This window comes from Eschscholzia californica, unplaced genomic scaffold, assembly GCF_041429995.1.
Source record: "Eschscholzia californica isolate CP2 unplaced genomic scaffold, dmEscCali1.0.p SCAF_2, whole genome shotgun sequence".
Classification (NCBI taxonomy): domain Eukaryota; kingdom Viridiplantae; phylum Streptophyta; class Magnoliopsida; order Ranunculales; family Papaveraceae; genus Eschscholzia; species Eschscholzia californica.
The window spans coordinates 31603349-31675437 of NW_028238309.1; the positions used below are offsets into that span (position 1 = coordinate 31603349).

At 41.5% G+C, this 72089-nt stretch overlaps 3 protein-coding genes across 4 annotated transcripts; all 3 read right to left on the bottom strand.

The window, feature by feature from the left end:
- Positions 1 to 10419: 10419 nt before the first annotated feature.
- On the bottom strand, positions 10420 to 11712 carry LOC147557412 (uncharacterized). Its single transcript, XM_086658852.1, has 2 exons — positions 11168 to 11712; positions 10420 to 10936 (listed from the first exon to the last, which is right to left on the bottom strand). The coding sequence occupies exons 1-2, from the start codon at positions 11710 to 11712 to the stop codon at positions 10420 to 10422; spliced, it is 1062 nt and encodes a 353-aa protein (XP_086514978.1).
- Positions 11713 to 13650: 1938 nt separating this feature from the next.
- On the bottom strand, positions 13651 to 14370 carry LOC147557413 (uncharacterized). The gene has a single exon (XM_086658853.1). It carries the CDS (start codon positions 14368 to 14370, stop codon positions 13651 to 13653), a length of 720 nt encoding a protein of 239 aa, XP_086514979.1.
- Positions 14371 to 21576: 7206 nt separating this feature from the next.
- LOC147557414 (uncharacterized) lies at positions 21577 to 43031 on the bottom strand. Of its 2 annotated transcripts, none has more exons than XM_086658276.1 (10): positions 42450 to 43031; positions 40801 to 40844; positions 35234 to 35351; positions 34942 to 35071; positions 33219 to 33907; positions 31981 to 32239; positions 31534 to 31807; positions 30979 to 31134; positions 29851 to 30276; positions 21577 to 22199 (listed from the first exon to the last, which is right to left on the bottom strand). In XM_086658276.1, exons 1-10 carry the CDS (start codon positions 42643 to 42645, stop codon positions 21903 to 21905), a joined length of 2589 nt encoding a protein of 862 aa, XP_086514402.1. In that variant the 5' UTR covers positions 42646 to 43031; the 3' UTR covers positions 21577 to 21902. The 2 variants fall into 2 exon arrangements, with proteins under 2 accessions (XP_086514402.1, XP_086514403.1); XM_086658277.1 differs by having other exon boundaries at positions 40801 to 42115; positions 42218 to 42829.
- Between the last annotated feature and the right edge of the window lie 29058 nt (positions 43032 to 72089).

Sequence of the window (72089 nt, forward strand, 5' to 3'; positions counted from 1 at the left end):
GTGCTCATGTCGCGTCAAGGCGTGCCACGTACTATCCTATTCCATAAGGAGGGTTGAGCTATTCAAGGGGCCAGACCTTGATGCGCTATGTTGGGCATACGGAGCTAAGGTAGCTTATGGCACGACGGATGCTCTTATGCCTAATGTCTGGAAGGAAGCCGAGATGTGTAAGTGTCGGATGCTTGAGACTAGATGGCAAGATCCGCATATGTACCTTGGTGTGCTCCGCACTATTTTTGGTATCCTTTCTAATTGGCGAGGGTCTAGGACTCAAGAAAGCGTTGTATGGGATAACACGAGCTCCGTGATGTTCGGGAAGGCTGGCTGATGATGCACAAAATGTCCAGACATTGACTAACGTCTGAAGAGTCAAGATCAGACCTGAAGTCTCTTTGGTCGACTCGGCTTAAGGCAGCAGGACAGCTAAATACCTAATGGTCCACCACATTTCCCCTAACTGGGAGGTCGGTCGGAAGAAACCAACTCTGCACAAAATGCCCTTGACATGGATAGATCAGCCCTGGGGTCTCAAAAGGAAAAAGGGGGTCTCCACAGGTTCGTCCCATATCTTACGCCCAGAACTGGGGAGATATCAGCGATGCGCGACCTAAAGACTTAGTCCCGAACTTTCTAGAAAGATCTTAGTCGCCCACATATCTTGAAGTGTTTAAGCCCGATAGAACTCCACGTATCTGAAGGAGGAAACTCCTCCTTTAGAGTCTATCACTCCGGTAAGATATATACAAAGTATCCTTGAACTTAGGAACTTTCGTTTATCAAAGATCCGGGATAGACTCAAAGAGAAACCCTAAATACGCTAAAGAGGAAACTTCCCTTACGGTTTGACGGCAACCGCCTCCCCACTAATTACAGTCGGCCTAACTTCGCTTATAAAAAGCCCCCCCACATCGTCCTTCTCAGGACACGATCTCTTCACCCCGAAAAGATCACCCAATACTCGGAGTTCTCATAACTCGCCCCCAAAAGGATCGATCAATATTCATTCTTTTACTGCAAAGAACACCCTAACTGTCTTAAGCGTCGGAGCGGTTATCGAACCCTTTGCAGGTTTTTCCCTCCTCGGAAACAGGCGAACAGGATCAAGGAGCAAGGAGCGAGGAATTGGGGAGAGGAGCTGGAACAGGGAAGCAGAGCAGAGAACCAAGGCTGAACGGAGGAATATCTCCTCTCACAACAGAATATACCATCATAACAGAGGTTGTCATGCATCAACTCCCTTTTTCATGCTGATTAAACGGGAGGCCAGTTTTCGACATCAACATTTGGCGCTAGAAGGAGGGGATCTCTCCAGCAAATCATCAGATTCGGTAACCCAAACCTCATTCAGTACCTTTTATAGAACTAACTATTTCCCCTAAGTTCCCCAGGAAGACATGTCCTCGGACGAACACACTCCACGTGGGACACCCCACAGGCTTCCCAACTCCGTCGAGCTTGTGGTCGAACAGGAACAGCTCAAGGCTGAATACGTCTGAAGGGATCAGGAGGCAAAACGATTGGAAGAAAGCCTCCGCAAAGCCGAGACAACCAGGAAGGCTGCCGCACCCGAGGAAAGGAAAGAAGTGATCAGATCATACGCGAGAAAGCTCTTCTCGCCCGGCGACGCCTACACTTCTGGAATCCTAACTTTACAACCAGGCGACCAGATGCACCTGGAGAGCATCTTTGATGAACAAGGCGTGCTGGACCCGAACCGACCTGACGTCCCCAAGAAGGCAGTGATAGGCGAAGGATGCATGGACGACCCTACTATTTGAGACGTACTCTTACATCAGGTAGTGGAATTGACAAGAGAAAGAGAGAATGATAAGCTCTAGGGGGGACGGTAATTCGACAGCCACCCCTCAGCCGGGAAATACTGGAGTCCGAAAAACCAAAAAACTTCAAATGTCCCACGCTGGATCATTATCACGGTCTAGAAGACCCAGGGGGTATTCATCAACAACTACGTTGCGATGATGAGCTTATGCACGACTAACCGAAACATATGGTGCGTGGTCTTCGCCACTATCCTGAAAGGATTAGCTCAGGCATGGTACCAAGCGCCAGCCCTGGGATCGATCAAGTCATTTGATCAACTCGGCCAGGCCTTCTGCGAAGCCTTCCGGGGAAGCACCACCATCAAAAGAGGAACCGAAGAGTTATTCAATATGGTACAAGGAGAAAGTGAGGCTCTGGCAAGCTACTGGCAGAGATTTCGCAACCTTATGGTACAAGTCCCCGACCTAGAACCAAAGGTCGCCTTTGTCGCCTTACAGAGATGCCTCGTAAAGGACGACATAATTAGAGATATCTTGGGGAGGGAACCAGACACCCTCGCAGAACTGATAGAGAGGTTGCAACAGTTTATTAGAAGAGAGGAAAATTATCTACGAATGAAGGAAGTGGTCAACATCCCATACGAGAGTGAACCTCCCCGAAAGAAGGAACGGGATGAAGCTAGGCCGCCCAGAGATCGAGAGCGAGGCAAGAGGCCCAAACCTGACATCGCCACCTACACCCCACTGATGAAAGGGAGGGAGGAGATCTTGCAGGTGTTGATAGCAAAAGGAAAGGCTGAGTTACCCAAACCCAAGGATAGGAGGGTAGCTCGGATATCGAAAGGTCTTATCCGTCGGTTTAAGTATCACAAGCCAACTTAGACTAAAACGGAAAAAGAACAAAGGTAAACGGGGGGTTTTGATATAAAAAACAACAAAAGAAGAAAACGAGTAAAACTAAACTAAACTATCAAAGTGAACGGGCGAGAGAGATTCGAGAGAAGAGTTTGAGGACCAAGAGTCGGGAGGCAACAACTAAGTGAGAGAGGTGTCGAAATCCAGGAATCCGTAATAATAAACCTATGATTAGGTGCGGTCCGATCTAATGTTCCAAATAAAATAGATGTTCGACTCCTCAAAATAAATGTCTCTGAGTACTACGTATATCCGGAGATCATACTTAGTCAAACAAACGTCATAATCGGTTAAACCCGAGTCATCGGGGGTGTTGTTTAGTCGTCTAACTATGTGAAGTGCATGACAAGCCACATGAAATTTGACTTCGACCACTATCGATATCGAATACTTCGTTTCGTCTATTAACTATGTGGGGTGCATGACAAAACACATGAAAATACGATCAAAACGATAATCGAATCAAATGAACAATTTATAATCAAAACATCAATTCATATCAAACATAATCACAAATTCATCACAAACATTATCTCATAATCCACACACTTGATTTACCTAAACATGGTGAATAAGTCATAAATGAAAAGAAAATGATAAGAGAAACCCCCTTTTCTAATGTGGTGCGAGTCCAGGTTCGTCGAAAAAAATGAGTAGTTAAGGTGCAGTCGATCTCCCCTTAGCCAAAATCAGGGTTTTCTTTAGTAATAGAAATCATCTTCTTCATTTAGAAAACTCCACCATGGAAGCTTCACCAAACATTCTCTCTCTAAGAAATTTCAACCAAAAACCAAATCAAACACAAGGGGAAACAAGCTAATAGCATGGGGAGTAAAAGCCCTAAGTTTTCCGGCCAAAATAATGGCCGGAAGGTTTAGGAAATCCGGCCAAAGAAGGTTAAGAAATCCGGCCAAAAATCCTAGATCCGGTTAAATAAAGTGTTGTCCCGTGCAAAGTGCAGCTGTCCAGTGCCAAAAGCTTGCTCCTATGCCCGTCCCGTGCCCTCCATTAAAGAACCCGAGCTGCTTGAGAAGGTTAAGGGTGCTGTCCCGTTTTTGTTGATGAAGCTGTTGTTTCCCGTGCCTCTTGTGGCCGAGCCGGCCAAGCTTTGGTCGGGCAAAGCTTGGCCGACACCTCCTCTCTCTCTCACCCTTTATCAAGCTTCAAATCCTCTAAACTTTTGATGAAGAACACTTAAGAACTTGAAACCCTAGCTCTCGATTCCCTTGTTGTGTGTTGTAGAAGATGATGACCAAGACCCGTTTAACTTGATTAAAACCCTAGACTTAGTCAACTTGACTAAGTCTTTAGACTACTTTGACTTGGGTCCAAAAGTGGGTGCCCATAAAATCTTTACACCTTCCTTCTTCTCTGGGTATTCTTGAACTTGGGCTTAGATGTTGGGCTTTGAATTAGAGACCAAGGGAGTGCCTTAATTTAGCCTCTACAATTAGAACCAAAGGAGGGTGCCTTCAAGAAAAAACCTTGACTTCTATCTTTCACAACTTCCTCGTCCGAACTCGGAATTGACTTCCGTTTTCACCATTGGACTCGCCATTGCCTCCACTTGTAATTTGGTTTGCTTGAAATCTTTTTCTCTCGTTTTGAGCGCATGAAATGATAGTGACAATTCGTTCCCTTTATTCCGATTTACATATTTATCTCCAAATATGATACCTAACAAGAAAAGTACATAAAATATTATTTATAATACTCAAAAGGAACTAACTCATCGAAGTTAAGTGACCTAAATGTGGCATTTTCACGCCACATCAGGACGCATCCTGGTCGATACAGGAAGCTCGACGGAAGTCATGAGTCGGACATGCTTCTAAAAACTCGGGGTAAGTCAGCACTACCTCAAATCTTATAAGTCTTGCTTGACAGGGTTCGGTGACAACCAGGTCGAAACAGACGGAATAGCAACCCTGCCCGTACTAATCGGCGAAGGAGAATCAAAGGAAGCGATAATGCTAAACTTTGCCATTGTCGACAAGATGTACGCCTATAACATCATACTAGGCAGGAACTTTCGGAGGGAGTAAGGAGCAATAGTTTCCATGAACCACCTAATGATGAAATTCCCAATTCCGGGAAAGAATCTCATAGGGGCGGTCAGAGGAGACCAAAAGGTAGCTAGGGAATGCTACCTCATTTCTGCCCAGGGTTGCGATGAAGAAGCGATCAATCCGATCACAGTTGGAGGAGACAAAGTGTTCTACGGTGACCCCATACTGGACATGCAGAGCGGAGAGAATCAGGTCACCACTACCTCTAATCTATTTTTAAATAAAGCCATTAGGCAAAAGAAGTAGTGCTACTAGCTACATATTTTATCTAATAAAAAAAATATTTTAGCAAAAGACGCTATAAAAGGAGGAGTCCTAATTAAACTCGCTCTAATTGAGCAGGTAGCCCTGATAGCGAAAGCTACGACCAGGGGACCCAAAAGGTAGCCTTTGTAGCGAAAGCAGCGACCAAGTGCCCTAATTTAAAAACAACCCTGCTAGCGAAAGCCACGACCAGGGACAGGACAGCCTCGATAGGTATGGCAACGACCGAGGGCCCTAAGGAGCAGTCCTAGTTAAACTGAAACTTTACTCGAGTAAAACTGACCCTTCACTAAGGTCCCAAGGAGAAGTTCTAGTCAAACTGATCGGCTCAAGCCGGCAAATGAGGTAGCTCCGGTAGCCACGGTTGCGACCGAGGCCTCGCGAGGAGAAGTCCTAGTTAAACTTAAAATCTTTACTCGAGTAAAACGTGGTCCCCACTGAGGATCCCAAGGAGAAGTCCTAGTTAAACTACAACCCTTGCGAAGGTGAGCGGAGGAATAAAGAGAAGTCCTTGTGAAGCTTGTCAGGCGAAAGCAGACAAAACAGCTCTGGTAGCCCAAGCTACGACCAGAGGTACGGGAAGAGTCCCGGCGAAAACTAGTTATGCTCAAGTCAACGAAACCATCCCTGGTAGCGAAAGCAACGACCAGGGGTCTAAGGAGTAGTCCTGGCTAAACTAGTTGTGCTCAAGCCAACGATACTAGACTTGGTAGCGAAAGCAACGACCAGGGGTCTAAGGAGAAGTCCTAACTAAACTAGTTGTGCTCAAGCCAACGAAACCAACCCTGGTAGCGAAAGCAACGACCAGGGGTCTAAGGAGAAGTCCTAGCTAAACTAGTTGAGCTAAAGCCAACGAAACCAGCCCTCGTAGCGGAAGCAACGACCAGGGGGTCCAAGGAGGAATTTTAGCTAAACAGTTTAATCAGATTAATAAAAGCCAGCCCTGGGAGCAATAGCCACGATCAGGGGCAAAAATAGGCTCGGAAATCGTCATGATTTACAGAGCCATGCTAATTTGGGTTCTATTTTGTGTGAGGGTAGGAAATCGCGGGTCAAGAAGTCAGCTGGACCGGGTCGTTGACTGAACGTCGAACCTCCACCTGTTAATAATTTTTGCGGGCACCGACGACGTCTTTGGGCTCAACCTGTGACAAAAGAGACAACAACACACGTGACCGTTAGGTCTTAGGGGACATCGGGATGGTGCCGGCCTAAGGGGGCTCCGACGGTCAAGTCATTGAGCTTGCAAGAGAAGTAGTCGAGGCGTAAGTGATATCCTTGGAAATATTACCGTTGGTTGGATAATGGTCGGAGCTTAGGCACGCTGGTAGAGTGGCTGGAGCTCCCTCTCTACGGATGAATGACTTGATTGGTGAGAGAAGATGACAACCTGTGATGTCTGTCCATGAGTAAAGCAGCTCTGGAGTGGTTTGCCTTATCCAGGGGTATGTATCGTAAATAAGTGAGAAGCTTTAAGGACCTGACCTTGTAAATATTCACGTGGGTGAGATAAGAAAAGCCTGATCTCCTAGAAAGATAAAGTAGCCTGCCTACTTTATTCGTCAGGAGAGATAATAGTAGGTCGCCCTTCCTTGGTTGTCAGGTCGCCCAAGAGAGAGAAAGTAAACGTCGGCCTTCCTTGGTTGTCTGGTCGCCCAGGAGAGAGAGAAAATAATGGTCGACCTTCCTTGGTTGTCTTGTCACCCAAGAGAGAGAGGAAGTAATGGTCGACCTTCCGTGGTTGTCAGATGATCGAGTGTTTTAATCGGGAATTCGATGATGATGTTGAGCTAGTACTCCGTATGTATGCCTGGAGTCAGATGATCGGTATCATCTTCTTCTTGGTCCTTTTATAGAGTCCTCGATCGACTACTACTCGGTGATGAGTTGTCATCTTTAGTGGTGGTAACGCATGAGTTGTCACCATTAATATGGATTCTGTAACCCCCTAACGGATATATATGGGATGTTGTCATCTTGAATGACTGTAACGTCTCTCCAACGAATATACGGCAGGAGGTCCATTGAGGATTTGAGGGCGGACCCCTTTATCCAGAGCTGGATGAGCTTTCGTACTTAGGTTGCTGAGGGGGCGAGGGCAGACCTCTCCTTCCAGGGCTGGAAGTGCTTACATATTTAGCCTAGTGAGGAGGTGAGGGCGGACTTCTTCCTCCAGGGCTGAAAGTGCTTTGTTACTTTGGCGTTGCTTCGGGGTGCCCGAAGATAAATGGGTCGGGCCCATTAGCCATTAGTTCATGGGCTTGGTCACCGAGTAAGCCCGTTAATCGTGAATTTCTTGGGGCACTCCTGGTAACGTATTTTGGCCCATACAATTTGTCCCCCACTCTCTAAGTTGACGGAGTGCGGAAACTTAGTAGTTCAAAGTTATATGGCCAATCCGTAGTTCGGTTTTGCTGCCTACGTAGCACAGTCTGTGTCCCGTGGGGACTTGTCCGCGAGATGTGTCGCGTTCAATCAGTATGACTTGGTGCTTATAGTTTAATAAGTCAATGTCGGACTGATCCAATAACTTTTGTAGAATTCCCGGAGAAAATTATTCCAAGGGATAAATTTACAAAATTAAAATTAATGGTTAGACAATAAAATTATCTATACGAAACAAAGTGACAAAATGTAGAGTTTTCGATCACTAAAACGTGTGTCAACTGACAAACATAATTTTGATAACCATAATTGTGGTTTAACATAAACTCGTAGTGGGTGTACTTACAAAACAAGCACAAGCTAACCAAAATTTGTTGTTGTAACAATATCGAGAAATATGTTCGTGAAAAATCGATTGATTTAAAACTTAAATTTTCATGGTTACCAGGAGGGCGCCCCGAGCAACAGGCAGTCGTGGTGTTTCTTGAGCATGCATCAGTGGGCCTAAAGAAGAACTCTCATGTGTATTGAGCGGGGTCCCAACGGGCGAGCAAACTGACATTGTCAGTTCGCTCGTCCTAACACACCCGTGATGCATTGTGCGGGTAGAAGAGGCAAGCATCCTGACAATGTCAGGTTGCTTGTCATCTCCCTACCCTCTTCCACATATATAATAGTATATATATGTGTATTGTACCTACCTACATATATATTAAATACATATATGTATGTTGACATATGTATCATGTATGCCACATATACTATATGTGCATATTGTGTGCATGTATATTTGTTATATGTATATATATACATGTAACCTATATGTGAATGTATATGTATAATATAGGCGTACATATAATTTTTAGTTACATACGTATATTTAAAGAAGAAAAGGGAAGTGCATACCATATTAGTTCGGGTGTATCCGGGATGTTAGTAGTACTAAGATCATTCAATGAGGAACATTGCTTTGTGGACGGACAGTTTGGTGGTAGGACCGACACAGTAAATACTGGTTACTTTGTAGATTTGTCGGGTGTCTGTGATTTTTTTCTTTTTAATCGAGGCGGGCTCGTGAGGCGGGACTCATGAGGCAGGCCGATGAGGCAGGACTACATATCCAGGCAAGGTATTTACCGGGTAGTCATATACTTTTTAATGAGCCAGGCTCATGAGGCAGGACTACATATCCAGGCAAGGTATTTACCGGGTAGTCCTGACATATACTATTTAATGAGGCAGGCTCATGAAGCAGGATTCATATCCAGGCTCATGAGGAAGTAAAATTTTAATGAGGCAGACTCATTAAAATGGCGAGACTATTGATCAAGGCAAAGTTTGGGCCATGTAGTCTTCACAAAGGTATTTTTGTGAGGCGGGCTCATATGATAGGTATCAACCGAGACAAGGCGTTGTCAGGTGGTTTTACGTAAGGTTTTTTTATGAGGCAGGCCTGGGGCTCCTGGCGAGGCGGACTTAGTGTTCTTGTCGAGGCACGTTGTGATGTGGCCAAGGCAAGGCTTATATGCACTTGACAGGAGGGTAGGACTACCGATCAAGGCAGGGTGTCTGCCTGTAGTCCTGACTTAAATTTTTTAATGAGGCAGATCCGGAGCTCCTGGCGAGGCGGACCTAGTGCTCTTGGCGAGACACGCGATGCAGGGTTATCAATCAAGGCAAGGCTTATATGCCGAGTGCACTTGACGCAGACTTAATGAAAGCTACTCAAATCGAGGCAGGATTGTAGAGTAGGGCTACTGACCGAGGCATGGCTTAAAAGCCGAGTGCTTATCGACCGTAGACTTTTAATTAAGCCTGTTGTAATCAAAGAAGGCTTGCAAAGCAGGGCTACAGATCAAGGGAAGGCTCAAACGCCGAGTGCATTTGATCGTAGACTTTTAACGAGGTGGAGCTGGTGTGTCGATCGAAGCATGGGCAAGCTTTTCATTCCAAGGCAAGGTGGGTTTGTCGAGTGCTCTTGATGTGGACTTACCTGTTATGCCTGGGTGTAGCTCCGCCGATGAATGCCTCATACCTATAAGGGTAAGGGTATTACCCTTTATAGATATATTATTTGCCTCTTTTATCCGTAAGGGTAAGGGTATTACCCTTTATAGATATATTATTTGCCTCTTTTATCCGTAAGGGTAAGGGTATTACCCTTTACAGATAGTTTATATTATTACTGCATTGTGTTTGGCGTGGCCAAAGCATGGATTATTTTGGCAAAGCCTGGCTTGCCTTGTTTGAATACTCGAGTCAGCATATGCTGAGTGTCGTAACACATTTGAAATCCGTGGAGGATGACTGTCCATTTTGTCCCCCTAGTCTGAGCTTAGAGCTTGAGAAAGTCTAGGGTTAGACTAAGTTTCGTGGCGTTGAAGCCCTTAGTCTACTTTGCATAGACAAAAATATGACTTAAATTGGAACATCATTGTATTTGAAATAATGTTGTATTACAAGAGAAATATGCATGTGATACGAGCAGTGTCGTTTTAATAAATATCGTTTCTCAACAACACTTTTGCATGTGCTGACGCGAGTAGAACTGAAGTCTTAAGCAGTGCGAAGCTGGCTTGTAGAGTCGGGCTGACTTTGGGCAGAGTTAGGGTCTGAAGCAGTGCGGAGCTGGCTTGCAGAGTTGGTTGTCTTCAAGTAGGGTAGATGCGGAGTTGTACTTTATCCTTGTTTGTCTCTTGAAGAGATAAAGTGATGTCGTCGACTTTTGCCAGGAAGTCGTTGTTTCCTTCCGTTTGTCCCCAAGTTGAAGTTTGGTTTGTCTGCACACACCTCAGTTGGGGGAGGTCGATGGCATAGCCATCGACCCTCCGACGCCGAAGTTAGTAGGTGATATAAAAGACAAACGACAACTTAGTGGAATTGGGTTAGAAATAGTACCGTTTTAAGTGTCTTGCATTCCAACAGTTGTTGATGTCGAGACCTTCTTGTGAGCGGAGCTTGTATGTTCCTTGGCCCACTATTTGGGTGATGAGATAAGGGCCTTCTCAAGTGGGAGCTAGCTTGCCTGCTCCTTTTTGCTTGGTATTCTGAAAGACCTTTCGAAGTACCCAATCCCCAACTTTGAAGGATTTGATTCGGACATTTTTGTTATAGTGAGAGGCTGCTCTCTGTTGGTAGACGGTGTTTCTAATGGCCGCTCTGTCTCTTAGCTCGTCAATCGTGTCAAGGTTGTGGTTAATCTCGACCCAATTGCTTTCTTCTTCGGTCTGTTGGTACCGTGCGGTAGGGACTCCTGTTTCACCTGTTGGCGTCCGCACAGTTGTTCGATAAGCCCACAGTACTGCCGGTAGTTGATCTGCCCACGCTCCTTTAGCTTTTTTAAGTTTCTTTTTTAAAGAATTCATGATAGTTTTGTTAGAGGATTCGGCCTGGCCGTTGGCTTGGGGATACCTTGGGGTTGAGAAGCTAAGCTTTATACCCCAGTCTTTGCAAAAGACTTGGAAGGCGGAGCTACTGAATTGAGATCCATTGTCGGTGACTATCTCCTTAGGTACTCCAAACCTGCAAATTATATACTTCCACACAAAACTCATGGCCTCTTTGTCTTTTATTTGGTGGTAGGCCTCCGCTTCGATCCACTTGGAAAAATAGTCGGTCATGGCCAACATGTATACCCGTTGGCCTACGGCAGTGGGAAGTTTCCCCACTATGTCCATGCCCCATTTCATGAAAGGCCAAGGTGATAGTATGGAATTTAATTTTTCTGGAAGGAGGTGAGAAGTTTAAGCGAACCTTTGGCATTTGTCACATCGTTTGGCATGATCGATTGAATCAGCCCTCATGGTTGGCCAGTAATAGCCGACAGTCAGAGCCCTATTGGCTAAGCTACGACTGCCAGAATGGTTGCCACATTCTCCCTCGTGTAATTCTTTTAAAACATACTTACTTTCATCTGGAGTGATGCATTTGAGGTAAGGGCCTGAGTAAGATCTCCTGAGTAATTGACCGTCAACTATGTAAAATCGAGCTGCTCTTGTCTTTAATTTTCTGGTTTCGTTCTTGTCCCAAGGAAGTTCGTCATTTGTCAGGTACTTTATGACAGGTGTCATCCAAGTGTCGGCTATGTCTGTAGCTGCTACTTCTGGTTGCGGGCTCTTCCAAACGGCGGGCCATTGGAGCAAGATCAGGGGTATGTCCTGAGCTATCTTGGTCTGTATGGATGAGCCAAGGTTTGCCAAAGCATCTGCATGCCCATTTTCAGCTCTGGGTACCTGCTCATACTTTATCTCGTGGAAATATTTTTGTATTTCCTTGACATGGTCCAAGTAGGATGTCATCCGGCCATCTTTAACTTGATACGTACCTTGAAGTTGGTTGACCACCAACTGGGAGTCGGACCTTACATCAAGGTTTTGGATCCCCAAGTCTTTAGCCAAGGTCAGACCTGCAATCAAAGCTTCGTACTCTGCCTCATTGTTAGTTGCCTTAAATTCACACCTAATTGCTTGCTAGACTATCTCCCCCTGTGGGGAGGTCAGTATGACACCAAGACCAGCTCTGTTCATATTACTTGAACCATCCACGGACAAAGTCCACTTTTGAGGGTCTGGCTCAGTGAGGCAGAGCTATTCTTTTTGGGCCTGCGCTAGAGAGTCAGGAGTAAAATCGGCAATGAAGTCAGGTAATACCTCGGATTTGATCGCCGTCCTTGGTTGGTACGTGATGTCGTGCTCAGTGAGTTCGACAACCCACTTAGTCAAGTGTCCAGACATGTCTGGCTTGTGCAAGACATTCTTCATCGGGAAGGCAGTGACGACCACAATAGAATGGCATTGGAAGTACGGTCTCAACTTTCTAGCGGCTGTCACCAGAGCTAATGCCAGCTTTTCTAGTTGACAGTACCGAGTCTCGGCATCGAGTAAAGACTTGCTGACGTAGTAAACTGGGAGTTGCTTACCGTCCTCTACTCTTACCAAGACAGCACTGACAGTTGTTTCAAATACTGCTAAATAAATGTAAAGGTGCTCAACTGACTTAGGTTTTGAAAGCAATGGAGGTGAAGTAAGGTACTGCTTTAGTTGTTGAAGTGCGTTCTCGCACGCTGGTGTCCAATTGAAGTTCTCGGGTTTCTCCAGAGTAGCAAAGAAGAGGTGACATTTCTCGGATGACCGAGAGATGAACCGGCTCAGGGCCGCTACTCTTCCCGCCAACTTTTCCACATCTTTCACACACTTGGGAGAAGGGATGTTTATTACCGACTGTATCTGGTCCAGATTTGCCTCGATCCCCCTGTATGTGACTACATACCCTAGGAACTTCCCTGAAAATACACCAAATGAACATTTGTTTGGATTTAATTTCATGTTGTACCTTTTTAGGACCTCATAGGCCTGCTGCAAGTGGTTGATGTGTTGTGCAGCTTCCAAGGATTTGACCAGCATATCATCTATATATACCTCCATTGTGTCGCCAAGCATGTTGGCAAACATCTTGTTCACCAATCTTTAATAAGTAGCCCCTGCATTCTTTAGTCCGAATGGCATAACTTTATAACAAAAAATACCCCTCTCTGTTATGAAAGAGGGTTTTTTTGGATCCTCGGGGTGCATAAGAATTTGATTGTACCCCGAGAAGGCATCCATGAACCTGAGAAGCTCATGGCCAGCAGTTGCATCTACTAGCATATCTATGTGAGGTAAAGGGAATGAATCTTTTGGGCATGCCTTGTTCAGATCAGTGAAGTCGATGCACACCCTCCATTTCCCATTCTTCTTCTTTACGACCACCCCATTGGCTAACCAGTCAGGGTAATGGACTTCCCTGACAGACCCTATGTCTGTGTGTTGTAATGGACGGGTCTATGCCTGTCATGTAGGCATGTGACCAAGCAAAACAGTCGTGTTGTGTAGTGAGGAAGTCTATCAACTTTTTCTAAAAAAAGGACTTAAGCTAGACCCTACCTGTACTTTATGGTCTAGGTAGACTGGATGGATTTGTACCTCATCCATCTCCTCTATGCTAGGTTGGTTAGGGTCAGCACTATGTGATTGCTTAGTGTGTAATTGCTATAAAGGGTTCTTGGGAGATTTCATTGTATTCTTATAACAATTACGAGAGGCCCCTAGGTCTCCTGTAATCTCCCTGACTCCTCAAGGTGTAGGGAATCGAACTACCTGGTGAAATGTCGACGGTACTGCTCGCATAGCGTGTATCCATGGCCTACCTAGAATCAAGTTGTATGTAGATGGGCAGTCCAGCATGACAAATGTGGTTGGCTAGTTCAGTCCTCCAGCATAGACAGGTAGAGATACTTCCCCCAAGGTCTGCTTCTGTTCACCACTAAAGCCAATGAGTACAGTCGATCGACGACCTATGCTTGTCTCGTCTAAGCCCATACCTTGTAAAGCATGTAGAAATAGTACATTAGCAGATGATCCATTATCAAATAAAATTCTTTTTACCAGAACGTTAGCAATTGTAAGAGATAGGACAAGAGCGTCATGGTGAGGGTTGACGAGCCTTGTGACTTCGTTGCCATCGAAGCTGATGATCTGATCAGTACAAGCAAGTGATGGAGCATCAATTGAGTGTGTTGCAGGGCTATGAGCTATCCTTGCGCTCCTCTTGGCAGCTGAATGGCTGACTCCGCTTACTTCCGAACCTCTAGTGATCATCGAGCATGTCCTTGTTGGGATTGGCAGCTCTGGCTCCTTCATTTGTTCTTCCCTAAGTGCTAGCGTCGGCTTCCCTTTGTCTGTTAGTAGGTTCGTGAGGTGCCCTCTTTTTAGGAGCTCTGCTACCTCAAATTGCAGGGCTATACAATCTCTAGTAGTTTGTCCATGATCTGAATGAAACTCACACCACTTGGAGTTGTCCCTTTTGTCGCATGGAGTTTTGATCTTATCTGGCCATCTCACGGTGTTGCCCATACCTTTCATTACGGCTATTACTTCGCTGGGTTCAACATTGAGGTTGTACTCTGGAAGTCTAGCCATGGGAGGAGCATGGATATTTTCGTCAGGTCGTTTGGACGCCTTGCTGGGTATGGGTCTCTGTTGCCTCTGTGTTGCGGCATGCGATCGGGTCCCCTGGATCGTCGATCGCTAGATTGGTCGTCCAAGGGATACCCTTTGTTTCGGTGGGTTTTGTCTTCTTCCCACCTGATCTCCAACCAAGCTCTGAATAGTACGTTATCAGGGGTTGTACAGTTGAACTTGGTAAACTCTTTGTACAACTCTCCGTCATGTAAGAGCCCCTTCCTGAAGGCATCCACAACAGTCTCGGTGTTGCACTATGGGATGGACACTTTTTCCCTGTTGAAGCTTCCCACGTACTCTCTAAGAGGTTCGCCTCTCCTTTGTTATATTCTATATAAGTCGCCAGACAACTTTTCTATCTTCTTGCTACTGGCGAACTGCTCAACAAATGTATCAGTTAGTTGTGCGAAAGACGAGATACGATTGTTAGGAAGATTTGTGTACCACTGGAGGGCTGGGCCAACAAGGCTTGAGCCGAAGCTCTTACACATGCAGGCCTCTCTTAGGTCTCTTGGTATAGCAGCTGTAAACATAAGTTGCTTGTAAGATGCAATGTGGTCAGCTGGGTCAGACGTACCATCGTACATCTTTATATTTAGGAAGCAAAACATCCTGGGCATTTCGACAAGAGCTATGGCATCTACAAATGGTGAGTCAGCATAACTTTGGGGCAGACTCTTTTTAAATGGAGTCGGAACCCCGGGTATGCGTGTAAGTAAGGCCTCTAGGTCTGCTAGTCTTTTAGCCAAGCTCTGCTCTAGAGAATTATCTCTAGGGGAGTACGGGTGTGTAGGGATGTAAGTCCCGTTAGCCTGCAACATAGGTACAGTAAGTAAGTGAGGAAGAGCAGAGGAGTGAGGTGCAGCCGTGGTCTGCATTGTTAGGCGTTGGTTGTCATCCAGTCTGGTTGAGTTACTGGTCGGCTTGAGGTACCGCCTACTTCTGTCCTGGTTGACTGCTCCCGAGCTGTTGAGCGAAGGATTGGTTGGGTCGCCATGCTTTCTGCTGCTTCAGTGGTCCCTTCAGCCCGTTCTTCGGGATTCAGCTCTGTCTGCCTAGGGGTAACTGGCCTTCGAGGTGGTACGGCTACAGACAGCTCTGTGATTTTTTCCTGCAATAATTAATTCTCGGCTCTGACCAAGATGTTCTCCTCTTCCAAAGATCTGTATCGTTGCGTGTTATCTTGCATTTAAGCTGTTAGCACTGCAAGTTGGGATGCTACGTCGAGTGGAGTGTTAGTGATCTCTTGTGCCATTGGGGTAAGCTCAGTACTTAGTAGTTGGGCCCCTCCTAGCGCCAAACTGTGAGGGTAGGAAATTGCGGGTCAAGAAGTCAGCTGGACCGGGTCGTTGATCGGAAGTTGAACCTCCAGCTGTTGATAATTTTTGCGGGCACCGACGACGTCTTTGGGCTCAACCTGTGAAAAAAGAGACAACAACACACGTGACCGTGAGGTCTTAGGGGACACCGGGATGGTGCCGGCCTAAGGGGGCTCCGACGGTCAGGTCAGTGACCTTGCAAGAGAAGTAGTCGAAGCGTGAGTGATATCCTTGGAAATATTACCGTTGGTTGGATAATGGTCGGAGCTTAAGCACGGCTCGTAGAGTGGTCGGAGCTCGCTCTCTACGGATGACTGACTTGATTGGTGAGAGAAAATGACAGCCTATGATGTCTGTCCTTGAGTGAAGCAGCCCTGGAGTGGTTTGCCTTATCCAGGGGTATGTATCGTAAATAAGTGGAAAGCTTTAAGGACCTGACCTTGTAAATATTTACGTGGGTGAGATAAGGAAAGCCTGACCTCCTGGAAAGATAAAGTAGCCTGCTTACTTTATTCGCCAGGAGAGATAATGGTAGGTCGCCCTTCCTTGTTTGTCAGGTCGCCCAAGAGAGAGAAAGTAATGGTCGGCCTTCCTTGGTTGTCTGGTCGCCAAGAGAGAGAAAAAATAATGGTTGACCTTCCTTGGTTGTCTGGTCGCTCAAGAGAGAGAGGAAGTAATGGTCGACCTTCCTTTGTTGTCAGATGATCGAGTGTTTTAATCGGGAATTCGATGATGATGTTGAGCTAGTACTCGGTATGTATGCCTGGAGTCAGATGATCGGTATCATCTTCTTCTTGGTCCTTTTATAGAGTCATCGGTCGACTGCTACTCGGTGATGATTTGTCATCTTTAGTGGTGGTAACGCATGAGTTGTCACCATTAATATGGATTCTGTAACCCCCTAACGGATATATATGGGATGTTATCATCTTGAATGACTGTAACGTCTCTCCAACGAATATACGGCAGGATGTCCATTAAGGATTTGAGGGCGGACCCCTTTATCTAGAGCTGGATGTGCTTTCGTACTTAGGTTGCTGAGGAGGCGAGGGCAGACCTCTTCTTTCAGGGCTGGAAGTGCTTACATATTTCAGCCTAGTGAGAAGGCGAGGGCGGACTTCTTCCTCCAGGGCTGAAAGTGCTTTGTTACTTTGGCATTGCTTCGGGGTGCCCGAAGATAAATGGGTCGGGCCCATTAGCCATTAGTTCATGGGTTTGGTCACCGAGTAAGCCCATTAATCGTGAATTTCTTGGGGCACTCCTGGTGACGTATTTTGGGCCATACATTTTGCAGAAGGAAATAGTAAGATTAGAGCAAGATAGATTAAGCCTACTTTCTTTAAATTTTGCAGAAGCAATCATTCGAAACATGCGTAGTAAGTTTAGGAAATTGCATTAGTAAGTGTAGGACTAATTACATTAACCACTGGCTTTGTGTACATATATATACAAAAAAAAAAAGCAGGAAAGCATGGGTTGCCCGCCGCTATGCATCAAAGGGGGAAGAAGGAGAAGCAGGAGGACCGCCGACATCAACCGAGACTCTGATCACGACAGCCAGAAGACGACCACCTCCACAACGACGAACTAGGAACCCCACGGCAGAAAAGAGAGCTGGTTCAGACGTACTTGTGGTACCGGTCAGAGAATAGACTAAAGGATAAAGGGGCCTAGATAAACTCGTTCAGCAGATCCTGAGGACGAAGAACATTGACTAAACCTTCATCGGTCACGCAAAAATGGTCGATGGAAAAATCGTTATAGCTCAGAACCATGTGAAAGCAACCCTCACGTCACTACGAGGGAGAGTTCCGCTAACTGTTAGAAGAGACACGGTGAAATATATAAGAGTCGTTCGAATCTCCATGGTTATTCATAAGGCAAAGGAGCCGCAATAAGAGGAGCGTGATCAACGAAGAGTCGCGGCGAGAAGTCACAATTAAAAAATGGGGAACCAACAAACTCAAACGTGGAAGATAAAGAGAAGCACAAAAGTATAAATGAAAAAGGTAATTCTTTATTAATTCATAAGAAGGACCTATTACAGAAGAAATTGCAGGAACACCCTTAATCGTCGAGGGAAAGGAAAACAGACCCAAAAACATGAGCGACGACAGAAGAGCCGTCAAAGAGTTTGAGAGAAGAAAAGTGGAAAGGCTGACAGGAACCACCATTCAGAGATGCAGTCAAGGCAAGAAGACAACCAAGGACAAACGAACCCTCCTACCGTCATCACCTTGTCCTGAGCACCTAAGCTGGAGGTAGTACTGGCAATCCTTACCCCCCTTCGGGTTCAAACAAAACGGCTCGTGAGGTTACCGCGACCATTATGAAGAACCCCAACTTTTACCACGGTCATTATGAAGAAACACTCCTCAAGCAGGCGATCTTGTATGAACTCAAACAGAGGCCGCATCTCAGATCTTTCGCAGAAACAGGAAAAATCAGAAGACAACGTCAGAAGAGGGGCTCTCTTAAATTCCCTCTCAAACTTTTGGTGATAAGGAATTAGAGAACAAAAGCAAGTTAATTATAGTGGAAGAAGATAACCAAGGGACTTCTTGAAAACAAACAACGGTCATTAAAGACAAAGACCAAACGTATCTCGGGAACACACAAAGGAATGATGACCAAGGGATAAACACGGCTCGAGATCGATCAGGTCTGATAGAATAATAGCGGAATTCAAGGTAACGCATCCTATCCCCCAATAGCAAGACTCCACGCGTCCTCGCATGAAGGAGCGAACTGCCGTGTGCAGTAACCAAAAAGATCAACGCTGAAAGCGCATGATCAGAGGATGAAATCTATGACGTCACAAAATCACGCATGGAAAAGATTAAATACTTAAGCAGAAGTCGAGACGTGTCTTGGGAGAACAAACCACATGTCAAGACAAAACACGGCTAGGATGACTCTGACAAAAACAACGCTTAATGAGAAAGGATCTCCACTTAGCAGATAGCAATCAGCTCTGGAATATCAACAAAGAGACCGAGCACTACGAAACAGCCCCGGTCTAGGTAAGACCCAAAGAGTTTCACGAAACAGCTCTAGGACAGGTATTACTCTCGACTTCAGGTCTTCAAATAGAAACACACGAGTTACTTCTACTTCTTAGTCTCTTTACTTTCAACTAAGGAGTGGCGGGACTCATGATGATGCACAAAATGTCCAAGACGTTGACTAACGTCTGAAGAGTCAAGATCAGACCTGAAGTCTCTTGGATCGACTCAGCTTAAGGCAGCAGAACAACTAAATACCTAATGGTCCACCACATTTTTCCCTAACTAGGAGGTCGGCCGGAAGAAACCAGCTCTGCACAAAATGCCCTTGACGTGGATAGATCAGCCCTGGGGTCTCAAAAGGAAAAAGGGGGTCTCCACAGGTTCGTCCTATCTTACGCCAAGAACTAAGGAGATATCAGCGCTGCGCGACCTAAAGACTTAATCCCGAACATTCTAAAAAGATCTCAGTCGGCCGCATATCTTGAAGTGTTTAAGCCCGATTGAACTCTACGTATCTGAAGGAGGAAACTTCTCCTTTAAAGTCTATCACTCCGACAAGATATATACAAAGTATCCTTGAATTTAGGAACTTTCGTTTATCAAAGATCCGGGATAGACTCAAAGAGAAACCCTAGATTTAAAGAGGAAACTTCCCTTACGGTTTGACGGCAACCGCCACAAATTACAGTCGGCCTAACTTCGCCTATAAAAGGCCCCCCACATCGTCCTTTTCAGGACACGATCTCTTCACCACGAAAAGATCACCCAATACTCATAGTTCCCATAACTCGCCCCCCAAAAGGATCGATCAATATTCATTCTTTTACTGCAAAGAACACCCTGACTGTCTTGAGCGTCGGAGCGGTTTTTGAACCCTTTGTAGGTTTTTCCCCCCTCGGGAACAGGCGAACATGAGCAAGGAGCGAGGAATTGGAGCGAGGAGCTGGAATAGAGAATCAGAGCAGAGAACCAGGGCTGAACAGAGGAATCTCTCCTCTCACAACAAAATATACCATCATAACGGAGGCTGTCATGCATCAACTCTCTTTTTCATGTTATTTAACGGGAGGCCAATTTTCGACATCAGCACTGGCTATCTACTAAGAAGGAGTGCATAGTGCCGCATAGTAGTCATCCGCACTATCTGCCCGTGTGTTTTGAGAGTATTATGCCGGGTCGACCTAACGGTTCGTGACACCGGGCCCTGCCAAAGCAGCTCACTCATGGATATGGAAACTGATAAGGAAACACTATGACATTATCACAAACTTCACTACATGGGGAGTGTATGGCTCTCAAATTATATTTGGACTGACCACTGGATCCCGGGCACCCAAGTTACTCAAACTAACATAAATGGATCCAACCTCACTACGGTTTCCCAACTGATTCATAACAATCAATGGTGTAATGAGATTCTTGCAACCAACTTTGATGGTACCACTTGTAAACTGATTAAAGCGATTCCTCTCAATAACAACGTTCCGGACCAACTGAAGCGGACTTTAACCCCTTCTGGCCAATTCAATGTAAAATCCATGTATCAACATCTAAGCTTAACTCATAATCCGCAACCCTCGCTTTTCCCTAACTGGTCTTTCATCTAATCCATATCTACCATTCCACGTATTCTCCTCTTCCTTTAGAAATGTTGCACGGGAGATCTTCCCGTTAGACAGCAAATTGGAAAGTACATAGAAAATCAATTTACCTGTCCCAACTGTAATGAGATTGAATGTATGGAAGATGCTCTGCTTCATTATCCCATTGCAGAAACTAGCCACACGTCTACGAAGTGAAGTTTCCTCCATCTCTGTATGGATTTTTTTCTTGGAAAGACTCTCAAGAAACTAGCCACACGTCTATGAATATCCACTTAGTATCCATATTATCGCACATATGGAAGGTTAGATGCGACCACTGCTTTCAGCATGTCACCAACTCTATCACAACAAGCCTAAGACAAATCAAGATATTTCTTCGAATTAATATCGACAGAAAAAGACTTCAGCAAAAACCTACGGGTACATGGCAACCCCTAGCTTACCTTTTCTAAAAATTAACTTAGATACTTCTTTTAGAGATATCGATACTAGTATTGGACCAGTCTCATCATTCCTGACCATCAGTCCAAATTTATTGAAGCTAAAGTTCAGACGGCGCGTGCACGAAAAAGTGAGGAAAGTGAAGCACAAGCTATTCTAAAAGGAATAATGTGGGCGGAGGAACGCAAATATACCAGTCTATTATTATTGAAAGTGACAACCTCAATCTCATTCACATCAGCAAAACCACAGACACTATATCCAGTGGCAATCAATGAAACATATCCAGCTAATCAGGAAACTCTGCAAGAAGTTTAATAACATCCAATTTACACGTATCGCTCGAACTCAGAACAACCCAGCAAACAAATTGACGAAATGGTCGAGGACAACTAATATAAATGAATTCTGGAAGTACATTCCCAATTTTCTTTCTGACATGTACAGCAATAAAACTCCCATTACTTGATGATATTATAGTTTTAACAAACAAAAAACCATGAGTGAAATAAATGCTCTTCATCTTTATATTAGATCACAATTTGATTTCCACAAAAAATTGATAGAGACCTCCTACTGTGACGGCATTGCTTATGTGGAAATAGACAAGGGGGCAATTTAGTTCACATGTGAAAAAAAAAGACAAACACTCTCCACCTTGTAAGGGAAGGTTACCAAGAGTGTAGAAAGGAATCCCTGTATCAGCGTTATGCCACAAAACAGAGCTAAGTATTTCTGCTTAAGATTGGGCCATTGTAAGTTATAAGCCATTTAAGACCTCAAAAATCAAAATGAAAGAAAATGATTTGATAGCTTAATTATATTACTTATAGATAACACTTATGTTCATGTGCAAAGGAGGAAAAAATAATCGTGAAAAATGAGAAAAGCCAACCAAAGTAAATTAGCAAACATGGTCCTACGTTAAGAACTAGACAGCTAGAATACAACCTCTCAAACTACAGGATGGTAACAACCATCCAAGATACTTTTTGTACTACAGATGATCAGATAAAAAAAATTGAACATCATACGTGGTACATCCTGCAGTAAGAACATGAATTTACTGACCCCTATGAAACAAACGAGGCCATCATGAACAAGGAGGGGAGGCACGATTAGTATGGGTGCGGCCAGATCTGTTTTGATTGCTTAGCTTGTTGAACCTGGGAACCACCAAGGCTTCCATCGTTTTGGGTCTGAAGTTGCTGTTGATCTTGTGCTACTCCTGTCTGGGATAGATAAAAGTTAGGGTACCCTAGACTTGAATAGTGCTGTGAAGGTTGATGTTGATCCTGTCTGAACCCACTATGCTGCTGATTTTGACCCTGGAAACTGTAATATGGACTTGCTGGAACAGTCGCGACTGTCCTCGACCCTGCCCCTTGCTGTAACCATAGAGCCAAATTGTCGTTCTGCCAACATAAAACACAAAACTTGAATTTTAATGAAAACAAAGAAGCAACTTCAGACGAAGAGAAGCTTTTAGTATATAATACAACAGAATGGAGCTTATACTTATTTCTGCTCTTGCTATTAAATCTCGCTGCTTTTTCAAGTAAAACTTGAAGAACGTGGAACAACGTTTTCAATATTGTTCAAGACGGATGCCTTGATGGGCATCTTGGGGCGACTCGTCCATTTTGCCTCAAACCATATGAACCTAAAAGCTCAAGAACACAGACATTTCAAATGCGAGGCTTATGCCCTAATAGTCCGTTAGGGGCATACACAATAGACATTGACACACAATTGTATAAAATTTTAAAAAAATGATTTATATAGAAAAGTATTTTAAGAAAAAGTGGAAGACATTAAAATGGAAAATATAGGAGAATATAAATATTATGTTTTAACTTTCAGAGTGTTTTAAGTAATTACATAACATGTAATCTAAAAGCAAAGGCCTACGCTACAAATTCATTTTCATCAGAATATTCACTCAAAGTTTCAAAAAAGCTGACAAAATTATATGCCTTGGAGTTTATGACACACTTAGATACATTTTTGTTCATTGGACACTTAAGAAGGCATTTGCAGTTTCTACCGTATATTTCAATTTCAGACCCAATAAAAAAGAAATTTTACTTTCATGATTTCCACCGAAATTATCAAAATAATGAAATATTACTGCAAACAGTATATTTCGCACAAAACTTGGAGAAAATGACTAAGAAAATATCAATATGAATCCTTATAAATATTTCATTATTTCAGTCATTCTAGTTGACATGATGCAAAGAAAACCTGTAAGGTTTTGTTTTAGTTGGATGGAAAATGGAAATTTTCAACATTTTGGCAAAAACTTCAAAAAATATAATACCTCCTTTAACGCACATATAGTTACTAAGTATATATGTCTAATAAAGATAATTTTAGTAATATCCAAAGTTGTTAAACCTGGCTGACTAGGCGGAATAACTCAGCTCCAGCTAGGGGTAGCCCGAGCAGATCTTGGCCACGTTCCCGAGTTCAGGATTTTGGCGAATAACTTTGCTGACTCGCCCGAGTCAGAGACTCGACAAGTCAGTAGTTGGCTCAATTTTGTGTTTAGAAATTGAACAGTTCTTTAATAAAACATAATCTCTTTTAAAATAGAGGAGAAGAAACAGAAAAACTAATGATTGAACTCTAAGGTTGTGTCTGATATCAGAGAAATAATTCCATGAAAATAAAAGAGTTCCATGAAAAGTCTTCTACGAAATTTATTCTGTGGAAATAAGAGTTCTTTCATTTGGTAGCCATTTATTATTCCGTGAAATTACGATCTCTGTTATTTGGTTGACAACTAACTTATACGAATATAATATTCAATTAATAGTTTTTTATTTACTTTTATGTAGTCAAAATGGCATTTTTACTTTTATGTTGCCAAAATTACATTTTCATTCTTATGTTGTCTAAATTACATTTCTACCATTATGTTTTCAAAATTATATTTTTACCCATACGTTGTAAAATTATTTTTTTTGAAACTTAGATTGAATATATTAAGAAGAAAACTATGTACAAGTGGGTGGGTGGCTTATAAGTGATGTTTCACGACATCCAAGCCTCCCAATTAACTACTACATCTATATAGGATACATTCTTAAATTTATCAATTCTCCTAACCCAAGGGTATATTACACCCTTAACATCCTCAATGTCCACGACCGAGTTTAGGTTCTTTTCCTTGAAGATTTTGTTATTCCTATCATACCATATACTCCATATGATCGCGGCTGGGACTAGTTGCCAGACCTCCCTTCTATGTTTCCTCTTGAACAGGCCGTCCCAATGAGTAAGCATGTTGTTAATGGATTCAGGGGGCACCACTGGGTTGCCAATAACTTGACAAAATAGTTCCAAATACTGGCTGCCACCCTACAGTGGAGGAATAAGTGATCAACCGATTCTTCATCTTCCTTGCATAGAATGCATCTATTTGGGATTTGAAATCCCCTTCTTTTCAGGGCATCCACTGTGGGTACTTTGCGAACTAGAATAGCCCACACAAAGAAGCCTACCCTCGGTGGCAAGGCCTTAATCCATGCTGACTTGGAAACACAAGGCTCAAGGAGGATGCCATCTGTATCCAACCTTTTATAACAGTTTGCAACTGAGAGGGGCTCATTCTCCGCATTAGACCATACTCGAGAGTCCGGATCATCCGAGAGTTTCACTTCTTGGAGGAATTGCAGCAGCTGAACGTATTGCTGCATCTCCCAGTCATTTAGGTTTCTCCTGATTATTATATCCCAAGTATTACTGGCAGTGAAGCTGGCCAGTAGCTGCTGGCCTCAAAGACAGCCTGAAAACATCAGGGAAGCTGGCTCTTAAGGTGTTCGAGCCAATCCAAATGTCCGTCCAAAATTGTATCTTCAATCCGTTGCCCAGGGCCCATTTTGTAATGATGTGGTAGACCTTCAGATTGGCTATGATGCCTTTCCAAACTCCACATCCGAAAGTTATTTGTTTACATTTTTTTACCCAAAGGTCGCTACTCTGACCATACTTGCTGAAAATAACCCTCTGCCACAGTTGATTCCTCTCCTGATCCATCCTCCAGAGCCACTTAGTAAGGAGGGCTTGATTCATGTACCCCAGGTTCTTCACCCCCATACCTCCCTTGCTTCTGCTCGTTCTAACCTGTTTCCAATTCATCCAGTGCATGCTTTTACCACCCATAGTTGTGTTCTATAAGAAAGAGCACATTTTACTATCAATTGCCTTCAAAACACCTTTGGGTATAGAGAAAAGGGACAGGTAATAAGTGGGCAAAGCCTGAAGAACTGACTTTAGCAAAGTGATTTTGCCACCTTTTGATAGCAGGTGTCCCTTCCAGGCAGCTAGCCTCTTGTTAACCCTCTCCATGACAGGATCCCACAATTTCTTAGACTTGTATCTCTCGCCCAAAGGTAGGCCTAGGTAAGTAGTGGGAAGAGATCCCACTTGGCACCCGAATTCCTTAATCATTTCCTGGTTCATATTACCTTCACCTACCTTAGTGGCACTATAAATGAATGACTTTTGCATATTTACCTTAATCCCCGATTCTATCTCATACCAAATGAGTATGTCCCTCAACGTCCTCAATTGGTTTGCATCCTGATACAGGAAGTATATCCAACTACGCCATTTATAGCCAAACCCATACGTTCCATAGCCTGATACAGGAAGTCCCAGCTAATCCTATCATAGGCCTTTTCTAAATCAGCTTTTACAACTAGGCCCTTAGTCTTCTCTTTCCTTCTTGAGTCTATCAGTTCATTGGCTATCAGGACTCCATCCAAAATCTGCCTTCCACTCACAAAAGCTCCTTGGAAGGGAGAAATTAAGCTACCCATAACTCCTGCCAACCTCATGGCCAGGACTTTCGCCACTATCTTGTAAGCTCCCCCTACCAAGCTGATTGGTCTGTATTCCTGGAATCTAGAGCTATTTTGAGTTTTAGGGATGAGAACTATGAAGGTGTGGTTTAATCTCCAGTGGAACAAAGCCCCTTCTGAGAACTCAGCAATCATCTCCATCAAGGAAGTCTTAATGATGTCCCACACCCTGACAAAGAATGAGATAGGGAAGCCATCCGGCCCAGGCGCCTTACCCTTAGCCATGTCCTTAATTGCATTCAACACTTCCTCCTCTGATATATCCGCTTCTAAGAGCTCAGCTTCTACACCAGACAAGGAAGGAAGGTGCATGTTGTCCAACCCTGGGCGCCATAGGCGAGGTTCTTCATACAGCTTACTAAAATAAGATAGGGCCTCTTTACTAATCTCCTCTTCTTCTGCAGTTGATAATTTTGTGAAAGTAAGATGTATTCCTATCCCCTGCCTTCAACCATTGCGTCCTAGACTTTTGCCTCATACTGATTTCCTCAAGGCTTAAACAACTTATCCATCACAGCTTTCAGGAGTTTCTTGGAATAAAAATTCTTGTTGAGACAGGCTCTGGCTTTCCTCCTTATCCAACTCTTTTATTGCTTCCTAAAGATCATTGAAGCTCTTCGAAAAGCTTCTGAATTTCTCTCTCGACCAAGCTTCTGAATTTCTATCCACCCACTTTGTTATTTAACCTTGTGCCATGTTGTAAAATTATTTAACCTTGTGTCACTTTGTTATTTAACCTTGTGTCACGTTGTTACTTAAATGTAAATTTGACAACGTACGGATATAAAAGGGTAAACATACCATTTTTACAAGATAAAAGTAAGAACGTCATTCAGACCACAAAAGGGTAAAATGTCATTTGATATTATATGAGGGTAAAAACGTCAATTTGGCCTCTCGGATAATTTGATGAAGGACTTTGATCTTCTTGATTACTATTCATTTGGAAAAATTATGATCTCTTTTTATTTTGAGAACTTTCTCCCCAGTCCCATAATCCCATCTCATAAAAAAATGACATCTTAAGAAATTACCAAATCATTTGTGATGGGATCAAGAAGATAATAACTTTTGGTTCATTACTATATCCAATGAAGATGAAATTTTCACCCTTTTTATCAAATTTTTCTTTTCTTAAACGAATGTGAAAATATGCCAAACAACCAAAAATTCAGAAGAAATTTACTTGTGATTTTTTTCTGCACCATGCTTTATATGGGGTAATATCCTGGACAGCTTTGTTGGAGACCGATTTAAAAAAAATACAGATGCCTTAATTGCCTCCGCTCAAAAAAGTTTAAAAGGTTGTTTCCCTTCAACATGCTTTGAGCCATTTCTGAATAGTCTGGTTCTTCCTTTCAGCTACACCATTTTGTTTTGGACTACATAACCAACGGATAATTCATGAAAGGTTGATAAATAAATTCTCTGCCTCCATCTCTTCTGAGAGTCTTCAATTTTTTTCTCTTTCAAGAACCGCCAAAACTTTGAGAAGAACACCCCAAATCCCATTTTGTTCAAGAAAGTAGATCCACGACATCTTGTATAATCATCAACAACCAAGAAAAAAATATATCTTGTTATAAAGTGAATGTGTTTTTGTTGGTCCAAAAATATCGACATGTACCAATTCATGTGGTGTACACACATGTTGTTGAAGAGAATTTCGGAAATAAAAGCCTATGCGTTTTTTCACAAATTCCCCCTTCATAAATTTCATCGTTTCTTCGAACGTAAAAAAGACCAACAACCATACTGTTATCTGTTAATAATTTCATACCCCTACAATTATGATGACCATATCTCTTTTTTTTTGTTGAACTTATGATGACCATATCTCAAATGCCAAATATAATCACTTTTGAAAAATACATTCTCACACATAGGATAGGAATATAAGATAGAAAACATTATTTGGAGCCATTTGAACAACCATATTCTTATCTGTTAATAATTTTAGACCCCTACAATTATCATGACCATATCTCCAATGCAGATATAAGCCATATCAATTTCACTTTTGAAAAATACATTCTCACACTTAGCAATATAAGATATCAAACATTTTCTAGAGTCATTTGAATAGTAGCCCCAGTGAGATTTGATTTTTCTTACCAACAACCTCACCATATCCATTGTCAAAATGGAAAGAGTGGTTTTACCTCGTTAGCTCCCCAAAACTTCAGGGATTTTGTGTTATATCAGGCACACAGAGAACATCACATCACCAAACTTTACTTGAGTAGAAACATTTTCTTCAAGTTCTACAAATAATTCTTAATTTCATGTCATGTGATGGTGGCATCCGATATCCAAATACCAAATATTTGATGAGATCATGTCAACGTTCATGCAATTAGCTTCTTGGTTTTCTTCAAAAAAAATTAGCTTCACTTTTTCGTTTTTGAAACCAACAATCTGTTTGAGAATGATTATGAATTTTGCATTTTGTGCATTTAAAATAACCCTCAGATTCATGACCAACTCCTTTGCCACTGAAACAATAAGGGGTGGAATTACATTAGAATTTTTTGTGTTGAAGAACTTTCCTAAATTGTATTCTTTTTCTTGAGATTGAAGAGAACCTTGTCCTTCTTGATGTTCCTTAAAAGATCGTCTCTTTTGAAAAAAAAATTACATCCTCTTCTTGATTGTTTCGACACTCTATTTTCTAAGATATTTAATTTGGACTGAAATGCGTGCTTAACAGGACTACTTTGATATCTATTGATTCTGCTTTCTTGAGCATCAAGATAACTAATTAGTTGATAAAAAGAGAGAAAAGATAAATTCTTGGACTCTTCAATTGCTACTACACATGATCAAGTTTTTGTGGTAGACTTCGAACAATATTTTGGACGATCTTTTTATCTTCAATAGTATCTCCAAGACTTTTAATTTGTCAATAATTTCAGTGATACAAGATGAAAATTGTGGAATAGTTTCACCCTCCTTCATTGCCAATTATCAAATTCTTTCCACTATAATTGAAGCTTGATAAGAATAACTTCGTCAAAGCATTGAAAGTCCCTTACAGAATTATCCCGTGGGAGCTATTGTTTAGCCTTCTTTTTCATTACATCCATCAACAAATTCCATAAATCTTGTGATATGTATGATGTCATCATGTGATTGCTACAAATTTGTTGGGTGCAAGGATTATTATGGATATTTATTTTTTGTCTTATAATTGATAGATAACTTGATTTTTTTTCTGACTTTCTTGCTTCTCTTTGCTTTATCAAATACATTACAAAACACCGCTATTGATACTAGAGGTTTTAGCCCAACTACCAAGGCCTAGAGAGTTCCACATTGGAACTTACAAAATAATCAATACATATTCTAGACTTATCTCATATCAATCTTCTCTAGACTTTTTAGTTTGGAAACTACATACAACCAATTTCTTAATCATTTGTGTCCTTTTGCATTTGCTGCAAAAGAAGAGCTGCCAAGAAAAACGAGTTGTAAAAAGAAAGGGAACTGCAGTTTTTTACTCTTTCCATTGTACGGAAAGAAGGGCTGCAAAAGGCAGCTGTTAAACAGCTGCTTTTAAGCAAACAGCATTATAACTGTTATAGTGCAGCTTTTAGGTAAACTACCTAAAAGAGTGGACTTAAAAATGTAAAATCTGATATTTACTACAAGTAACTCGCCGATTAACTTGGCTCCGCTTGGCCTTGATTGAGGCTCAACCCAAGGCCAATCCGAAGCCAAGTCCGAGTTTAAAAGCTTAGAAATACCAGCTTACAATTTACAGAAGAGTCTTGACAAAATGCTACTAATTTTCCTTGTGGTACTTCGTCAAGTCAACTATTGTCGGAGTAAAGTAATATATTCTCATCATTTGCTTAACATTTCCATCACTTCGGTAAATTTGTATTTATGTTCACATGGATCGAATTATTTTATTTCCAAGTTGACCAAAATATAGACCGGGTCGGAAATTTAATACTTTGTTTATATTATCATAGGGAAGTAAAGAAAATGTCGTGATTTATTTCTACACAAATGTGCCATTATTTCTCTTCTCGGAGTGGATGGATCATTTTATGCATCGAGGCGTATGCCTCCCAACAATACCTCAGAGCAAACCGCCAATAGGAGGAAAACTGTTTAATATTGCATACACAAACTCGAAAAGATAATAAAACTTGAATTAGATTAGCGAAGTGGAGCTTTACGATTTTACCTGCTGAGTTGGAAGACATTGACTGTTATCCTTGTACGGAGAGGTTGGAAGATCCTCGTAGCGAGGGATTGAGCTTGTAGAGTTAGTAGATTGGCTTAGCTGAAAATTTCCAGGAATATTAGAACCTCCAAAACCTCCATGACCAGATACATTAGCAGCAGATGGGGCAAAGTTGCTGGCAGGAACACCGTTTTTAAATGATGGGACTGTGTATTTGATGCCACCACTGGCCTGAGGGTACGTGCTGTTATTCCCATATGCTTGCTGGTAAGATGGCAGATATGGGTAACTTGCTGGCAGCATAGAGTAAAATGGAAACTGTCCCATAGGCGGGTAAGAGTTCAGTAGATGTGGAGGAGCTGCAATGCTAGCACCAGTCAGGTTCTGCTGTGCGGGATGAGAATTGAAAGCCCCAGCGGCCAATGTCTGGATATGGCATGAAAAAAAGACATTATAGGACTTGCTAAAATCAAGTCCATATAACATTTCACAAGACTCATCCAATAGTAAGGAATATAAATAGGACCTGCTAAAATCAAGTCCATATAACATTTCACAAGATTTATCCAATATCAGTAAGGAATATAACTCTACTCTTTGATTAGAGGCTTGGATGATGTAACAAGTCTGTATGTCAACTATCTGTCTGCCTTGTAAATATATTTTCTCTAATATATTCATTCAGAGTTTCAAAAAAAAATATAACTAGAATCTCAGAAAAGGAACAGGACAGTTTGCAGGTCAAGGTGTTCAGCGACAACGCTAAAATTTCCCTATCCATTCAAGGTGATTTACGAGCTGGAAATCCAACCAAAAGGAAGCTGGTCATATATGCTTCTAAGCATATTAACTAACGAGGCAACATGTGGTTAAGATACTGATGTTTTCTCAGCCTTGGAAAGGAAAAAGAGGAAGAGAGAAAATAGATTTCATAATACTCTATAGATGACCTGACATGCATATCAGCTGCCAAAACAATGTGGCAAAGTTTTAGTATTTCTACATTAAACCAGCAATATTAATATTATTTGAACCCATTCAATTCATTGAGAGAACTGATTCAAGCAACAAGAGATTCATTAAGCACGTACAACGAGGAAAAGATATACAAGTGTGAGAGAAAGGTACCTTCGGTATTGAAATGGTAGGACCACTAACGGAAGACACTGTATTGCTGTATTTTGTGGGCATTGACTGTGTTTCGGGGAAAGATGACGGTTGAACATCAGACTCCCTCACAGCAGAGTGATCCATTGATGGCAATGAACTATTCGTAAATGGATGCTGGACAAGAAAGGAAGTGAGTAGGTTTCAGAGAAATCAGAGACTTGAAGAGTTAGACAGTAAAAAATGATAAATCATGGGCAGGGCCCTGGAAAACCAGATCACAACTACTACCCCTAATTTCAATCATCACACAATTCTAGTTTTCCTTCACCATGCCATTTCATTTGTTGTCAACAAATACATTGATAATTAGTAATTATAACAGTGAACAATGTAACAACAATAAACTGGTCAGGGAGTGTCAGTAAATTGTAGTTACTAATTTACTAACCCTAGTTACACTACACCAACGTTCGAGGTTCTTGAAACCAGTGCGTCCATAGAAATACCGTGAGTTATAACTGTCATGGAAAATAAATTACGTTGGAGCATGTAACAATATCCGAAGATTATTACCATCATATTTGGAAAGGGGACAGCATTCGGCATCTGAGCATTTGAATATGCATAAGAGAACGCGGAATTTGGTTGTATGCTGTTCTCATATCCGTAACCAGGAGAAGAAGTTGCATAGCTGTAGTTATGTCCACGTATATTTTCAGAAGCTTCCTGCTTCAGGACCTCTGGTTGTGAAGGTGTATCATAATCTACTGTACCAGTGTCAATTCTAGGATCCACGTTGCCATCTGAGGTGGATCTGAACTGCTCATCTCCGGAGTATTCAGGATTTCTGCGAGAATACATTTTTATAAAATCATAACCAGTTCACACGAAGCACGACAATCATATAGAGACAGGCACAAGTGGCCACATTATGTATATCTTTTGAATTATTTTGCGTTTTCTGCCTTGTCAAATGAAATTTTATCATAGGAATCAAATTATACAGACAAGGAGTAATACATGATCTCCGAGTGGCTAATTGACGATGCATCTGGTTGAGCAGAAACCTCCTTCTCTGAAGTAATTTCATGGGACTTCGATGCAAATGCCCCGGGATATGTGGCACTGATACCAGATCCAAAGCTTCCAAAGCTCAAACCCATACAGTCTGCATTGGAAATCTGCAGGTGATTTGGAATCTTTACAGCCAGCTTGGCCTCAGTTGGTTGCTCCTTCTCTAAATTTAGTTGATACAAATCTGTTGGGGCGGATTGCACAGCTACAGCAACATCATCAATAACCAACTAAGATCAGGCAAGCGCATCAATTAAAATTCAAGAATTTCAATAAAAAAAAAAAGTAAAGAAGAAAATGTACCAACTGTTTGGTTCAGAGTTATACTAACGGGACGCCCCGAGTTGTCACCAATTCCATACTAGACAGAGGAAGCAAGGGAAAGTAGAATATATATATCCCCCACCCCCACCCCCAAGGCAGTACGGGATTCAGTGCCCCCTTTTGGGTGGTAACCCACACTTTAAATTTTGTAAGCAAAATCTTCAGCCTTCCCTTACCTAATTTTTTTGTAAAACAAGATATTCTGTATAACTAGTTAAATTAAGATGATAAGTTTTCTAGACAAGAAAATTGTCCACTACAAATGTATATGCCGTATACTTGCCGTAGAAAATCAGATAGTCTCTAGGAGAACAGTTGAAACTACTTCACAACCCAAAAAGCATCTCGCACCGCTATATTCCTTGTGCCACACAATATTGTAACATACTCATTGGCCGTACGTCAGAGAGATAGCGGTCCCTTTCTAAAGTGACAAATTGATTAAAAAGAAAACCTAGGCCTCCAAATTCAGTAAGCAAGTGAGGGACCGACACAAAGTCTTACACTCTTACATAAGGTTGTTAACTTCTTTTCCACTTTTTCTGACTGAACTGTGAAAGAGTTACTTCCAGAGCCATTCATCACGAAACCTAAATGTAGAAATAGTTTTTTTCCCGGTGCATAATCCTCCAACCCAATTCCAATAAGGTTTTGTCTGTTAGACGGGGGATATCGTTCACATTTCACGTTGGCAATGTTATATTCTTTCTTCTGATATCCATATATTCCCTATAGATATGATTTTACAACCAATGCCCCCAAGAATCTACTCAAATCTAATAAGAAAATTCCGATCTTCAAGAAACAAATATAAATAGGTTCAGCACACACAAGTCAATAAAAAAAACATGTGAAGTTACCTTCCTGATGGTCAGAAGCATGCACATGGGGCTGGTAGGAATTTATGTTATTGAAAGAGTCATTATCAAAATGAGATGCGCCTCCAGTACCATCATCACTGATATGTCTACAAGATGACGGATCTGATCCAGTGTACTCCAAGTTCTCCACACTAAGATCCTCCTTTGTTATTCGGAACTCATCTGCTTGAGAACTGCGATGTTGATCAGCTCTTACATTAGAGACAAGAGAAGGTTTACCATATGCCTCATCGTTAGCAGATACCAAGTCATCTGACTCACTAGGAGACTGTTCAGCCAAGGGCCACTCATCATGAGACGCATGCTTGCTTGCAGCATCACCTCTCTCTTTGATTGTCTCTGAAACCTTAAGAGGAGGATCACTAAGTGAAGGGAAGTCATGGTTTAATTCTGTTGGTAGAGGTGCAGTAACATGAGGGTCTTCGACACTATGATAAGAAGCGTTTGGTGCAAGTTCATTACGTTTAGAGCAGGAATGATCAGTTGCTGGAATTGGTCTGGTTGGAGCTTTGGGTTGAGGTCTTCCCCTCTTTACAATCTCAACCATTGATAGTTGACCTGGGACCCCCACCCAAGCAGATTGATATCCTGTAATAGGTTGCGATGACGAAGAAATGATATCACCAGAACCCACTGAAGGTGCTCTATTGTCAACATTGACAGTATCACTGCAACCAATATGAACGAATGGTATCAGGATCACAACATGAAGAAATTTTAACTAACTAGCTCACAACGTTTAGTAAATCTAATTTGTTCTGGGTAATTTTAAAGGTAATTTCTGACATCAAATACTTGTTCCAGTAAAATATTTCATGATTAATCAGTAACTAAGGCATTCTTTTGTTACATATGCTACACCTGTCTTATGTAACATTATTATCCTAAGACCAAGGAATGAAATGTCGGTTTCGGTGGAAATTTCGGTCGGTACAAAAGTGGAAACGGTGTGTGTGGAAATTTTACATAATCTACGGAAATGAAAATAGTTAGTTTAAGGGCTAATCTGTAAAAACAGTTAGTTTAGAGGGTAAATTGAATGCTCCAACCCTAATAACCTTAAAACAGTTAGGTTAGGGCCTAATCTGCAATAGCATAGTAAAGCTAGGGGCTAAATTGAGTTATTTAACTCTAATATTCCTTACTAGTTAAGTTAGGGGCTAATCTGCAATAAGTATTAAAATTAGGGGTTTAATATAAAATAAAACAAGAGTTAGTTTTGTAATAAAACTTGTGTCCCCTTAAAATAACCCTTATAACCCTAAATTTCTGACCGGAAACATAAAATCGAAAGGTTTCTCAAACCAGCTCCTCCCTCCTCTCTCTCTAGATTTTCTTTCGAATTACTAATTATAATCCTAAATCGAAGACTAGAAATAGAAATCAACTGAATAAGAGTTAATAATCTCTTGAAGATTCGAGAAGAAATACTTCAGATATGAACAGAAAGGAAGAACAGAAGAGACAAAGGTATAAAATAGTTGAAACTAAATAATTCAATCGAAGCCTTAGAGATTAATTTCAAAATTTGGTGTCAGATGTCAGAAATTTATGTATGTTGAATTTCTTTTCGTTGGAGTGCAATTCCGAAAAATTTCGGTCGACACATTTTTTGAAATTTCAGTCCTTGCTATAGACTATGTAAAGAAGTTTTGGAAAATCACTCCATCTAATTCAAAACAGTTTGAAGAATATAACTAACCTTCGATACGGAGAGTAGGGTTGATTACTATTATTGCCCAAAATACCAGATGCAGAAGTTGAAGAACCCATAAAAGCATTTGCTCCATTTTCTTTTCTATACACTGGCTTAACACGCAGAGCTCCAGGTTCTAGCACAATAAGAAATCAGAGGCAAGTCCAAATATAGCCCAGTACCATAAATAAACTGAATCAGATTCCTCCAAATAAAATTTCTTTTTTAACATTTGAATTAATAAACTAAATCAGATTCCTCCAAATAAATATACAACAAAATGACCACAAATTCGTACTTGTGGAGATGAATTGAGCGGATATACCACGTGCAGCATCACGGTTTGCACCACCCCTAACTCCTCGGCTCGAAGTACTACTAACAACTCTCGGTCGGATTTCTGATATCTCTTTGATCTGGCACATTGAGAATAATCATGAATTTATTTTTACATCAACTTTTTTTTAACTAGTACAAGGTTTGATGCTTAAACCTACCATATTCCAAAAAAAATATATATACTTGATGTTTATATCCAACAAGCGCTATAACAAGATGAGATTACACTACTCTGTAAATAATGTAAACAAATGGTCAAAGGAAAAGAGTTGTGCTAGGAAAAGGAGGGTAAAGAAGTCCCTTACTTCTAATAGAAAAATTTGGACGTTGGAGAAAGGTGACTCTTCAGCTAGGTCAACTGCTAAAGGGGGACCTATGGGGACGTTAGGAAAGTATAAAGGCTAATTCTGAATTATTACACAAGGAAACATCTAGCAGGGCAGATAAGAATAGGGAAGACGAGTTTGCTCAGGGTAGAGAAGTTTTAGGCTTCAGGGTGGGAGAAGACAGAAACAAAGTTCTAGAGATTATGGTAGCTGAGAATATCGAACTTGACAAAGAAGGGAGAGACAAGGATCAAGTTGGTGATCAAGACGATTTGATCGGCAGATAAAATTAAGGAAGACGGGTTTGCTCAAGCTACAGAAGTTTCAGGCTTTAGGGTGGGAGAAGACAGAAACAAAGTTCTAGAGATTATGGTAGCTGGAAATATCAAACTTTACAAAGAAGGGGGAGAAAAGGATCAAGTTGGTGATCAGGAAGATCGACAGGACAATTTGTTGGATGTACAAAAGCAAGGATTCGGCTTCTCATGGTAAAATAATCAGGAAGAGCTAGTCATGTGCTTATCGGACCGTTTTTAGTGAATCAAGAATGGGAAGATAAGTACCCTATGGTAGAGGAGATAATACTACCTCAATCCATTTGAAATCACTCCCCAATTCTCTACTGAGAACAGAGGTCCTTTCCGTTTAGAAGTGTGGATTCAACACCACGATTTCAAAGTCCAAGTATAAGAGTAGTGGAAGGAAGAAAATGTGGAACCCTCTAAGGTAATACCCTCTAGAAAAAATTGCAATATGAGACTGATAAATTGAAGGTCTAATCTAGAGAGAAATTTGGAGTTTTTTAAAGCCCAGACATCAAAATTATAGCTAGAGATCAAGGTTCTAGACCAGAGAGAAGAAACGCGAAAGCTCAGTCAACAGAATACAACACAGAGTCGGCTACTCCCGAATCCCCATCTTGTTGACTCGGCTAAGGGCCAAAACCCTAGTCCCCGACTCGACCCGGCTGGACCGAGTCGACTAGTCGGGTCAGTCGGGATTATTTAGCTGACCCTTGTTTTTTTTTCGCAAATCGACAAAGGTGGGTTTGGGGTTTGCTCATTCGGCTTCTTCACACTTCTTCTCCCTAACTAGATTGAAGTAGATTTTGAAGTTCTCTTCCCATCCAAACAAGATCCACGTTTCTCACTTTTTCTCTATCTTCTTAATTTTTTTTACTAGTCTTTATAAAAATTCAGATTTTGTTGTCTTTGGGACAAGGGTAGAGAGTCTCAACCCTATGTGACTCTGTTATAAAAAGGATTAACTGCAAAGTAATAGCTTGGAAAGATAGGAACTTATCAAGGGGAGGCAAGCCAACACAAATGAAAGCACTTATAACAGCACTGCCTATGTACTTCCTATCCCTATTCCAAGCACATGCTCAAGTTATCAAGAGTATTGCCAGAAAGATGTGTAAATTTTTCTAGAATGACAAAGCAAAAAGCAAAAGAATGCACTGAGCAGCGTGCCTATGCAAAGAGGAAAAGATTCGTAGGCTAGGGATAAAGGACTTAGAGGTAATTAATGAGGCTTTGCTATCTAAATGGTTGTGGAGGTCCAATGTGAAAGAGGACCCCTATGGAGAGGCATAATAACAGAAAAGTATGGGAATCGGAGCAGGAATGGATAAGGCATAAGAAGAAACAAGTGTTTTGGTGTGGAGTGTGGAGTGTGGAGTGTGGAGAGGAATAGAGTCGGAGCAGGAATGGATAAGGCGTACGAAGAAACAAGTGTTTTGGTGTGGAGTGCGGAGGGTGGAGTGTGGAGAGGAATAGAGTAGAGAAACTCCATAAACTCACAAGGTGGAAGTTTGGAAATGGCAAGAAAATCTACTTCTGGGAAGCTATTTTGTGCTCGACAATCAAGCTCCAAGATAGATATCCGCTAAATTATTACATTTCAACATCAAAAAATGCTTTAGTGAGCCAAACCTTTAATAGCAACAGGAACACCTGGGAGATCAATCTCAGAAGAAGATCGCATGATTAAGAAATTCCAATTTTCATGAAATTCATGGAGCTCTTAGAAAGGAATAAACCAAATGACAATGAGGACTCAAGAGTGTCGATAGATGGCGAAGGAGATATGCCATCAGTCAAGAATTTTTATAGATGGGCAGAGCAGCAAGAGTCTGATAAGGGTTTCCCTATACATAAAGCATATGGAACGAAATCAGTTCCCGCCGGCACTAACATCACCATATGGGCTGCATGCATGCATTAACTCCCTACAGTAGACTAGTGGAATCCCAGGGGCTTTCAACTGGTTAATAGGTGTATCCAATGCAAAGAAGAGGGAAGTCAGCTGATCACATGTTCTACACTGCAATCTTGCCTATAACATATGTCAATATTTTATTAGGTCAGGCAGGATTAGCTGGTGTCAACCGGAAACCATCCTTGAGGGAATAAAACAGTGGCCCAAATCTAGAAGGAAGAAGGGCAAGGAAATGTGGAATATGATCCCAATGCCATAGTGTGGTGCATATGGAAGGATTAGGAATAATATGATTTTCAAGGAATCAAATATGGAATGTGTAGCTCAAGTAGAAGACGTCAAAAGACTAGTATATCGTTGGAGTAGGAATATTCAAGGGGTTAAACCTCTTTCTTATCATGATATAGTTTTAAATTGGGAGAGCATAATGTCATAACATAGTAGTAGAATATCGTATATTTCATGTAATATAACTTTTCCAACTAATATATATTTATTCGAAGTTTCATAAAAATTACACTACTGTTTTACTTTACTTCAATACTTTGGTCGAGTGAATACACCAATATCAGATGCTCCGCATTAGACGATGTTTAACTTATTAGCAAGATGTTATTGTCTTAATTGACCTTTCTATCTTTCACTTGCTTGTCTCTAACAAACAAGAAACATTGACTTTGGACTTCCATGGTTCAGTCTATAGCTGAAATTTAAATTTTCAACTGAATTTTAAGAACTAGGTTTTATCATGATGTCGTCTTCTGCAGTCCTATTTGCTGATTGAAATTAGGAGCTACTTTCATTTATGTCGCTTTATTTTCTTTTATGTATTAGTTATTTCCTACAAGAAATTATTTGATTTTACATGTGTGAGAGACGTGTAAGCAAGGGTGGCAATTCCTAAATGTTGGTGCGAAGTCACTTAAAGCGACTCCAAGAAACTGGTTTTATTTGTTGGATCGGACTTGTTATTTTTTTTTTTTTTTTTTTGAAGCTTTGAATTACTATTTATTCAAAAGGAATGTCCATGGAAAATACTGGGGCTATGTTACATCATCATAGCCTCCTAGCAGTTTACAAAATCATGACAGGATTGTGACTTAGCCAATTTCTTATTTCCGCTCCAATATAACAATAAGCCTTTTACATCTTCTACTCCTATAATGTTGGTGGGGTTTGAATATTTGAACATCTTATTGTCCATGTCCTACCATAGGCTCGCGATTATAGCTATAGTCCATATATTTTACTTCTCTGGGGTTTTCAAGTGTGCTACAACTGATATATAGCGTGATCAATTGACTTTGGGATGCACCACTGCTTCTTCACTCTCAGTGAAGTAGTTCCATGTGGTTGGCCCCTTTACAGTGAAGGAACAAGTGTTTAATGTTTCTTCCCTTTCTTTGCAAAATATACACCTACTTGCCATCTGAAAGCCTTTACCCTTCTGCATATCCACTGTGGGGATTTTGTGTACGCAAATGGCCAACATAGCAAAGTTGGCCCTATGGCCGAGGGGGATCGGCTTCTTTTCATACTCCAGAATCCTCCTCATTCTTTGAGGCGATACCCTTCAAGTAGCATTTGCATGAGCATTTGGGATTTTCCAATCGTTCAAATTCTTACTTAGTTGTATGTCCTATACTCCTATCCCCCTTGGCTGGTGCTATAAGTTTGGTATATTGATGCCTCCTTCATAGTTGATAAGTGGAAGACTACCTGGAATCTCACTTTTAAGCTGATGGTGTGGCACCATGTATCTTACCAAAACTGAATACACTTCCCACCCCAAGTTTCCGCTTTGTTATGCTATTGAATTGCACCTTTCTATTTTGGATTCCTCGCCATAGCCCGTATCCATCTGGGCTATTAAATGCATTGTTAGTCCACCCACCCTCGTCTTCCCCATATTTTTCAAATATGATATTCCTCCATAGGGCTGTTACAAATCTCCAAATCCATTTTACAGTTGAGCATCATTCATATACCTAGAGTTTATGACCCCTACCCTACCTACTTTAAATCCTGACATATAATGCCCCAAGCCACCCACTGCATCCTCTTTTTTATCCTTGTCGTCCCAACGAATATTGCACATCCTCTAGTCTATGGTGTCTGAAATGCCTATACGGATAGAGTAGAGAGAGAGTAGAGAAAGAGAGCAGATAACACAGATACAATAAGAGTAAACTTACCCCCTTTGGATAGAGTTCAGGCCTCTTATGCCATGATGTTCTGGTTTATCCTTTAGATTCCACAAGGCTTCATATCTATAGCCTTTATCTAATTGTAGACCTAACTAGGTCATCGGAAGAGCCTCCAGTGTACATCCGAAAGTCAAGATATCGCCTTGCACATTAGATTTTGTCTGCGGTATCAATACCAGATATACACGGATGTGGTTACTTCACCCCTAATGCAAGTTCGTACCAAACCAGAATGTCTTTGAGCTTTCTTAGTTCTCTTGGGCTTTCCTCCAGGAAGTAAAGGGTGTCATCTCGAGCTTTGGAAGGGCTTGGTTGGGTTACCTTTGATCAGAGCCAAGTAAGAAGCTAAACATACGTAAATTCAGAACCTCTAATTGTAGTGAAATCCCATACGACACACCTATTCTGTTGTAAATTTTTTCACACTTTAATATAATATAATCCATTTAAAGCTTGGAAAATGAAAACAAATTCGAAGTTTGGCAATTCCCGATTCGATTTAACCATTCGATTTTTAAGAGTAGAAAACAAGCCACTATGCAATTTGACAACATTGGTTGTATGTGTATTATTGTGCCCCTTCATGGTCTTTTCATGTTATCATGTATCTTTATATAATCTAGTCTCCCCTAGCAAAGGACATACTACTCATATTTGTTGGAATCATTTCAAATAAATTGAACAAAAAATCCAAAATGCATAGACTGACCAATATGAAAAGTATTGACCTATGAACTTCTACAACAAACAAATATATATTTTCGCGCACTAACCTCTTTCCTCTTTTCCTTTTTGCTCTTCACCTCATGAAAAGTATCTGTATAGATGAATCAAATAAAACATTTATAAATTATATATGAATCTAATGAAAGAGTACCAGAATTCAAGTATAAAACTGTAGCAGGAAATAGGTAACACACGTATTTAAAGGTGTATGCAAGAACAAGTATAAAGTAGTTGTAACAGGAAACTAACACGAGCAAAATCAAATTATGATAAAAGTTACAATGTATTATAAATTATAACGAGTAAAATAATCTGAAAATAAATGGACAGAAAAACATTCAAATTTCTCAAGTTCCATTTATTAACTGAAGTAAGATGACAATTTATATCTCAATAATGATGCAGCGTGCAACACAAACAGTTTAGGTTTTATGGTCTAATGGTCTCAAACATATTTATGATGATAATCCAAAACAGAACTTTCCTTGTTCAAGAGAAAAACACTGAGAATTAACAGTTAAATGCTTGTAGCCCCTGAGATAGCCATTTTTCTTGCCAAGAACATCATCAGTGTTCACGTAGGCACGTCATATACTTACATTTCTCGAAAAACGTATGCAGGTAGAATGTTGCTAGAACTCAGCAGCATGTATTGGGACCCATTTCAGCAACAGACGGGCAAGACTACTAGGTAGTGCCACATTACTGAGACGTTAAATTTCCGGAAGCTAAAATCGTGTGCTAAATCTATTTCGAAAGTACCCAGCAACAACAAAATGAGAAAGAATGTGCCAGGGTTTCGTGGTGTTGGGGTCTGCTTTTTTTTCTGAAAATTATATTCAATATATAAAAGAAAAGAAAACTATACAATGGGGGGAGAAAAGATCATGCTATCTCACAGTATCCAAGTCTCCCAATTCCTAACTACGTCTACATAAGAAATAAATTTAAACTTCTCGACGCATCTAATCCAATTATAGATTGTTCCTTTTACATCATCCACGTCAAGATTTGAGTTTTCGTTTGATTCCTTAAAGATTTTGTCGTTTCGGTTCTTCCAAACATTTCAGATGATTGCGACCGGGATTAAGTCCCAAGCAACCTTCTTTGCTTTCAGCTGATCCCCTCTCATTGTTCGAACATGTCGTTGATAGAATTTGCCGCCGGGGTCTGCTTCAAGATGTTCAACCGATTGCCCTTCTATCTTTTAACCAGTTACATAACATCTTGAAAGTCACCTACTGGATTCCGATACGTACCACTACCACCGAGATTCAAGTTACCAATTGGGTATGAGAGCAGAACATCTAAGCCAAAATCCTAACCACAGCTAAAGAGACTTCAACCTTTACTAGTCACAATCTTACTAAAAAACCACTGACTTCATGCTGAAATATCCCCAGTCCCTAAACAGTTTGACCCCCAAGAAGGTTTAATTTCTCTTTGACAAAGAAAATCCATAACAGAAGAAATGAAAAAGAACAACAAAAAACCTAATACCAAAACCATGTATAAACAAGGAATAACGAATCGCAATAATAAAAACCCGACCTTTTTCAGGTCTCTCTGAATATATTTTGCACTACCGACGCGAAAAAAACGAAATAGACTTTCCAATAATACCATCAGAAAGAAAAACCCTAGAAGATGAAAGAGATAATCTAACAAGATGTAATTTTTTCTTCAGAAATTAAACCTTGAGAGAGTAGTCTATGAACGGCCTCGTTAGGGTCCATGTTACATTCTTTAAGCATAGCGTAGATCTCAAGATCAGGATAGTTTACTATCTCTTTCAAACTCTGTACCACTCTTCTTGATGTCGATGGAATCGCTGAAATTCCATTGTTATTAATTCTACCGCCGGTAGTAGTGTTAACCCCTCCGCTACTCATATTTTCTCTCTCTCTCTCTATGTCAGACCTCTTTCCTCTATTTCTCTAACTTTTCCCTAAAAAACTCTTCTCTGAACAAACTGGAAGTCGGCACATATGAAACGATTAAAACCCCTCTTTCCCACTAACTCACTACTCTCTCTCTCTCTTAACAGTTTTTTTTTGTTTTTTAATTGCATCTGGCAACACGAGATAACAACGAATCCTAATTTCAACTTACTAACTGTATCTCTATGCAACAAAAAGTAAGAGCAGTATATCTGTGGACTGTGGTAGAGGGAAACGGAAACCCGAGGACGGCCCATGGAGATTCTCCAACCGCGGTCTGTCTCGGGAGTCAGGCCCTTCACCTCAAATTTTCAACTTCCGCTCAGCTCTAAAAATTCAGCTTCAGCTTTAGCCTCTCTTGAGGCCTTAAATATGTGCATGTAGGGAATGTGTGTAGATTTTTTTTGAGTGTGCGAAAAACGTGTGTAATTTTGTGGATGTACAAAACACTTGTTTGAACTATTTTCGAAATAATACTCCCTTCATCCCAAATTAAGAGTCTCATATTGGGAATCCAACTTATTTCATACTTTCTCTTCTTCCATGTTTGCCCTTATTTGTTTAATAATTTGTCTCAAAATAATTCAAAGATTACAATTTTTTCGCACTTGATTAATCTAAAAGAATGTACTTGTTCATTGGAAAAACAAGTTTTTGTATTGAAAATAATCAAATGTCTTAATTAGCTCAATTAATGCACCATATATTGGAAACATGTAAGAACGGGTATTTAATCCAAAAGAATGTATTCGTTCATTGGAAAAATAAGTTTTTGTATTGGAAATAATCAAATGTCTTAATTAGCTTAACTAGTGCACCATATATTGGAAACATGTAAGAACGGGTATTTATGGAAAAGTAAGGGATTTTATAGGATGCATAAGGAATGGGACTCTTAAATTGGAACCTCTAAAAAAGGAATAGTGGACTCTTAATTTGGGACGGAGTATTTTTTTCTAAAGTTGGAAAATTATTCGGGAACCGACACGTTGGGTTTTAAAAAATGTGTGGGTTTTTGTTAGATTTAAAAGAAAATTAAATGTGTTAGTTTTTGAAAGATTTTTTTTTTTTAAAATTTAATTAATTAAAATTTAAAAAAAATAATAATAATTTGGAGAGGATCAACCCCAACAGTTAGTTGGGGCCTTCCGTCTCTCCTTTATTAATGGTGGGCTGAGGTTGGACCTTGAGAATTTCCAGCCTCAGGTTGGAGATGCTCTTAGGGTCAGGCCTTAGTTGTCAAATGTTATAGGAAAAAACGGAAAAGGTCGTAAATATATCGGGAAATCACGATAATGCCATCAAAAAACTCATCAGTTTCAAACCCATGACCCTTTCTCTTAATCAAATTTTTTTTCTCTCTCCAAAAATTGGTTCTTCTTCCAACATACTTTAAGGTTTGTTTGATACACGGGTAAATCGGGTTTGAAAATCTATTTTCAGTTGTTTTATTCAGCTAAAAAGTTAGAAAGTCACTTTTCCGTAGAAAAAAAAAAGTGAAAATAAGATGATCTTTTACTAAAAAAAAGTGGTACCCTTTTCCCATTCTCTACCTTCAAAACTTCACGCGCGCTCTCTCCCCTCTCTCACTTTCTTGCTGGACCCTGACACTTCTTTCCCAATCTCTTTTCCTTTTTCTACCACAATTCCTATCTCACGACTTCTCTAGCTCTCTCTCACAACCGCCCCCATTGGTTTAATCCATCGATGAAGAAGAAGATCATACCAAAAATAAACCTGCAAAGGGTTCGAAAGTCGGAGAGGTTTTCGAACCCTTTGCAGGTTTTCCCCCGGGTTTGCAAGGAGCAAGAAGTAGGAGCAGGAGGAAGGAATCTCGATCAAGATAGCAGAATATTCTATAATAACGGGTGTTGTCATGCATCAAGTCCCTCTTTCTTGACTGATTAACGGAAAGTCATTTTTTGACATTAGAAATTGGCGCTATAATGAAGGATTCTCTCCAGCAATATCATTAATTCGGTAACTCGAATCCTTACTCAACCTCAAACTAATCACTTTTGTCCCTCTAAGTAGTCATTTCTTCGGACGACCACACTCCCGAAGGATCTCAAGCCAGACTTCCTTCTTCAAATAAACTGATGGCTGAAATCGAGCAACTCAAGGTTGACCAGTTGCGAAAAGAATAAGAGATGAGGCAACTTCAAGAAAGCCTTCGTAAAACGGAAGAAAACGCGAAAGCAGCTCGGAAAAAACCGACAGTGAAGGAAAGGCTAAAAACAATAAAGAACCGAGCTCATGAGCTATTTTCCACGCCAGTAAGCGCTTTCTCGACCGGACAGGGCGTTGAACGTCCAATCGTTCTCGACCTGTTATACCTTGAAAACGATCTAGATGATGTCGGAATACTGGATCCAAAACGGTCATATATCCCAAAGCATCGAGGCACAAGGTGAAGATGCATGAATGACCTGACCATCAACGACATACTCGTACATCAAGTAGCAAAACTAACTAGGATGTGTGAAAAGATATGAGCTTCATCGAAAGCAGTAATAAACCTACCACCTCTTAGTAAGTAAATATTGGAGGCGGAGAAGCCCAAGTGGCCCAACCTCGAGAACTATCATGGCTTGGAGGACCCGCTAGTATTCATCAATAACTATGTCTCGTTAATGAACCTCTGCACAATTGACCGAAACGTGTGGTGTGTAGTCTTCGCCACGTTAATGAACCTACCACGCTTTTGATGAATTAGCACAGGCTTTTTGGGACGCTTTACGAGGCAACAACTTTATTAGAAGAAAAGCGGATGATTTGTTCAACATCGTCCAAGGGAAGAGCGAGTCCCTTGCAAATTATTGGCAAAGGTTCTGGAACCTTATGGTGCAAATCCTGGACCTCGAACAAAAAGGTCGCGTTCAGTGCCTCGAAAAGGTGCCTCAGGCAAGACGATATCCTGTGAAAAATTTCAAGCAACGAACCTAACACCCTCGGAGAACTAGTGGAAAAGGTCCAACAATTCATAAAAAAAGAAAAAAAATATCGGAAAATGAAAGAAGTGGCTAACATCCCATACGAGGTCAAACCTCTCAAAAGGAAAGAGCGCGAAGAGGTAAGACCCGCTAGAGAACGAGATTCGAGCAGGCGAGGAAGGCTCGATTTCACCACTTTCACCCAACTAACGAGAGGATAGGAAGAGATCCTACAAATCCTTGTCTCAAAGGAGAAAGTACAGTTACCTAAACCCTAACGGCTATAGGAAAGAGTTCGGTCTCAAGGACATTACAGCTTGGTGCGCCTTTCACCGAGGGTACGACCACATAACTGATGACTGTCGGCATCTCAAGAATTTAATAAAGGAATCGTAAGGAAGGGAGAGCTCGATAAATATATCAAAAAGGAGCACCAGCCTTACGACTACAAGAAGGAACAACCTTACGATTAAAAAAACAAAATACCCTCGAGCAAAGGCGGAATTGGATCTGGGCTCGACACTAACACACATTCCACCTCTGCCAAAAAGGTCGCCAAAGGACCCGAGGAACACAAGGGGGTAATAGGCAATATCAGTACCATAGGTGGAGCCCCGACACTTAGCGGGAACACCAAGGGCGAGCAGCGGAGATACGCTAATGAAGCAAAAATGTTGTCGGCTCTGTTTACAAAACCTAGCACGGAAGCACCACCCATAATCTTCACGGATGACGATTTAATAGGGGTAATTACTCCACATACCGACCCGCTATGAGAGTAAGAAATCGCGAGTCAAGAAGCCAAGTGAATCAGGCTGTTGACCGGAAATCGGACCTTCACCTGTTTAATAATTTTGCGGGCACCGACGACGTCTTTGGGTTTAATCTGTGACAAAAGAGGCAAAAAACACGCGACCGTAAGATCCCTAGGATACCGGGATGGTGACGGCCTAAGGGGGCTCAGACGGTCAAGTCATTAAGCTTGACAAAGTATGAATAATAGACAGGAGATTGAGTTATTGAGTTAAATATGTTGTCTAAACAAGACGATTGTTGGGAGAAGAGGTGATACAAACGGGTATATGCTTGCGTAATTCTCTGGTCGTCGAGTAAAATAAAGTGCCTGCACCCCTTAGTCGTGTGGAGAGAGAAAATCCACTCGTCAAATGTTTGATCAAGTGGTCGATGGGAGAGAGAGTGATCACTCGTCTTCATTGATCAGGTGGTAGTAGCAGTCGTTGATCGCCTGCTAGAGGTTTGGGTGATCGATGTGAGAGAGAAAATAAGCGGTTAGTTGATTACAGGTGAATTTGGGTGTCGGGTGTGGTTCTATGTAATTGGATCCTTTAGTCGATTATCAGCCGATCCTTATAAAGAAATTTGTGGTCAACTGTCCCTTTTGGTCAACTGTTACCTGTGGTGAGCTGTTGCCTTGAATGTGGTAACGCACGGAGCTGTCACCATTAATATGGATATTATAACCCCTTAACGGGTATATTCGGGATATTGTCATCTTTAATGACCGTAACGTCTCCCTAACAGATATGCAAAGGGAGGTCTGAGGAGGTGAGGGCGGACCTCTTTATCAGAGCTGGATGTACTTCCGTATTTTGGTATGCTGAGAGGTAAGGACGGGCCGCTTTATTCTAGAGCTGGATGTACTTCCGTATTTTGGCGTTGCTTCGGGGTGCCTAAAGACAAATGGGTCGGGCCCATGAGCTATTAATTCATGGGCTTGGTGGCCGTGTAAGCCCATCAATCGTGGATTTCTAGGGGCGCTCCTAGTGATGTATTTTGGCCCATAGAATTTGTCCCCACTCTCTAAGTCGATGGAGTGTGGAGGCTTAGAGAGTAGTTTTTTAGAGTCGTAGAGACTGATTCGGAGTTTAGTCTCGTTATATTTGTAATCCGATTCGTGTACCATCGGGGCACAGTAGTAGCTAGTAATGACGTTTTTGTAAGTTTTCTTGAATATTCTTGGGTACCGACAGGCGGTTGTAGATTAGTGGCCAATGAGCTGTGAGAATTCATTAGTAACAATGCATTCGTCGAAAAAAGGGAATTATTTGACCAACATCTGGGCGTTGGGAAAAAATTATTTGGTCAGTTTAATTATGCTAGTTGACTGAAAGAGACATACTTGTTATGCCAATTGGGGTTAATGTGAACAATACGAGTAATCCAAGACAAGCAATAGGTATAGTTAAGAACAAACAAGAACAGAACACAAATATTTACGTGGTTCGGTTGGTGAGACCTACTCCACGGCGACACCGGCACGATGATTTCCACTATGATAAGCAGACAAGTTTACACAAGAGATTCGTGAGATTGTGCTACTAATATCTCCTTAGGGTTTAGTTTATATAGCTACTAAACCCTAATCTCACCGCCTCACCGACTCTCTACAACTGACTCTCTCTAATCACCGACATAAGCCTAGCTTCCGCATTCCAGCTCTGTCTCGGAATCCAGCTTTGCCTCACAGCCCTGCTTCGCATACCAGCTCTGTCTCAATAATCAGCTCCGCTAACGGGTCCAAAATTCGGCCTTGTAAATGGGTTAGCGGGTCGTAAACCGGGTTCGATACCAATCCATATTCGAGTCACTTCTAACTACTCTCCACCTTGACTTGAATATGCTCCTCTTAACTTAGATCTGCCACCATCATAGCTCAGCGCCTTTGAGCCATCGTCGCTCCAGCCTTGGTAGGGCTAACATCTGGAAATCCCAATCAAGTCTAAGCAATGCTTAAACTTGAAAGTTGTAACTGCCTTGGTCAGCATATCCGCTGGATTCTCTCCCGTAGAAACCTTCTTCATCGTGAAGAGGAGATTTCTACCCGATGATTACAAGCAGGATTTGTACCTAAAGCTTACACACTTGCATCAAGAAAAGAGGACTGTAGAAGAATATACAAAGGAGTTTGATCTTCTGCAATTACGATGTGATGTTCAAGAACCACGAGAAATGACTATTGTACACTTTGTACATGGTTTGAATGATGAAATTTCAACCAAGGTAGAGCTGCAGCTTTTCTGGACTCTTGATGACGTAAAAAAGCTTGCTATCAAGGTGGTAAAGCAGATTAAGCCGAGAAAAAAGTAATACCCCAGACCCTATAATGTTGTTTCGTCTTCAAAAGGAACTGTTAAAGATGATGTTAGTAGCAGCAGCAAAAAGACAGAAATTCAGAATTCATCAAAGCCTATGGATGTGAATTTGAAGAAGAATTCTTTAAATGTCAAGGGTTTGGGCATTTCCAAGTTGAATGTTCTAATCGAAGGGTTATGACAATTCAAGAGATTGAGGACGAGCTTAGGCAAGAATCTCATGATTTAGAAGTTACTAATCAGAAAGTTCATGAGGAAGATGATGAAGTCATTGAGCAACCTGATCGAGGAGAATTGTTGGTGATTCGAAGGGTGTTGCATTCTGTTCCTAATACAGAAGAAGAGCAACGAGAAGCTGTTTTCCAGAGCCGGTGCACAATCAAAGGAAAAGTCTGCAGTTTGATCATTGATAGTGTAAGTTGTACCAATGTCGCATCTAGTACACTTTTGGAGAAGCTGAGTTTGCCAACCATAAAGCATCAACAACCTTACAAGCTGAAATGGTTTACTGATGGAAGCAAGTTGCAGGTTTCTAAACAGGTAGCAATTTCCTTTTCTATTAGGAAGAACTACCATGATGAGGTAATCTGTGATGTCATTCCAATGGATGCTTGTCATCTATTGCTTGACAGACCTTGGGAGTTTGATAGAAGAGTTGTACATGATGGGTACAAGAATACTTATTCTTTTCATAAGGATAAGAAGCACATTACATTGACACCTTTATCACCTACTATGTGTGCTAAATCTGCAGCGGAGAAATGCAAGGAGAACATGTTTTTGGGTGAAACCAAAATCAGGAAGAAGATGGGTAAGGGCAAGGAGGTCTTTGCTTTGCTGGTGGTTGAAAAGAATGAGGGAGCAGAAGTGAGTTCTCATCCATTGATGCTAAAATTGATGAATGAGTTCAGTGATGTTTTTCCTAAAGATTTACCACCTAGTCTACCTCCAAACAGAGGTATTGAGCATCAAATTGATTTATTACCTGGTGCACCTTTGCCAAATCGTCCAACTTATAGATGCAATCCAGAAGAGGATAAGGAATTACAGAAACAAGTGCAAGAGCTGATTGATCGAGGGTATGTCAGGGAGAGCATGAGTCCATGTTTTGTACCAGCTCTGCTTGTGCCAAAGAAAGATGGTTCGATGAGGATGTATGTAGACAGTCGAGCTATTAACAAGATAACCATCAAGTATCGTTATCCTATACCCAAGTTGGATGACATGCTAGATGAGCTGAATGGATCAAAGGTATTTTCGAAGATTGATCTAAGGAGTGGATATCACCAGATCAGAATGAAGGAAGGTGATGAATGGAAGACGACATTCAAGACAAAGAGTGGCTTGTTTGAATGGCTAGTCATGCCATTTGGATTATCCAATGCACCCAGCACTTTCATGAGACTTATGAATCAGGTTCTGCGTGATTTAATTGGAAAGTTTGTTGTGGTTTATTTTGATGATATTCTTGTCTACAGCAAAATTGAAGAAGAGCATGCTATACACATCAAGGAAGTTTTCAAGGTGTTGAGAAGAAACAAGCTATATGTTAAGTCAGATAAGTGTGAGTTCTTTACTTCTAGCATTGTGTTTCTTGGTTATATTGTTTCAGATAAGGGCATTTCAGTAGATAAAAGTAAAGTTGAAGCTATAAGGAGTTGGTCAGTTCCGACAACCTAATCTGATGTAAGAAGCTTTCGTGGACTTGCCTCATTCTATAGACGCTTTGTGAAAAATTTCAGCACTGTCGTAGCGCCAATAACTGAATGCTTGAAGAAGGACAAATTCGAATGGAGCAGTGCTGCACAAAAGGCATTTGAAGTGGTGAAACAAAAGCTATGCGAAGCACCTATTTTAGCACTTCCAGATTTTAATCAAGTATTTGAAGTTGAGTGTGATGCTAGTGGAGTTGGTATAGGAGTTGTTCTTATCCAAGGACAACGTCCCATAGCTTATTTCAGTGAGAAGCTTACAGGAGCACAGAAAAACTACTCAACCTATGATAAGGAGTTTTATGCTATTGTAAAAGCTTTGACTCATTGGGAGCATTATTTAAAGCCAGGTCAATTCGTATTACATTCTGATCATATGTCACTAAAGTTTTTAAACAACCAACACGGGCTAAAACCGACATGCCAAATGGGTAGAGTTTCTACAATCCTTCTCATTTGTGTCAAAGTACAAGGCGGGGAAACTAATATTGTTGCTGATGCACTCTCAAGGAGGTATGCTTTAATCTCTAATCTGGATTATCGAATTATGGGATTTGATTTATTGAAGACTCTATACAATGAAGACCTAGACTTAGCTGACGTCTATGGTGAGTGCAAAAAGGGAGTTACAAATCAGTACCATTTGCAAGATGGATTTCTTTTGAAAAGAAACCAGCTCTGCGTGCCAAAGACTTCTGTTCGGGAGTTGCTGATTCGTGAAGCATATGGCGGAGGTCTTTCTGGTCATTTTGGGATCAACAAAACAGTGGACATGCTTCAGGAGCATTTCTTCTGGCCCAAGATGGTACGAGATGTTCATTCAGTCATAGAACGATATGCCACGTGTCAAAGAATGAAAAGTCATTTCCAACCAGGTCTGTACACTCCTTTACTTGTTCCAATCCAGCCCTGGGATGATGTGAGCATGGATTTTATTGTGGGACTACCAAGAACTCAGAGGGGTAAAGATTCTATCATGGTGGTAGTTGATAGGTTCAGCAAAATGACACATTTTATTCCTTGCCACAAGACTAATGATGCTAGTATGGTTGCTGACTTGTATTTCAAGGAGGTTGTACGCCCTTATGGTATTCCTAAAACCATTGTTCCGATCGTGATTCAAAGTTTCTGAGCTATTTCTAGAAGACTTTGTGGAGATTACTTGGTACTAAGCTCCTTTTTAGTACTTCTTGTCATCCACAAACTGATGGTCAAACAGAGGTGACAAACAGAACCTTGATTACTCTTTTGAGAGGCTTGATAAAGAAGAACTTGAAGAAATGGGACTTGAAGCTAGCTCAGGCTGAGTTTGCTTATAATAGGTCAACAAGCTACACTACAAAACGTTCACCTTTTGAGATTGTGTATGGTCTTAATCCACTTACTCCTACTGATTTGATTTCAATACCTTTGGGGTTTAAGGCAGACTTTGAAGCAAAAGAAAGGGTAACTACAATGAAGAAGCTTCATGAGAATGTTCGGGCAGAAATTGAAAGGGATAATGAGAAGTACAAGAAAAGGGCCAACAAAAATAGACTTGCTAAGTCCTTTGAACCAGGTAATCTGGTCTGGTTACACCTAAGAAAGGAGAGGTTTCCAAACAAACACAAGTCGAAGCTGATGCCAAGAGCAGAGGGTCCTTTTAAGATACTTGAGAAAATTAGTGATAATGCTTACAAGCTGGAGCTTCCAAAGGACTATGGTGTTTCAGGTGCATTCAATGTAGGTGGTGATCTTTCTCCACATTTTGAAGATGAGGAGCTATCAGATTTGAGGACAAATCATTTCCAACCCGGAGAGTCTGATGTGGGAGCACCAGTGTTGGAACAATTAGAGCTGGAACAAACAGAGTTAGAGCAAGCAGCGTTGGAGTACACAGACAAAACTACCAACAGGCTGAGCATTACTTTGCTGAAGTTGGACCAACTAAGCCATAACTACCAACTAAGCAATGATTAAATATGGGCTTTAAAGAGGATTATCGAAGACTTGAAGAGTCATTTTCGTTTTTAGTAATCTGCATTAAAGTTAGTCTCGTCTTTCTACATTCATGCATTTAAACTAAGTTGTTTCCAATGTAACTAGTTTCTATGCATGTAGACTAGCTTTTATTTCTCATTTAATGTATTCTCCTCTATATAATGAGGCTTATTATGAATGGAAAAATTAGAGAATATTGAATTGGAAATTATAGAGTCTTTGTGACTTTGGATCTGTTTAGATCAACTCCTTTATCCTCTGGTTTTGGAAGAACCATTGGTGGTGGATTTCGAGCGTCTTTATCATCTGGTGGTGGCAACTTTATCCAGGTGTGGTGTTAGTTCAACCGGTTTCTTTATCACTTTGTGGTGGCAACTCTATCAAAGTGTGGTGATCCAGATCTTCCTAGTTACCTGTTACGATACTCCCTTTTCACTCCGTACTCACGCTTCCAGTCAAACGCATCACACCGCCTCACCGACTCTCTACAACCGATTCTCTCTACAACCGACATTATACACGGATAACACTAATCACCGACATAAGTCTAGCTTCCGCATTCCAACTCTGTCTCGGAGTCCAGCTCTGCCTCACAGCCTTGCTTCGCATACCAGCTCTGTCTTAGTAATCAGCTCCGTTAACGGGTCCAAAATTCAGCCTTGTAAACGGGTTGGCGGGTCGTAAGCCGGATTCGATACCCATCCATATTCGAGTCACTTCTAACAATACTTGTGAAAAAATAATTTGACGAAATTTGATGCGCTGAATCGGTCAAGAACAGCTGACTAAGTCAGTTGGCATGGATAAACTAAGACTAATTAAAGTGTAGTATATTATGTACCATAGTATATTAAACTATTACACATGCTCATACAACCACAGTTGACCCGGTCAACTGTTCATTACATATGGCTTGGTCAGTTGTGACAAATGACGTTGGTTACCACATATGCACAAAGGAGAACTCAAAGCAGGTGACTTGGTCAACTGTGCATGACTTGTCTATTACCACATGCACATAGGAGAACTCAAAGCAGGTGACTTGGTCAACTGTGCGTGACTTGTCTATTACCACATGCACATAGGAGAACTTAAAGTAGGTGACTTGGTCATCTGTGTATGACTTGTCAATTGTCACATGCACATAGGAAAACTCAAAGTAGGTGACTTGGTCATTTGTGTATGACTTGTCAATTGTGTTAATACAAATGACGCTTTACCACATGCACATGGGAAAATGTTTATATATATTTCTTTAGGGAAAATAAAAAAATAAAGGTGACGTATATCACACCAATTTAAGATTACCTGTCTGTTAGTGGTTATAAGATAGTTCCACGAGGAAGGACGCTCCGTAGGGCGAGAAATTTTGGTCGGTCGGTCCAACATAGTAAGTATCAGTCGTTTGTGATAAAAAAAATTAGTTGGTGGATCCAGCGTTCTTGACGAGACGCGTGGTGTGCAGGGATGTTAGTCAGGGCAAGGCTAGTTTGCCGAGTGTTCTTGATACAAACTCTCTAATCGAGGTGGGCTCGTGAGGCCGGTTTACCAATCTAGACAGGGCATCTGCCAGGTAGTCTTGACCTAAATTTTTAATGAGGCAGATTCAGAGTTCTCGGCGAGGCGGACCTAGTGCTCTGTGCGTGGCACATGATAATGCAGGGATGTCAGTCAAGACGAGGCTTATATTCCGAGTGCATTTGATGCAGACTTTTTAATCGAGTCGGGCTCATGAAGTAAGACTATCAACCAAGGCAGTCCTAGCGTGAATTTTAATGAGGCGGGCTCATGAGGCAGGATTATCGATCAAGGCAGGGTGTCTGCCGTGTAGTCTTGACCTAAATTTGTAATGAGGCAGATCCGGAGCTCTTGGCGAGGCGGACCTAGTGCTCTTGGCGATACACGTGATGCAGGGTTGTTAGTCAAGGCAAGGCTTATACGCCGAGTGCACTTGATGCAGACTTAGTGAAGGTTACTCAAACCAAAGCAGGATTGTAGAGTAGGACTACTGATCGAGGCATGGATTATAAGCTGAGTACTTTTCGATCATAGATTTTTAATGAGGCCTGCTGTAATCAAGGAAGGATTGCAAAGTAGGTCTACATATCAAGGCAAGGCTTATTCACCGAGTGCTTTTGAACATAGACTTTTAATAAGGCGGAGCGCTGGTTTGCCAATCGAGGCACGGGCAAGCTTGTCGTTTCAGGGCAAGGCGAATTTACCGAGTACTCTTGATGTGGACTTAGCTGTTCTGCCAAGGTGTAGCTCCGCTGATGAATGCCTCTTATCCATAAGGGTAAGGGTATTACCCTTTATATATTTTTTATATTGTTTGCCTCGTTTATCCATAAGGGTAAGGCCATTACCCTTTATAGATAGTTTATATTGTACCTGCGTTGTGTTTGGTGCGCCCAAAGCTTGAAGTGTTTTGGCGAAGCGTGGCTTTCCTTATTTGAATACTCAAGTCAGTGTATGTTGAGTGTCATGAAGCGTTTGAAACTTGCCTTGTTTGAATACTCGAGTTAGTGTATGTTGAGTGTCAGGAAGCGTTTGAAATCTGTGAAGGATGTATACTGTCTGTCCCCCTAGTATGAGGTTAGAGTTTGAGAAGGTCTAGTGTTAGACTAAGTTTCGTGCTGTTAAAGCCCTTAGCCTGCTTTGCACAGACAAAATATCACTTGAATTGAATCATCATTGTATTTGAAACAATGTCGTATTACAAGAAAAATATTCATGCGGTACGAGCAGTGTCGTTTTAGTAAGGAACGTTTGTTGACTTTTGACATCAAACTTTTACATGTACTGACGCGAGTAGAATCGAGGTCTAAAGCAATACGGAGCTGGCTTGCAGAGCTAAGCTGACTTTGGGTAAAGCGGAATCTGAAGCAGTGCGGAACTGGCTTGCACAGTTGAGTTGTCTTTGGCTAAAGCTGAATCTGAAGTAGTGCGGAACTGGCTTGCACGGCTGAGCTGACTTTGGGCAGAGTTAGGTTTGAAGAAGTGCAGAGCTGGTTGTCTTCAAGTGGGGTAGATGCGGAGTTGTGTTTTTCCCTATTGGTCTCTTAGAGAGGTAGGTATTGACTTTTGCATGGCAAAACGATTGTTGTTTCCTTCCACTTGTCCCCCAGTCGAAGCTTGGTTTGCCTGCACACCCCTTAATGGGGGGGGGGGGGGGGGAGGTCGATGGCTAGAAATAGTCTCGTCTCAAGTGTTTTGCATTCCAACTATTATTGATGTCCAGACCTTCTTGTGAGCGGAGCTTGTATGCTCCCTGTCCCACTAATTGGGTGATCAGGTAAGGTCCTTCCCAAGTGGGAGCCAGTTTGCCTGCTTCTTTCTACTTGGTGTTCTAGAAAACCTTTCGAAGCACCCAAACCCCAATTTTGAACGTTATAACTCGAACATTTTTGTTATAGTGAGAGGCTGCTCTCTATTGGTAGACGGCGTTTCTAATGGCTGCCCTGTCTCTTAGCTCATCAATTGTGTCGAGGTTGTGATTGAGCTCGAGCCAATTGCTTTCTTCTTGAGTCGAATGGTACCGTGCGGTAGGGACTCCTATTTCAGTTAGGATTACAACTTCAGAACCATAAGCTAATGAGAAAGGGGTTTCACCTGTTGGCGTCCGTACAGTTGTTCGATAAGCCCATAGTACTGCCGGTAGTTGGTTCGCCCACGTTCCTTTAGCTTTTTCCAGTTTCTTTATTAGAGAGTTCATGATCGGTTTGTTAGATGATTTGGCTTGACTGTTGGCTTGATGATACCTTGGGGTTGAAAAGCTGAGCTTTATCCCCCAATCCTTACAAAAGTCTTGGAAGGCGAAGCTAATGAATTGAGATTCGTTGTCGGTGACTATCTCCTTAGGTACCCCAAACCTGCAAATTATGAGCTTCTAGAAAAAATTCATGACTTCTTTGTCTTTTATTTGATTGAAGACCTCGACCGCAATCCATTTAGAAAAATAGTCGGTCATGGCCAACATATATACACGTTGGCGTGGGGCGGTGGGAAGTTTTCCCACTATGTCCATGCCTATAAAAGGCCAAGGTGATAATATGAAATTTAATTTTTCTGGGGGGAGGTGAGAAGTTTGTGCGAACCTCTGACATTTGTCACATCGTTTGGCATGATTGATTGAATCAACCTTCATGGTTGGCCAGTAATAGCCGACAGTCAGAGCCCTATTGGCCAAGCTGCGACCGCTAGAGTGGTTCCCACATTCTCCCTCGTGTAATTCTTCTAAACATACTTACCTTCTTCTGGAGTGATGCACTTGAGGTAAGGGCCTGAATCAGACCTTCTAAGCAGTTGACCGTCGAGTATGCAAAATCTTGCGGCCTTTGCTTTTAACCTTCTTGCTTCATTCTTATCTGAGGGAAGCTCACCATTGTTCAGCTACTGTATGACAAGGGTCATCCAAGTGTCAGCGATATTTATAGTTGTTACTTCTGGTTGTGGGGTTTTCTAGACGGCTGTCCACTGGAGCAGGACCAGGGGTATGTCCTGTGCTACCTTGGTCTGAATGGACGAGCCAAGGTTTGCCAAAACATCTGCATGCCCATTTTCAATTCTGGGTACTTGCTTATACTTTACCTCTTGAAAGTGCCTTTGGATTTCTCTGACATATTCCAAGTAGGCTGTCATCCTAGCGTCTTTGGCTTGGTAGGTACCATGAAGTTGGTTGACCACCAATTGCGAGTCACACCTTGCATCCAGGTTCTTGATTCCCAATTCTTTTGCCAAGGAAAGACCTGCAATTAAAGCTTCATACTCTGCCTCATTGTTAGTAACCTTACATTCGCATCTTATTACTTGCTGGACTATGCCCCCTGTGGGGAGGTCAGAATGACACCTAGGCCAACTTCGTTCATATTGCCTGATCCATCCATAGTCAGGGTCCATTTTTGAAGGTCAGGTTCGGTGAGACAGAGTAGTTCTTTCTGGGCATGCGCTAGAGAGTCAGGGGTAAAATCGGCAATGAAATCAGCTAATACCTGAGATTTGATCGCTGTCATTGGTCGGTATGTGATGGGATGCTCACTTAGCTCGATCGCCCATTTAGTCAAACGTCCAGACATATGGAGCTTGTGCAGGGCATTCTTCATCGGGAAGGCAGTGACGACCACAATGGAATGACATTGGTAGTACGGTCTCAATTTTCTGGCAGCTATTACCAGAGCTAAAGCCAACTTCTCCAATTGACTGTACCGAGTCTCGGCATCAAGTAAGGACTTACTTACATAGTAAACTGTAAGTTGCTTACCTTCTTCTTCTCACCAAACCGACACTGACAGCTGTTTCAAATACTGCCAAATAAATGTAAAGGTGTTCACCTAACTTGGGTTTTGAAAGTAGTGTAGGCGAGGTGAGATACTCTTTCAGATGTTGAAGTGCATCCTCACATGCTGGTGTCCAATTGAAATCTTTTGGCTTCTTTAGGGTAGTAAAAAAGGTGACATTTCTCAGATGACCGAGAAATGAATCGCCTCAGGGCTGCTACTCTTCCTGCTAGCTTTTACACGTCTTTTACACACTTGGGAGAAGGGATATTTATTACCGACTGTATCTGGTCTGGATTTTCCTCGATCCCTCTGTATGTGACTACATACCCTAGGAATTCCCCTGAAGATACACCAAATGGGCATTTACTTAGATTCAATTTCATGTTATACCTTTTTAGGACTTCGAAGGCCTGCTGCAAATGGTTGATGTGTTGCGCAGCCTCCAACGATTTGACCTGCATGTCATCTATGTAGACCTCCATTGTGTCGCAAAGCATGTTGGCAAACATCTTGTTCACCAATCTTTGGTAAGTAGCTTATGCATTCTTTAGTCTGAATGGCATGACCTTATAACAAAATATGCCTCTCTCTATTATGAAAGAGGTATTTTTTTGGTCTTCGGGGGTGCATTAGGATCTGACTGTACCCCGAAAAGGCATCCATGAAGCTAACAAGTTCATGGCCTGCAGTCGCATCTACTAGCATATCTGTGTGGGGCAGGGGAAATGAATCTTTTGGGCATGCCTTGTTCAGGTTAGTGAAATCGATGCACGCCCTCCATTTCCCATATTTCTTCTTAACGATTACGACATTGGCTAAACAGTCAGGGTAATGGACTTCCCTGACAGTCCTTATGTCTAACAGGCGGGTGGTTTGGGTCGACTTGTAGTCTGTGTGTTATAATGGACGGGTCTATGGTTGTTGATGATGCATAAAATATCCAGACGTTGACTAACGTCTGAAGAATCAAAGATCAGACCATAAGTCTCTCGGAACAACTCGGCTTCAGGTAGCAGGACAACTGATGTAGATTGTTGCGGAAGCGTAAAAGTAGTGGAATCCACCATTGTTAATAAACTAAATTAACGAAATAAAACTGTTAAAATAACGATAAACAATAAACTTGATTAATAATAAACTTGGTTGATAATATTCTCTGATCTGAATGACAAAGACAGACTGGACCTCTCTTATATAGAGATTGTACTTTCCTAGATAGACTTGAATAAAGAAAGAAGATAACTACTAAGGATACTTTCCTTGATTGCTAGGACTCTAAACATGGAAACCCTAAATACTAAAATCTGGTAAATACGCTAATGTAGTAACCTGGCTGTTAGGCCCACTAATCTCTTGGCCGAAAGGCCCATTAAGGATATGGCCTCCATCATACTCCCCCGCTGCGGAACAACTTGCCCCCAAGTTGGTGTTGTCATAAAGCGGATCGTCCAAGTAATGAGGATATATATCAGCGATATTGAAGGTGACTTCGGCGACGAGTTTGAAGGCAATCCTTAGTTCCCACTTTTCACAAAAATTGCCGAAAATCCGAAGAAGAAAAATATTGACAATATCACCAATTATAATGTCAAACATATATATATTGCTAAGATACTCGCAAAAGCAATACCAACGTAGATACGTCTAGTAAATTGTGAGATCGCCCGTCGTCTTTTAGTTTGATGAAAGAGGTCACATATACGATCTTTCTTGTTCTTGGAAAAACAATGGATGGGGTCCTCCCATCCAAAACGTATAAGACGGAGCTGTGAAGAACTTCAAAATACCATATTCCATCATCTATGAGCAAAGGGAGTGAAAATACCACATAATATTTTATGGAAAAATCAACCAAGAATATCTTCATCCACTTCGTCACCCTCTCTATGTCTTCCCGCTTAAAAACAACTTGCATTATCTTTCCACGTTCGTCTTCGTGATGCTTATAAACCAAGACTCGACCATAATACGTCAAGTTAGGAAATACATGAGAAAAGTCACCACATGGAACCATCGTTGTTTCAGCTGAACTGTATTGTTTAGTAAGGACCATTGTCGTCACTTGAAGTAATCGAGTAGTTGGAAAAACTCGTCGGAACATTTTATCGAACAGGTGATAGGCATCATCGACTAAGTTCCAGGAATAAACCCAGCAGTATTGAATCGGTCTATGAGTGTTCCCAAAACCAAAATTGGCAATACGTTTATAGTCAAAGTCGAACAAGATCTTGAACTCCGGAACTTTGAATCGGAACAATTCACTTCTTTGTTTAGGAAGAAGTAAGAAGGGGGATTCCATGAAAGCCGATTCAGAATTCACTCTATCGACTTTAGAAAGACCCTCTTCAATGGTGAGAAGAGAGACATCCAAAGTACCGCCACCAAAATCAAAGATCAAAGAATTCTTTTCGCCAACATTTGATGCTTTCTTATCAAGACCATAAGCAATAGCAGCAGCCGAACCTATTTTATAACCTGTTCTTCTGGCAGCAATTTGACAAACCTTGGCCCTAACAAAAACACCTCTATCACCAACATGATGCCCAATGTTAGAAACACCAGCTCCTTCACGTATAGAATTTAAAGGCAGAACATTACCCACCATTAAATTAGTTTGCTTCCCACAATATAAGAACTGCCCTTTATACATACCTTTTCGGTGATGAGTGTGGGATTTGAAGACAGAACCAGCTTCTTTACGTTGTGCACGAATAACTCTACCCATCTCGACTCTAGGATTAGGGTTTGTTTGATGTTTAGGAGTTGAAATCAATGGCGACACGAATTGAGGTGGAAGTATTTTATGGTTCGAAACAACGAATTCTTCTCCCGGAATCATATATGGATCAAACAAATTATTCGGGATTCTGTTACCCAATTGAATTTCCTCTTCTTGATTCGTCTTATGAAAGTTTTCCTCCTCTGTCATTGAAAAACTATTATTTATTTTATCAAGAACATCTCCTTCAACAGTATCGACCATGGTAGGCGAAGGAATCTCGGATAATAATTTGTTCGAATAAGTTGAAGCAGAAACAAGTGCATGTGTATTAGGGTTTGGACTGGAGAACGGAGAATAGTTTCCTTCTTCCTCCATCTGAAAGAACTCATCTATCTTATTGCCGCGAACGTCTCTTGTAACAATGATGGTCGAGAGAATATGGGGCGGTTGTCGTCTAGGATCAATTTGTGATTCGGCATAAGATGAATACTCATCCAAAGGAAGGAAAGCATACCGAAATATATTTTTCAATTGATTTCAATCATCAATGAAGGAGTTTACGTGATCAACAAGTCTCCATTGCATCTCGTTGTATTTTTCGTAGACTCTTGCTGACAAGTGTTGTTCAACGACAAAAACCTTATCTTCATCACTAACATCTTGGTTTATGAACCAATCTTCCAACTGTTGAATCCAAAAATCTATATGATATTGACCATCAAACATAGGGATTCTGGAAACGACATTAATTTTATTTTGATCTTTTCGATCAACATAGAGTTGTTGTGAATCTCGAAAGGGATCCCAACCTAAACGTGGAAAATTTTTCCAACATTCACGATGAGAAGTATCTAAAAAAAATTATTTGTTCCCAGATTTTTTAGGCTCTGAATACCAGCTGATGTAGATTGTTGCAGAAGCGTAAAAGTAGTGGAATCCACCATTGTTAATAAACTAAATTAACGAAATAAAACTGTTAAAATAACGATAAACAATAAACTTGATTAATAATAAACTTGGTTGATAATATTCTCTGATCTGAATGACAAAGACAGACTGGACTTCTCTTATATAGAGATTGTACTTTCCTAGATAGACTTGAATTAAGAAAGAAGATAACTACTAAGGATACTTTCCTTGATTGCTAGGACTCTAAACATGGAAACCCTAAATACTAAAATCTGGTAACTACACTAATGTAGTAACCTGGCCGTTAGGCCCACTAATCTCTTGGCCGAAAGGCCCATTAAGCAGATGGCCTCCATCAACAGCTAAAATCCCTGATGGTCCACCACACATTCCCCTAACTGGGAGGTCGGCTAGAAGAAACCAGCTTTACACAAAACGCCCTCGGCATGGACAGATCAGTCTGGGATCTCTAAAGGAATAAGGGGGGTCTCCACAAGTTCGACCCATATCTTACGCCCAGAACTGGAGAGATATCAGCGCTGCGCAACTTAATGACTTAATCCCGGACTTTCCAGAAAATCTCAGTCGGCCACACATCTTGAAGTGTTTAAGCCCGATTGGACTCCACGTATCTAAAGGAGGAAACTTCTCCTTTAGAGTCTATCACTCCGGCAAGATATTCACAAAGTATCCTTGAACTTAGGAACTTTCACTTATCAATGATCTGGGATAGACTCGAAGAGAAACCCTAGATACGCAAACGAGGTAACTTCTATTACGGTTTGACGGCCACCGCCTCACCACCGTCACTAATCACAGTCGGCCTAACTTCGCCTATAAAAGGCCCCCCACATCGTCCTTCAGAGGACACGGTCTCTTGAGAACAGATACACTCTCTCCCCAACAAATACGATCTCTTCATACCAGAAGTATCACCCCAAAAAATAGAGTTATCACAAATCGCCCCCAAAAGGATCAATCAACATTCATTCCTTTACTGCAAAGAGCACCCTGACTGTCTTGAGCGTCGGAGGGGTTTCCGAACCCTTTGCTAGTTTTCCCCCCTTCGGAACAGACGAACATGAGTAAGGAGCAAGAAACAAGGAGCGAGGAGCTGGAATAGAGGAGTAGAACAGAGAAGCAGAGCTGAACAGGGGAATCTCTCCTCTCATAACAGAATATACCATTATAACGGAGGTTGTCATGCATCAACTCCCTTTTCCATGCTGATTTAACCGGGAGCCAATTTTCGACATCAGCATTTGGCGCTAGAAGGAGGGGATCTCTCAGCAAATCATCACATTCGGTAACCCAAATCCTACCCAATACTTTTTTTTAGAACTAACCAAACTCTATAAAGATCTATTAGGAAAATATAATGTCGGGACTGGAAGAGGTCACCAATCCAGCGGCGGAGCCACCTCTTCTAGAAAGACAAACACTCGGAACCGAGGCGCCGACAGATGAAAAAGTCCAAGAGGAAGAGGAAAGGACAACATACCTAACCGTAACTGTACAAATTGAGGAAAAGGCCAGCGAAGTGACTTATGTCGGGAGTACTTTAGATGAAGACGAGAAGGCAAAACTGGCCAATTTCTTGAGAGCGCACCGCCATGTCTTTGCGTTCGGGAGACGAGGTACCTGGGATAGTGATGTGACACGAAAATGTCACATTTGGAGAGCCTAACTTAGACTAATTAGTCCTTTTCGAGTGTTATCAATAATATTTTATGTGTTTTTCATGTTAGGTACTTATTTTGGAGTTAAACATGTAAACGGAATAAAGGGAACGAATTGTCACTATCATTTCATGAGTCGAAAACGAGAGAAAAGGACTTCAAGCAAATCAAATGACAAGAGGAGTCAATGACGAGTCCGACGGTGAACACGGAATTCAATTCGGAGTTCAGACGGGGAAGATGTGAAAGATAGAAGCTAAGGTCTTTTCTTGAAGGCACCCCCCTTTGGTTTTAAATGTAGAGACAAGTTGAAGGCACTCGCTTGGTTTCTAAACCAAGCCCAAAGCCCACACAAGCCCAAAGAAGATGACAAGGAAAAATCTTGGAGGCACCCTCTTTATGGTTCAAAGTAAAGTCTGAGTCAAAGTCAAACATTGACTAGGGTTTTGAGTCAAAAAGAAAGGATCACAAGTAGTGAAAAAAAAGGACTATTCATCATCTTCAAGCTTGGGAAAGGAAGGAGAGAGAGAGAAAGAGGAGGCAAGGAGGCTAAGGGTTTGGAGTTCTTGGAGTTTTAGGGTTTCTAGAGCTTGAAGTTGAAGAGAAGGGAAAGAGAGGGAAAGGAGACCGGCCAAAGCTTTGGCCGGACACAAGATGGCACGGGAGGAGCTACTGGAGCACGAGATCTGCAGCTGCTCCGAGCTCGGGATGCTGTCACGGACGTGCACATCTCACTGGAACAGCAGCTGCAGCCCGAGCAGCACCATTAAAGCACGGGATAGAAGCTCCTCATATGCTCGGAGCTGCTGTTCGCTTCACGGGAAGCTTGCTCGGAGCATGGAGGACGCGACCGCAGGGACGTGCTCGGCATGGAGGACGCGGCTGCAGAGCTAGGGACCCGGATTTGGCCGGATACCATGGTTTTTGACCGGACTTCTTCCCTTTCTTTGGCCGGATTATTCTAGGTTTTCCGGCCATCTTCTTGGCCGAAAAACTTAGGGTTTTTACTCCCCATCATCTTGGCTTGCTTCTCATATGAATTGATTTGATATTTGAGTAGAAATTTGTAGAGAGAGAAAGCTAGGGTTAGCTTTAATGGAGGTTGTGTTCTAAATGGAGAAGATGATGGTGGTCGCTATGGGGAACCCTGAAAATTGCTAAGGGGAGATCGGCTGCACCTTAAAGACTCATATTTTCCGACGATCTTAGCCTCGAACCAACATCGAAAAAGGAGGATTCTCTCACCATTTCCTTTCCATTTCTTATTGAATCACCATGTTTAGCTAACTTTAGTTTGTCGATTATATGAGATGAAATGTGATGAATTCGTGACTATGTTTAATATGATTTGATGTTTTGATTATAAATCGATGTTCATTTATTTCGATTATCGTTTTGATCGTATTTTCATGTGTCTTGTCAAGCACTTCGCATAGTTAATAGACGAAACGAAGTATTCGATATCGATCGGAGTCTAAGTCATAATTTCATGTGTCTTGTCATGCACTTCACATAGTTAGGCGACTAGACTACACTTTCGATGACTCGGGATTAACCGATTTAGACGTTTGTTTGACTAAGTATGATCTCCGGATATACATAGTACTTAGAGACATCTACTTTAGGAGTCGAATATCGATTGTACCTCGACACATCAAATCGGACTACACATAGTCGTAGGTTTATCATTATGGATTTCCGGACTTCGACACCTCTCTCACTTATTTATCTCCCGACTCTTGTTGCCTCCCGACTCTTGTTTCTCCGACTCTTCTCTCGAATCTCTCTCGCCCGTTTACTTTTATCGTTTAATTAGTTTATTTGTTTTCTCTATTGCTTATTCAATCAAACCCCCCCCCCCCCCCCCCCCCCCCCCGTTTACCTTTGTTCTTCTCCTTTTTAGTCTAAGTTAGCTTGTAATATTTAGACCGGCGAACGAGACTCTTTCGTTGTCCAAATCACCTTCCTATCCTTGGATCGATCCCGGCTTTGCCGGATTACTACTTGATACCTCCGCTTGGGTGTGTAACCTTTTCGGGTGCATCAGATAGACCCGGGGATCATCACTCATAAACTAAACATCAGAGAGGGAAGCAAGCCGGTGAAGCAAAAGAAAAGGAATTTTTCAGCAGACAAGCAGGCCGAAATAGCCGAGCAAGTCGAGAAACTCCTAACGTCGGGAGTAATAAGGGAAGCCCGATACCCGGGATGGCTGACCAACGTGGTCCTGGTCAAGAAGAAGAACGGAACATGGAGAATGTGCATAGATTTTACCGACCTAAACAAGGCTTGCCCGAAGGACAGTTTCCCGCTGCCGTCCATAGATCAGCTGGTAGACTCCACAGCTGGCCACGAACTACTAAGCTTCATGGATGCCTTCGCGGGATACCACCAGATCGCCATGCACTGGGCTGATCAAGAAAATACCGCATTCCTAACAGATCGAGGGTTATACTGTTACCAACAAATGCCTTTCGGTCTCAAGAATGCCGGAGCGACATATCAACGTCTGGTTAACGGGATATTCGGGGATCAGCTCGGGAAAACAGTCGAATGTTACGTGGATGACATGATCGTGAAAAGCAAAACTCGCCAAGACCTGATAACCAATCTTAAGATCGCATTCGACAAACTCCAAGCCTACAATATGAAACTGAACCCCGAAAAGTGCGCATTCGGCGTAACTTCGGGAAAGTTCCTAGAATTCATGTAGAGCCACAGAGGGATAGAAGCCAACCCTGCCAAGATCACAACCCTGCAAGATATGCCTAGCGCGTAGAGTCGGAAAGACGTTCATCGACTGGCTAGGAGGCTAGCATCACTCTCCAGATTCCTCAGCAAGATGGGGGATAAGGCCATACCTTTCTTCAAAACTCTCCAAAAAGTACCAGATTTCACCTAGACCGACGAAGCGGAGAAGGAATTTCAGGAGTTGAAAGCGCATCTCATAAAACTGCCACTGCTGGTCAACCCAAGCCCCGGGGACGAGCTCATCGTTTATCTTGCGACTTTTGGAGAAGCCGTCTCAACAGTGGTAATCAAAACAGTAGAAGGAGTCATGCACCCCGTATACTTTGTGAGCAAAGTATTAGGTGGGGCAGAACTAAATTACCCAACTATAGAGAAATTGGCTTACGCGCTCATTCTGACTGCTAGGAAGCTACGCCCATACTTTAGGTTCAGACAGACCAACCGCTCAGGAATATACTCCAATAGATGGATCTCTCAGGTGTAGGGAATTATACCCTTATACTAGTGTTTATAGCGGATAACGACATCTAATGTCTAACACTAGTATCCCCAAGATCATCATGCAAAACTAGTAATTAACCAACAAGAAGATAGTAGATTACCTTAATCGCTATTTCCCTCGAACTAGTTGTATAGATTAAAGAAGACCAAGAGCTTCAAACGTAGCTCCTCTACTTGGGACACCGAATAGTGTATTTAATCTCCCTCCTTGAAAGCTCGCTAGCACTCCAATGGTGGTTTGATAATAAGAAGACCTTCTTCTTGCTTGACTAGAAGATAGCTTGGAAATTAGCTCACTTTCTCTTCTCTACTTGATGTGGTAGAGTAAGAAAGCTTAGAGAGAAATTCCACACCTTATTCTCTGCCCTAAGAGTGTTTATATAGAACCCTAATAAGAATCCACTTCCTTTTAGGTTTCCTAAAACACCCTTTAGAATAAGATTTAGGGAAATAGTCGAAAATAGTAACTAGTTGATATTTTCTCAATTCCCTAAGGAGATGACGTCCAAACCCAGCCAAAATTAGCAGATTTAATGTTCATAACATAAGGAAAGGTCCCTCCAAAAAATCAGCCCAATCCGAGCCCTAAAAGTGTCCGAATCGGCCTAGGCCCAAAACCCTTATTTCGGGCCTTTTTGCTATCTTTTGCCCAAATTCTATTTAGACCTGTGAGATATGTTTATGGGACATTCCCAATGTTATATCACACTCTCACTAGTCATATCATCCGATTAAATACCCATTCTTATGTGTAACCCGATGTAGGATCCGATCGAAGTTAGCCGCGAATTACTTCGTAATTCGACGATCGTAGTTGGTTTCTAGCTAAACGCCACGACCCCTAAATCAATCGGACTTGATGATCTTCTTCATCAATTGTCCTAGCCGACATATTGCTCGCATTGCCATCTTGGTCGAAGGACATCTCCTTCAACTCCTTCATCAGGGCGATTGACAAAATGGGCAGTAGAGCTGAGCGAATTCGACATCAGGTACGAGCCCCGAACCGCTATAAAAGGGCAAGCATTGGCAGATTTCGGAACGGAATGCTCGAATGCAGCAACCAGCCTTGGCCCAGAGCAGATTTGGACTCTCTTCGTCGGCGGAGCATCAAACGAATCCTTCAAAGGAGCGGGGGATGATGAGACATGAAAATGTCCCATCTGAGGCTCTTAATTTGGACAAGTTAGTCTATCTAGGGCAGTTACTCTCATGAATTACTCCTTTTTCTACTCAGGTACCTTTTTCAGAGTTATGTGTGCAAAACGGATAAAAGTCGGAGAAAATGCAAACTAGGGGTATTTTGGTCATTTTTTGATTTTGATTTCATGGTCAAGATTAGTGTTTGGATGGAAAGTAAAGTCCAAGACGAACCCGTAGGCGAAAACGGAAGTCAAATCGGAGTCCGGATGAGTAAAATAAAGCGAGTCAAAGTTCGGGTCAAAATTGGTGAACTAAGAGTCAAGCGGGCCACATTCTGTCACGGTCAGGAGTACACCCAGCTTTACCCGACTGTCTTCTTCTTCAATTTCCGGTTTCTATAAACGAAACAGAGTGATAGTTTTCGGAGAGAAACTTAACAAATCGATCAACCGACTTCTAAGAAATCGAATAACCGACTTCTAAGAAATCGAATAACCGACTTAGTAGCTAACTTGAGGAGCTAGAAGGAGAGCTTTTTGAACCTATATAAAGGAGTAAAACCGAGAGAGAAGGCATCCCTCACCATTAAAAGCAAAAACCGAAAACTAGAGAGAGAGGAAAAGTTCAAGAGTTGTTTCTGTTTCTGTTTCTTCTTCTTCTTCTTCTTCTTCTGCTATATTCTTCTCTTTGTGAGAGAGAGAGGTTTAGATTGAAAGAATTAGAGAGAGAGAGAGAGAGAGAGAGAGAGAGAGAGAGAGGCTACTGTTTTGTAGAGAGAGAAAGAGATTGAATTATTAATAAAATCCATTACAATCATCTTTTCTGCTTCTTTCTTTGTTGTTACTGTTAGAGAGAGAAAGAGAGAGTTATAGTATTGTTTTAGAGAGAGAAAGAGAAAGGTAAGAGTGAGAAAGAAAGAGAAAACAGTAGAGCGAGAGAGAGAAAAACCAGTTGAGGAAAATAATTTTCCCACAGAGAAGTATTTTCCGAGAAGACGAGAAAACTATTTTCCCTAAGGGTCTGTTTGGCTGCAGAGAGTGAAATTTCGTGAAAAAAGGTGTTTTCTTCTCCGATTCTTTTTCTTTCTGTAATGTTATTATTTTTCTTCTCTTTAATCATTATTATGCTCTCATCTATCATGAGTAACTAACTTTCCCGATCTAGGGTTAAGGTTAAGCTTTAGTTTTATGTGATTTTCTGATTTAATCACTTTTAAGTACTTAAATACTTTGATTTTTTTTCGTATATCTTTTACGATAACCCCTTTCGTTAGTTATACTTATGTTTGATGTTTCATATTTAGGCTTTAGGTCTTTAATGTTTCATGCTTACGTTTGATATCTAATAGTTAGAGTACCCGTGATTTTACGTATCGAAATTGAAAGTTTTAAAGTAAGTGTTCTGAAAAGTCAAAATCATCCGAGGTTGGTTATTCTTCCTTGAGTTATATAATAAGAAGATCTGAATTGCATAAGTTAGATGTGATACTTGCTAAAGTGGATCCTGAAACCCTAGATTCTCCCTTCTCATAAGTTTCCTGATTATCAACTTTTTATTGTTTCTGTTTTAGTTATTTCACTTTGAAAACAATCTTTGAAAGAGGAAATTGCCATAGATACAAGTTTTAGAATAGATTATACTTAATCCCTGAGGATTCGATCCCGGTCTTATGAGGTTTTACTACTTGACGCTCGTATACTTGCGGGTGTACCCTTTTTGGACACATCAAGTTTTTGGCGCCGCTGCCGGGGACTAATAGCGGATTTGTTCTAATCTTGTTTTTATTTTCAGTAATTTCTTTATTGCCTTTTGAATTCTTTGACTTGCTTCTTAGTTTTCTTTGGTGTGCAACAAGAAGAAGGAGTCAAAAGGAATTTTTCTGATATATTAAAAAAAAGCCTCGGATTCGAACACTTAAGGAAATAGTGGTCCGGGTCGTCTGCAAAGGTCATCGCCCGTCTAGGACGGGAGGTAATTTTTTCTGATCACCCACGAATCTCCTGTAAGTGGGTAATTGTGTGAATTTATTTGCCTCATTGTTTTGCCGAACTGTTTAGTGTAAGCATTTTAGTAAGGGCACAAAACCCAATTACAAGATAGGAGTTCGGATTTCATCACCGTTCTCTTGCCCATTTAGGAAACAACATCCGCGATCCTAAGCCTCGTTAATAATTAAAATCTGATTTAGACAGTGACCCTAGGGTATCGAGCTCATAGGACCTTCATAAACAACGCGGGAACTCGATTTTTATCTGGGCATTCTCAGAGGAAAGCGTGTGAGAAATTCTTGTCAAAAAGGCCGCCTCGAGGAGAGGAAACGTTGCCAAAGGAAGACGGTTGTTACAACGTTCATCGTTGGCTGTCTTCCTGGAGAATTATTTACCGTCTACTCTGATCGAGTAACCTTTATAAAAGTCAGAGTTCAAATGTTGTGGCGAAATAGGAGCTGTCTAGATTATTAGGCAAATCTGACAAGCCATTCACTAAATCTATATCTAATTACTTGTTGCTAGATTCTGTTTAGGTTGCTTGGTGGAGTCAGCTTGATTGTGTTTGTTTCCTTAGGATCTTCATAGTGATTCCGTCGTTTTCAAAAAAAAAAAAAAAACAGTCTATTTGTTTCCGTGATCATTGGTCTCTAGTTTATGCCCGATTGATATCGTGATCAAAGAGGTCGTTTCATTAGTAGAGAAACCCATTTAAGTCTTCTAGAAAAACCCTCTGTGATTGACAATATGGGTGAGAATCTGAACCAAGAACGGAAAGGAACCCAACCTATGACACTCAAGGATTACATGAACCCCACTAGAACGTGTCAGCCATCATGTATACGGTTGCCTCAGGCTACAACTCACTTCGAGTTAAAGCCGAGCATAATCCAAATGCTTCCTATCTTCCGTGGGGTTGAGAACGAGAATCCCTACTACCATATTAGGGATTTCGAAGAAATCTGTGGGACCATGAACTTCCAAAATATGTCTCCTGAAGTCCTGAGACTTAGGTTGTTCCCTTTCTCTTTGAAAGAGAAAGCAAAATCATGGTTGTACGCCTTACAACCTCAGTCCATCATTACATGGAAAAAATTAAGCAGTTCGTTCCTTCTAAAATTCTTCCCTAAGCATAAAACTACCTTTTTAAGGCAAAGTCTTAATAGTTTAATGCAACAAGAAGGAGAATCTCTCTATAAATATCTTGAGAGATTTGTACTTCAATGTCCTCACCAGTCCTCACCATGAGTTCGATCAAATGAGATTAGTCCAGATTTTTTTATGACGGACTAAACTATCCCACTACATCCATGGTCGAGGCATTCAGTGGTGGTAGCTTTACCCATAAGCCTGCCGATGAGTGCATGGCGTTTCTAGAAGATCTAGCTGAGAAATGCCAGCAATGGGAAACTTCTAGAGGACCCCCCACTAGGACAAATCCTACTCCAAATCGAGGTGGCGTCTATAGAGTAGATGATGCAGAACTAAAACTGTCCACCCTCGCCAAAAGGATAGAAGCCCTAAAGCTTGGTCAGCCTAAAGCTTTCAGGGAAGATCCCACTCGAGCCATGAGTATTGGAAATGAACCCATCTCACATCTGTGCTTCGTCTGTGGAGACCCATCTCATACAAGGGACAAGTGTCCCCTATTTTGTGGTTCTGATGACAGAGAACAAGCTAATGTTCTTTATCAAAACTTTAGGCAAGAAAATCGTCAGCAGTTTGACCCTTATTCGAACACTTACAATCCAGGATGGAGAAATCACCCTAATTTCTCATGGTCCAAAAATCAATATCAAGGTCAAAACAAAGTCAGCCTAGCACTTCTATGAACCCACCTGGTTTCAATGCTCCTAGGAATCCTTATGATCAAAATCAAGGCAAATCAAGTACCCAATACACTTCTCAGAATAAGGAATCTCTAGAGGAGACCGTGAATAAACTAGCTAAGACCCAAATAGAATTTATGCAAAAGACCACCTAGTCTATAACTAGTTTAGAAACCCAGGTAGGTCAACTTGCAGAAGCCCTCAGCCTGAGGGAAAAAGGTATGTTTCCTAGTCAGCCTGAGTAAAATCCAAAAGGTACTTTAGGAAAACAGTCAATGGGACAAGCTAACGCAGTAACCACCCTTAGAAGTGGTAGGGTAGTTGACAATAAGGTAGGAGTGCCTGAAGATAGTGAATCAGATCCTGAATCCTCCTCCTTACCAACCAACATCCCTAGGGGAGAACCTGAGAAGGTACTTGAGCCTGAAAAACCACCTGTGGTACCTGAGCCCTATGTCCGTAAAGCCCCATATCCTCAACGACTGGTAGAGCCAAAGAAGAAGTCTCAGTTTGAGGAATTAATGGAATTATTCAAACAGGTTAACATTAACATTCCATTACTAGATGGAATTAAACAAGTCCCAGCTTACGCTAAGTTTCTAAAAGACTTATGCACTAGGAAGCGTAAGATGATTGTGCATAAGAAAGTTTTCCTCACTGAGAAGGTTAGTTCAATCATCCAAGAGAATATCCCACCAAAGTACAAGGACCCAGGAAGCCTTACACTACCTTGCACCATAGGAAATTTTAAAGTAGAACGTGCTTTACTAGATCTAGGTGCCACCGTCAACATTCTTCCTTACTCCGTGTATTTACAGTTGGGATTAGGAGAGATCAAACCAACCTCTATGGTTCTT

What these genes read in the sequence shown, in the direction of transcription:
- LOC147557412 (XM_086658852.1), bottom strand. Translation starts at nt 11,712, where the DNA reads ATGACATCCTACTTGGACCATGTCAAGGAAATACAAAAATATTTCCAC. An exon ending in CGATGTGACAAATGCCAAAG is followed by an intron (nt 10,937 to 11,167) that starts GTTCGCTTAAAC and finishes TATAATTTGCAG; the next exon opens with GTTTGGAGTACCTAAGGAGA.
- LOC147557413 (XM_086658853.1), bottom strand. Translation starts at nt 14,370, where the DNA reads ATGGCTAGACTTCCAGAGTACAACCTCAATGTTGAACCCAGCGAAGTA.
- LOC147557414 (XM_086658276.1), bottom strand. Translation starts at nt 42,645, where the DNA reads ATGAGTAGCGGAGGGGTTAACACTACTACCGGCGGTAGAATTAATAAC. An exon ending in TCATAGACTACTCTCTCAAG is followed by an intron (nt 40,845 to 42,449) that starts GTTTAATTTCTG and finishes TCATCTATACAG; the next exon opens with ATACTTTTCATGAGGTGAAG. An exon ending in ATTAGCCACTCGGAGATCAT is followed by an intron (nt 31,808 to 31,980) that starts GTATTACTCCTT and finishes GTATTCTCGCAG; the next exon opens with AAATCCTGAATACTCCGGAG.